This window comes from Piliocolobus tephrosceles, chromosome 20 (assembly GCF_002776525.5).
Source record: "Piliocolobus tephrosceles isolate RC106 chromosome 20, ASM277652v3, whole genome shotgun sequence".
Classification (NCBI taxonomy): domain Eukaryota; kingdom Metazoa; phylum Chordata; class Mammalia; order Primates; family Cercopithecidae; genus Piliocolobus; species Piliocolobus tephrosceles.
In genome coordinates this window covers 32,039,702-32,110,878 of record NC_045453.1, presented here as the reverse complement: position 1 = coordinate 32,110,878, position 71,177 = coordinate 32,039,702, and the positions used below count along the sequence as shown (strand labels likewise).

Below are 71,177 nucleotides of genomic sequence, written 5' to 3'. Positions count from 1 at the left end.
AAGATGGACATACCGTGTGCGTATATGTGGGAAACTTCTGGAAAATGCAATGTTGGGGTGAAGGAGGTAGGAGGCTTTTTCTTCCTACTGTTATGTCCTTCAGTCATGGTCATTTGGTTTTGCACTATCATGAGCACATATTATTTAATACTTAAAAAAAAAGTTTGAATTTCAGAACTTCCATGAGCAGCTCCAAAGTCAGTGGGTCAGAGGGAGTTCCCTGCTCATTCTTGGAACAGACCCCCTCCCCAACCTCCCTGAGCTCTGAGGGAACCACACCAGCACCAAATTCAGAAGCTGACAGATGCCAGTCAGTGAGCTCCAAGTCCATGCTCTGAGCCTAGGTGGCACTCAAGCTTAGGAGAGCCTAACTATTTATTTAACTGATGGCTGCTGTCTTCATTCAAATGATGCTCACCGTGTTAGAAATGAACGCCCACTGACTCTGTCACTGTGACAAAGTGCACCTGTGTTTATCCCTCTGCTGCCAAAGCTGAATGTTCAATATTTTGTCCATTAATTTTTAACTTTAAAAACTGGGACTTTGGTGAGGGAGTGGAGAGGCCATCACTTTCCCAGACACACAGTCTTTCTGCCTCCACTCTCTCCCGGGATTCTGCCGGAAGCCTGGTAGAGTCACACTCCCGTGGGCCTTGCCACTCAGAGGCCATGCTCTCCCCAAGCTCTGGCTTTCTAACAGCCAGGGGACACTCCTGCTTGTGTCAAGATTTGTGCAGCTCTAGTAGGAATGTCCCTCTGTGCTTAGAAAACACCCAAAGCTTGCCATGGCATCCAGGCTGCCTACCACACCCCTCACTCAGCCTTCTGGGCCACCAGGTACCCATTCCACACCAAGCTTTGTCTCCTCAACAAAGGTGCTCTGGTTGAGCCAGTGAATTCTGTCTCCAGAAGGTTCTGTCATGGCTTTGTCTTCTACAAGCTCATGCCCCTGGAGGGAAGGACAGAGTGACTATGACATGTCAGCCCATTCATTCATTCATCAACTCTAATACATTTCCTGCTGAGTGTCAGGTACTGGATTGGATTTGGGGAATCTGGTGATGAACACATCAGATGGTGCCGGGCACAGAGGCTCACACCTGTAATCCCAGCACTTTGGGAGGCCGAGGCAGAAGGATCGCTTGAGGCCAGGAGTTCAGGACCAGCCTGGCCAACACCCCATCTCCACTAAAAATTTAAAAATTAGCCAAGTGTGGTGGCGCATGCCTGTAATCCCAGCTACTCGGGAGGCTGAGGCAGGAGGACCGCTTGAACCCGGGAGGCAGAGGTTGCCGTGAGCCGAGATCACACCACTGCACTCCAGGCTGGGTGACAGTGCGAGACTCTGTCTCAAAAAAAAAAAAAAAAAAAAAAGCACACACACTTCAGGTGGGACCCTCCCCACAGGGCTCAACTCAGTGAAGGAGCAGTGGGAAGGAGAAGGTTTCCCCAGAGCAGCCAGAGCTTCTGGTGAACACCCTTGCCCTGCCTCCCGCCCCACCTCCACTGCGGTGCAGGAAGCAAAATGGTGCCCAGCACAGGCAGACAGCCAGGGCCGGGGGCAAGGGAGGCCTGCCAAGGAGCTACAGACATTGAGCAGCTTCCTGGGCTGCAGTGTAGGGTCCTGGGCTGCACTGACACCAGTGCAGCTGGTGTTTCCTGTCCCATTTCCGGCACGGCCACACTGCCAGTGCGTAGTGGCACTCCCCTGGGAACATGTTCCCTGACTCCAGTCCTCCAGGATCTTGTTTGCCCTTAACCTCTCAGGGCCTCCACTTCCTGATTTGAACAATGGGATGGCAACAGCCGCCATTTTGAGGGCCACTGCATGCCTGGCTGTCTGCTAAGCCCTCTCTGTGCCTTGTGCCTGTGGGTCACCCCAGCAGCCTGCATGACGGGCTATGCCTTTGTCCCCACAGCACAATGAGGAAATGATGTCCTGATCCTTCCACCACGATGGGATGAGGACTGACTGAGACGGTGTGTGAGAAAGCCTGGGCTTGCCCTGGGAAGGCCCAGTGACAGCTTCCTTCCTTCCTAAAGATCCGCTGGAGGGTACATACCCACCCACATCTGGTTAGCAAGAAATACACTACCGATGACCTGACCCTGCAGCTCCCACTACATCTGGGATGTGGCCTTGGAGGAGTGCTCAGACGGCTCCCCTCTAGAATTCTAGCACTGTGCCATATGTAACCGCCACGTGCAGGTCCCCTGGATCTTCACAGAGCAGCTCCAAGCCCACCCCCAGGACACCATGTGGCAGCCACAGGGGCCACCTGCTCCCTCTGGAGGAAACTCCCTGGTATTCTTCATGGCCTTTAGTGCCTTAGAGTGTGAGCCCTGGCTCCTGTGAGCAGGAGGAGACAGGGAGAGAGAAGAGAGAGGACAGAGGGCAGTGAAGGGAGAGAGAAGGGAAAGAGGAGAGAGAGGGGGGAGAGAGAGGAGAGAGATGGGAGAGAGAGGGGAGGGAGTGGAAGAAGAACAGAGTGGAAGAGGGAGAGATGGGAGTTGGGGGGGGGAGGAAGAGAGGGAGGGAGGGAGAGAGGGAGACGGGGAGACGGTGAGAGAGACAGAGAGGGTTGCATTCATCACAAGGACAATGGTAAGCAGCGGAAAAGAAGCCTGGCCCAGCTCAAATTCCCAGCTTCGACAGTAGCTGAGTGTGGCAGGAGACAGGCAGGCAGGGGTCGCTGGAAAGGCCCAGCAGCATCTCCCTCTTGCTTTCCTGGGTCCCAGCCGTGACTTGGCGAATGTTCCTGTGGCCCTTGAAGCCATCCCCAAGGTCCAGCGATAACACCCGTGACAAGGAGGGTCCCTTGAGACCTCCCGCTGCCCCCACTCCTGTGCACCATTAATACTACTTCTACTAAGGATATTAGAGATAGCCACAGTCCCTGTGGCTCTTGTCCTGCCTGAGGCACAGTGATCATTCCACTGAGTGCTCACCTCAGCCCCACGGGAAGAGGCTGCATGGTCGCGTCCATTTTTGAGCTAAGCAAGCTGGGGCTCCGTCAGTGAGTTCTGTGGCCGCCGCCCGAGGCTGTAGAGCGAGGAGAGGCTAACGTGGTGCAGCACGGGAGCTCATGGCCTTAACGCCCCTTGAGCCGTGTTCACCCGTCTCATTTACTTTATTCACTCGGCCCCTTAGAGGTGCCAGGCCTGGGAGTGCTGGGGTCTGTGCTCTCCGGGGTGACTGTCCTCTTGGAGGAGACCCACCAGCCGCAGCAACTACGTGACTGGAAACACAGCAGGTGGGACCCATCTTCCTAGAAGGGGTCATGAGAAAGGCCTGCCTCCTTCACTAGAGTGGCCGCACCTGAAACCGGAACCCTCGGGCTCCTGACGGCCCCCAGGCTTGGTGCTGGGAGTTACAGAAGCCAAAACCCAGCCTGTTCATATTGAGCTCAGCTTTACCAGGTGATGCAATCAATACTTCTGTATAATTACGCTTAATTGAGGAGGAAATGGGCTTTTATCACAAAAGGCAAAGATCTGATTTTGCATTTTAATTTTAAAAGGTTTCTTCATCTAAAACAGCAAAACAAAAAGCCTAAAGGGTGTATTTAGGATGAGGCAGTAAGTGGTGAGCAGAGAGTGGGGGATGTGTACCCCAGGCAGAGGGAAAAGCAGGGAGGACCTTGCGGGGCCCTGCTGGGTGCGTGCATGCAGGCAAGACTGGTCAGCCCTGTGCACACAAGGCAAATGAGGCACCATGGCACTGCAGAAAATGCCCAGCAACGAGGTCACCCTGTTCTAAAGAGGGCACGATTCAGGCCTGGCCTAGTTTCTGAATCCTGCCCTGTGACCTGGGAAGGTCTCTGAGACCTGGTGTCCTCATCCATCAAGTGGGACCACCTCAAGTGTTCCATGAGGCACCGTGGACCCAGAGGAAGAGTGGAGGAAAGCCGCACGAGGGTTGGGAACCGTCTCCTCCCCAGGCTTCCATCCTTTCTGGCCCCATCCACCACCCCAGGCCTCACACGTCACTGACAGCAAGCAAAAGACACACACACGCCAGGGGCGTGCACTGGGTTAGATTCTGTGAGGAGAAAATTGCTGCCACCTTGATCAATAAATGAAGCCATGGCTGCCAGGCACAGAGCCTGGGCGACCCAGAGCAGGGGAAAAGGGCCTGTTTCCCGGGCTCTCGAGATCCTCATAGCCAAGGAGAATCACAGGCCACATCTCAAGAGGGGCAAGAACTGGCCAGGCTCCTATTTCTCCCCATGAACGAAATTCACCTCCACGTGCCCATCTACCAGCTGGAGGGCACTGTGGGGCTCCCCCAGGGCTCTGCTGAGGTCCAAGCCGGCCCCAAAGCATAGGACAGATTCTTATGGCTGGGTCCCCCTGTCCACACGGCTCACCGGAGAGGTGCCCATTGCCCACTGTTGAGACCAGGCTGATACAGCTCGTACAAGCATCTGATCTCTCTCACATGGCCCGTCATGGTCCCTGAGTGAGGAATGAATGGCCTTCCACATTCCCCATCTTTTTCCCATCTCTGCCAAATGGCCCCTTGCCCTTCCCTTCCCCTTTCCCCTCCCTCTGTCCTCGAGGACACCCCACTTTAGTTCTGTAAATGCCCACAGCTGGGTGGGGAGAGTGGCAAGCGGGCAGAAATATGCCTCCTGAAGGCGGCAGCCGGTCCCCAGCTCCAGCCCATTGTTGCCAGGTGGAGACACAGGACCAGACTACCCAGTTCCTTGGGAGAAGTCAGGAATCCTGGGTTTTATGTGAAAACTGTGAAATGCACATGGTCAATTCATTACAGGCTCGTTTTTCGGAAAGGGAAGAAACTCCGGCAGGTGGTTTCCAGCTGGGCGCCTGTAACACACCTGCCTGAAGGTGCAGGGACACAGAGGGGCCCAGTGAGCGGCCAGAAGTGGGGGAAGCAAAAATATGAGGAAAACCAGCTTGAATGACTAAAGAAATAACTGTCACACTGTCAGGGGAGGCCAGCCCCAAGGGGAGCAGAGGAGGGCACGTCATGATCAGGGTGGGAAATCCTGAAAGTCTGTGAACCACCACTGGAAAGAAATAGAGCCGTCCAGGGGTGCAGGGTCAACTGTGCTCTGGGACAGGGCAAGAGGGAAAAATTCCACCACCAAGCAAGATGCTGTCAGCTCTGCCATCTCCTGGGAACTAATTACTCAGATTAATTCCAGTGATATCAGCTCCAGGTTCCTCTGAGATTCCACACCGATGTCAAGACCCAGGTGGATAAACAGCTCTGCCTTGAAAGGAAGGAGGCAGTGTCTGCATTGCTTCAGATGAAAGACTTCCAGAGTAGTGCCCACGTTGTTGTAGCCACGCTCCGTTAGACAAAGCAAGTTTAAACTCTCCCAAGCCCTCAGGATCATGAAGAGCTGCTGCAGTTTGAGAGGAAGGTAAAATCACTTTTTTATCTTTTACTTTTTGGGAAACAGAGTCTTGTTCTATTGCCCAGGCTGGAGTGCAGTGGTTTGATCAGAGTTCACTGCAGCCTCAAACATCCTGAGCTCAAACAATCCTTCCACCTCAGCCTTCCAAGTAGCTAGGACTACAGGCATGCACCACCCTTGCTTGGTTGATTTTTTTTTTTTTTTTTTTTAAACCAGATCTTGCTAGGATGTCCAGGCTGGTCCTGAACTCCTGGGCTCAAGCAATTCTCCTGCCTTGGCCTCCCAAAGTGCTGGAATTACAGGCGTGAGCTACCACACCCGGCTCATTTTTCTTTTTTTCTTTTTTTTTGTTTTTTTGTTTCTTTTTCACTCTTAAAACTTAGTTTCACTTTCTATGGCCTGCACTAGAGTTTCGTTAGGCTAATAAGTTGGGTCCAACTCCACGATCTGGCACACGAGACTCACCCAATTTGCTTCTCCTGCCTGCTTCCCTCTAGCCAGCTACCACCTCCCTTCAGGACGATAGGCCCCTCCCTCTTGTGGGCTCCAAAATCCTCTGTTAGCACTCTTAATCCGACTGGGTTGAAATACAGGTATTTATTTGATTCTCTTTTCCCACTATGATTAGCTAAAGATCTCCTGAAAGGTTCACTATTGTGTTCCCAAGAGCCTCATACGCAGCCTTCCATCATAAAATACTTAGTGATTGTTGGATGGATGGATGGTTTGATGGCTGGATGGAAGGAAGGGAGCGAGAGAGAAAAGATAAATGATGGATAGATGGATGATTTATGGATAACTTGATGACTTGGCAATAATTCAGATGGGTGGTTATCACATTTTAGATGGCAAATTCCTCATCTCTAAAATAAAAATAGTAAGAACGCCTCTGAGATGGGGACAATTATTAGCCCCACTTCACAGATGAGAAGATGTGGAGTAACACAACCCAAGGTCCCCCAAGGACTGTCTCCTGGAAACCTCCCCAGAGCCCTCATCTCTCTATGCACTGAATGAATCCCTATCCCCAGAAGTTCAAGTCTCATGGGGAAGGAGATGGGCACTAAATACAAAAGCACATGAGCCATTTGTTTATGATCTGCCACTGGGTAAGGTTATGAAGGCGCAGTGCAAGATGCAACAGATGAGTTTAAGATGAGAATCGACATGGTGGGACAGGGACAGGGTGGGTGTGGGGATGACCCAGATGGTTCTTGGACTCCACTGCCATGATGCTTATGTACTTTGCTTTGATTGGCTCAGGGTCACCCCGATAGCTGTAAAACAGTGACCTGGTCCAGTGGATTTGTTCACACTATCATGCCCTGAAAGGGCAGCCTGCGGGGAGGAATTCCTATAAAAGAACCAAAGGCCAACTCTGAAGTTGCCCTTCTCTGAGTCCCTGTGTCTTTGCTGACATCTTCAAGGGCTGGGTTGCCTCCTGGGTGGCCCACAGACCCGTATCTTTTCTGGCATGTTAAATGGTTTCTCCGTTAAAGGGGCCTGCTTGGCCAAAGATCCTTGGGGGAGGAGAGGAGAGACACACTCATGAACTCATTGTGAAGCTGTGCAGTCTGCGAGGACAGTGATAAATCATCCAGGGCCTCGAGCACACTACATTAAACTCTCATCTCACCATTTCTGTTTTTTGCTTCTTACATATTTGTTTAGATTACAACATTATCCCTGGAAAAGGTAAAAGGCCCTTCCGGAGTTTGTTTTTAAGATCCACTAGGAAAAACCTTCAGTGTTCAAATGGAAAAATAGAACCTGGGGTTAATCAACTGCTTGACTCATGTTTGTTTTAACTCAGTGTCCTAGAAAGTCAGTGCTAGAAGCAGCTTTGATGATCTCTTAATCTAAGCCCTGAGCTTTACAGATGGGGGAGCCGAGGCTCCCTGGACCAGAGCAGAGTCCTATGGTAAACTTGGTGTAACCATGTAGTGAGGTGCAAGAAAATGTCACTCAAGAATACCAAAGTGTGTGAAGATTTACTTTTTCAAATGAATTTAGAGTAGGCTCAGGGCTACCTGTCTAAACAAAATCACTTCCTGGAATTGCAATAGATTCTCTTGTGAGAGGGAGGACCTGGGGCTCCAGGCGGTTCCCCAGTGTCACACACGTGACAGCTGTCAGTCAGTCAGATGCACATGCTGGACATTCAGCTTTCAAGGAGTCCCACCCACTGTGCTTGGCATGGAGTCAGTGCCTGAAAACATTTGAGTGAGTGACTATACGAAGTGTCTTGCTCAAGATCACATGCTGTTTCTGGAAGAGTAGATGTGAACTCCGTGGTGCACAGACACATTAGTGCGGCACCCACATGCCTCTGATCCCCCTAATGTGTGTCCCCTCCCCACCCCCCACCACCCGGCTTCTGTGTGTTTGCTCCTAACAGCTCACAGTGTCAGTCTTCTTTAGAGGATGATGCCTGTGCTACTGGAATGGCTCACTTGGACTGAGGGTCAGGAGTGCCTGGGAGTCTGGTTTCTCAAACCCTCATCCCCCAGGGTAGGTCAGAGCCAAGGGCAGAATGATGCAGAAATGCAGAAGCCCAGCTCCTTTGTCTTGAGCAAGACGAACCACAAGATAAAATTCATGATCCAGAGCTCCCCATAGGCTCAGGCTGAAGCTGGGACTCAGGTGAAGCCTCACCTTTCCTTGGTCTCTTCCCCTTCCCTCTCCAGTTTCTCTCTGTACCTTCTGTCTCTACCTGACCAGTTTTTTGTAGGAGTGCCCCTTTAATGAATCATTTGTGCTCAAACCCTCATCTCAGGGGCCGCTTCTGGGGACCTTGACCAAAAACAAACTTCAAGTTCTCAATTTCCAGTTCTACACATGCTTCCTGGCCCACTCAGCAATAGCACATGAGCCAAATAAATACTCCCAAGGTGAAAGTCATAAATTTCTTCCAAGTGTAACCCCAATATCGCAGGCCCCAATAGCCTGAGATGATGATGGTCATCATCACCATCATCATTAATTATCATTATCATCACCATCATCATCATCATTTTCATTATCAACATCAATCATCATCATTATTACCACCATCATCAATCATCACCATAATCATCCATCATATCCTCATTATCATCCCCACCATCATCCTCACCATCATTGTCATCATCATCACTGTCATCAGTCACCATCATCATCATCTTCATTATCAACATCAGTCATCACCAATCATCACCATAATCATCATCCATCATTATCATTATCACCATCAATATCATCATCCTCATCATCATCACCAATCATCACCATAATCATCATCCATCACTATTATCATTATCATCATCAATATCATTATTTTTGACATTCCACAGGGCCCTTACTGTGCGCCAGTCACTGTTCTAATGAAATGAATTAATTTATTGATCCTCACCACAACACTTTAAGGCAAGTACTATGATTATTATTTCTCCATACTTTAAAGATGAGCAAATTAACGCTTGCAGGAGTTACATGCTTGGCTCAAGGCCACAGGGCTAGCAGGCAACAGAGCAGGAATAAGAACAGTTCTGCTCCAAACACTCTCCACTCTCCTGTGCCTCATCAACCTATAGTAGACACCCATAGGGGCAGATGAACATTTGTGCTGAGATGCAGTGCTGGTCATGAAACTCAGTACATACCCAGGATCCAATCTAGCCCCTTACAGAGGCCCCACGTATGTCTGCATGACCCTGGAGCCTGCCAGCTTCAGTCTGGGTTAGAGTTGGAGACATCAGTTTGAACTTTTGTTGAGCTTTACATAGATACAGGTGGTTCCAAATAAAAATATTTATAGATCTGTGCATATACATGGGTTAATATGCACACTCGGATTCCCTTACTCTGTCAGTTGAGATGGTCTACAAGCAACAGCATCCCTATAGCAATGAGCCCACCTGCACCCAGATCTTGGTTTCTAATATCGTTGCCCAGTAAAAGGAACAAAAGATCCTTGGGAAAGTAGCTTCTTGTAGGACTGATACAAGATGATCTTGAGGTCTTACAGTGCCAGAAAGTAAGGAAATGGTAAAGCAAATAATAAAAGTCCCACTAACAACAATGAGACTATGTCAAAGGGACACAGGAGCCAGCTGAAAGAGCTCCCCGTGGCCAAAGTTGGGACAATTTGTGCAATAAAATACATAAAATGTTATTGAATCGTAACCCAAAGTAAAAATAAATATCCGTGAGATCATAGACCATACTGATTAAATAAATGATTGGATAAGTAAATAAATTGGAGAGAAGAGATAATCTCCCATGCAGAAGAATTACAAATAGTTTATGTAGATACTGTGCCCTCAGGGAGATGGAGGATGATCGGCTACTTCTTAAGTGTGGCTGCACAGTGACCTTCTTCCAAAGTGTGTAATGAAGGACCTGACCTAATGTTGGAGGATAAGAGGCCCTCTTGATACTTCAGACAAGATCTGAGGATGAGAAGGAATTCGCAGACTGGGTGCATGGTGGTGGAGACGTAGGGATGCATATCCCAGGCACAGGTAACAGCATGGGCTAAGACTCTGAGGCAGGGAGGAAGCATTTTTGAAGGAGCAGTGAGAAAATCAGGGATGGGATTCCAACTACAATGCACACGTACACAGTGGACACCATCAGTGAGAACAACACATGTGTAGGCTCTCACAGGATTCCAGAGCTCTCCAGACAGACCAGCTTTATCCATAGATTGGGAGAGGTCCTGAAGGCTCCTGAGGAGGGTTAGAAGCAGGCTTTTGGGAGCTCAGGGTGGTGGTTATTTAATAACCAGCAGGGAAGGCTGCACAATTCTAAACGGGGGTGGGGGGAACAGGAAATCTTTCTGTAAAAGGCCATGTAGTATGTATCTTAGACTTTGTGAGTCACATGGTTATTAAAACTACTCAACTCTACCCTGGTGTCAAGAAAGCAGCCACAGACAATCGGCAGATGAACAGGCATGAGTGTGTTCCAATAAAACTTCATTTGTGGACATCAGAATTTGAATTTCACATCATTATTTGTATCAAAAAATATTCTTCTTTTGACTTTTTAAAAATCAATATCACAAGCCTTATCAGAGAATTGGTCTTTTATCCCAAAGGCAAGAGAGCCTTGAGTGCAATTTTGGAAGCAAGCCCTGGACCCAGGCCTCAGGCACCTACTATTCCGGCCCTCTTGGTGCCGGGCCATGGGTGAGTCTTTGCCTCAGATCATCCCTTTGGACTTTCCAGAATCCCACAGAATGGCATTCAGGAGGAGGGGGCTGTGCTTGTGGGTCCCACTGCCCAGGGAGACTGGGAGAGCAGCAAGGGACTGTTTGCTGCTGGCCTGGGATTTTGACATTTGACTCTATTCTATTAGGTTGGTGCAAAAGCAATTGCCGTTTTTGCCATTACTTTAATGGCATTACTTTAACGGCAAAAACCGCAACTGCTTTTGCACAAACCTAATATTAGGAAAAGCTCAGGGTGAATTACAACTTGGTTGGCTCTGGAATGGAGCTGGGGTCTAAATTCACATCTTTAACCAGTCACCCTTCACCACCCCCACCACACACACACACATTTGATCTTGATCAATCTTGAAAGAACGAGAGAGAGGAGGCAATTTCCCCCCAGAAGGGAATCACTAGCCACAAAATAAGCTGCTTATAAAGCACATTTGTGGAAATGGTGCCATGGTGTGGAAATGGCCTGCCTTTAGAATTTGAGGTGTGTGATAATGGCCCCTCAAACCTGCTCCTTCTCTGCACACCTTTGCAGAGAAGGAGCACAGGTGGTCTTGGCTGTCACCCAGCAGCACAAGCCAGAATCCAGCAGCCAGGCTATGGTGCCAGTTGTTTGGCCAAACACTCATTGAAATGTTGCAGTGAAGATACTTTGTAGAAATGACTCACCTTTGCAATCAGTTGACTTTAAGGGGGTTACCCTCAATAATGGGGATGATCCTCAGCCAATCAGTTGAAGGAGCTAAGAGCAAAAACTGAGGTTTCCTGAAAAAGAAGGAATTCTGCCTTGAGACTGTGACATACAAATACTACCTCAGTTTTCAGCTTACTGGCCTGCCCTACAAAGGTCAGACCTGCCAACTCTCACAGTCATGGGAGCCAGTTCATTACGTGTATATGTATATCCTACTTGGTCTGTGATATGGTTTGGCTGTGTCTCCATCCAAATCTCATCTTGAATTGTAATAATCCCCATGTGTCAAAGGCAGGACCAGGTAGAGATAATTAAATCATGGGGGTAGTTTCCCCCGTACAGTAAAAGTAAGTGAGATCTGATGGTTTCATAAGAGGCCTCCCCCTTCACTTCGCTCTCACTTCTCTTCCTGCCACCATGTGAAGAAGGACGTATTTGCTTCCCCTTCCACCATGATCGTAAGTTTCCTGAGGCCTCCCCAGTCATGCTGAACTCTGAGTCAATTAAACCTCTTTCCTTTATAACCTACTTAGCCTCAGGTATGTCTTTATTAGCAGCATGAGAACGAATGAATACAGTCTGTTTCTTTGGAAAGCTCTGATGATGTGGTATTTAAAGTACTTGTCATGTAGTAGGTATTCAGTGAATGGTGACTATTTTTTTTCAGTGAATTCAGCCACGATTTATCCAGAGCCTATAACATGACAGGTCCTGGGCTAAAGCACTAGGGTAGGGAAATCTGGGGAAGAGGCTTACCATGGGCTCTGTCCATGATCACTGTCCTTGTATTCTCATGGTCAAATTCTCCCTCCCTTTTCCAACGACAAAAACAAGGTTCCAAAAGTTAAGCAACTTATCCAGGTTGACACAGCTCTTAAGAGGCAAGAACCATACCTGAAATAAAGTCCACAGACTTGAGCCCTGTGCTACACTTTTCTGTACAGCCTATTTATCTTTCAGGAACACTGTTCTCTTGCTTCTTTGCCTAGTGGGGAAGAATAATTATTACCCCTACGTTACCAAGGGAAAGCTGAGATAGAGAAGTTCTATAGGACGGCACTGAGTCCAAGCTGCCACTCAGCCGCCCACTTTCCCCCAAGGCCTCCGTTTGCGATGCACAGCCTTGGCTCTCTAGGATCAAGCCCCCAAATTGGGAAAGAGCATCCACATCTCTCCCACTGAGCCTTCCCTTTGCAGAATTGCGAGGTCCTCCCAGCCATGTGTTCCATGAAGGGAGCTTTGCTGTTACTTGTCTTAGAGCTGCTTTTGGAATCCTTGCCTCTATTGGATTCCTCTTGCCTCAGTGCAGCCCAAGATGTTCATTTCCATGAGCCAGGAGCCCCCACAAAGTGCTAAGAAATAGAGTCTGAGCTATAAACATGCCTGGATGTTCTCTTGCTGCTCAGCCTGGGAGCTGAGGGCCACTGCAGAGATTCTGAGCCACGTGCGGTCATGACGTGAAGCTTATTTCTACTGGAAGTTTTTAAAGGTTGTTCCATTAAACCCCTTATTGACTCTGGTTATGTGATGATGGTAACTGACTCCACTAGGGCCAGGGTCTACACTCTGGATCCAAGACCAACTAGTAATGTGACTTCGAGCAAACCAGCTCTTCTCTCTGAGCCTTGATCTATTCACTGTTTATCAGTTGACTTTTGCTGCATAACAAACAAGCCCCAAACTTGATGTTATGAAACAAGACACATTGATTATTGTTTGTGAGTCTGGGGGTCAGCAGCGTGGCTCTGCTAAACTCTCTGAGCTTCCTCATCTGTGGTCAGGTGTAGTTCAGATGTACAACTCTGCTGTACTTGGTTGGGCTATTTCCCATGTTTGGGGTTTGGCTGGCTGTCAGAAGACGAGGGTGGCCTTGACTGGGACAGTTGGGCTCTCCTCCTCCTGGTTTCTCACCCTTTGCAGCCCAGTCCAGACTTGTTCTCATGGCAGCCAGACAGGGTTTTGAGAGCTCCGAATCAAGTAAGCCTCCTGATGTGTGGAACTCTAGGCTGGCTATCATTCATTTTAGGCTGGCTGTCATTCATTCTAGGCTGACTGTCATTCATTCTGCCCCTTGACCAGAGCAAGCCCCAGACCAGCCTGTATTCAAGGGCTGCACTTCTTGATGGGAGATGCCACAAAGTCACATTGCTAACTGTATGGGAGAGAGTAAAACCATAGAGACTGGTAACCAGTCTATCCTCACCTGTGCAGCAGCCACTGGCTTTTCTTCTTTCTATCTTTGCTGTTCAGCATTCATTTCCTCTACCTCACACTGTCACACAGTGACGGGGATGAAGAGCCTTCAGCAGACACGCCTACACTTCTGTGGGATTCTTTCCAGAGGTGAACAGCTGGACCAAAGAATACACGAGCTTCAAGTCCGGGACCCAGCTCCGATGACGGGAGGCTTTGTTCTGGCTTCTGCCAGCAGAGTGTTGGGGTGCCCACGTCCCCATGCTCTCACCAGCGCTCTGCAGACAACTTTCAAGATCCCTGGGATCTTGTCACCCTCTCAACCCCTCAGACAACTTAGCCTGAGTGTGACCCAAGGCTTGCTAGAGTGGCACAAGGAGGTGCTGAAGGCTCGTTCCAATCCCCCAAAGCTCACAGGCACTCTGCTCAAGGCAGCACCAGTGACCAGAAAGGCAGGTAGAAGTGTCCACTTCCAGGACTGTCTCTCCAGGCTGATGGAGGCTCACACTCACGCAGGCGACAGAATCTGAGAGAGGCTCACACTCACGCAGGCGACAGAATCTGAGAGCTCACTCAGCAGGTTAGGACAGCAGAGGGGGTTGGCACTAGGGCTGGGGTTGGAGGAAAAGGGGAAACTGGTGACATTTCTAGGTCATCTTGGCCTTTCCCTAAAACAGCGGGTCTCGGCCAGAAGTGACTGTGCCCTTGAGGTGACATCTTTGGTTGTCGCACCTGGAGGGACCTACTGGCATCCAGTGGGTGGAGGCCAGGGATGCCGCTGAACACCCCACAATGCACAGGATGGCCCCACCACAGAGGACGAGCTGCACAAAATGTCAGGAGTGCCGAGGCTGAGAAACCTTCGCCCATTGAATACAGGCTGGTCTGGGGCTTGCTCTGCTCAAGGGGCAGAATGAATGACAGTCAGCCTAGAATGAATGACAGCCAGCCTAAAATGAATGATAGCCAGCCTAGAGTTCCACACATCAGGAGGCTTGCTTGATTCTGAGCTCTCAAAATGGTGACAAGGCCAGGCTTGTGGGCTCTCAAGACAAAGGTCCAAAGTCCAAGTCAGGCTTCGCCCACTTCCTCCTGAATTTTACTCCTTTCCCCAGTTCCCACATCTGCAAAAGGGAGCCAGCGATCGTCCGGTCCCCAGGGGGCTGTGGTGAGGTTCAGTGGCACAAGATGAGCTGAGTGCACAGCCCAGGGCCAGTGCGCAGAGCTCAGTAAAGGACGGCGAGTGTCGAGAGCCATGTCTCCAAGCACATGCCGAAGTGTCTGCTCCCCACAGGGCTGAGCCAGCTCACATACCTGGCAAAGAGGCGACGTGGGCCCAGCGCAAAGCAGATGCTATGCCACCCTCACGGCATCCCCAAGAGGGCACTCCTTGTTCTCATTTCTGTCCCCAACAACACACCCAGCTGCCGGGGCCAGACCAGGTGCAGATGGGAGGAGGACACACGCTAGGGCCCCGGACCATCTGCAGGGACGTCCAGTGACCTCCTCCGAATCCAAGCCACCCCTGTCAGACGGCAGGCCCCTTGTCACCTTGGCTGCCTGGTGGCACCTTGTTTCACAGAGCAACTTGGGGCTGCCCCAAAGCTCTGCCCAGCTGACGGGCTCTGGACTTTCTGAGAGAGAACTGGGCTGTGCCTAAGCCCGAGCCAGGAGCAGCCAAGCTCCCCTGCAAAGGACTGGAGAGCTGTCGCAGCCCCCAGCCATAAATCTCTCAGGAGGAGGATTTTCCTGTGAGCACACAGGCGCTGTGGGAGGGCCGGGCTAGGAAAGCAGCCTCCTTCTAGGCGGCCCAGGCCCTGCACGCAGCCTCTGTCCCCTCTTGCCTGCTTGGCTGTTGTTCCTGTGCCCACCCACATCCCCAGGGTGAAACCAAATGAGGACCTGTCACCACCACCTCAGCCTCAGTGCTTCCAAACCAAGTTTGTTCCCTAAGGCCTGCAGAGGAAGCCCCAGAGCCTGTCTTGTGACTGCATGAACACCAAACTTGCTTACCCTTTTGTCTCCTGCTGCTCACTAATGCTAACTCCTCTCCCCTAGCAACAGACACACACATGTGCACACACACTCATACACATGCACACTCACATGCACACACACGCACACAAGCACACACATTCATACACTCACTCACATATTCCTATACACACCCTCATGCACACTCACACAAGCACGCACTCACTCATATACACTCACACCAGCACACAAAGCACATACGCATACACTACACATGCCTGCAGTCACACCCTCATACACACATGCACACACAAGCACATGCACTCATACACTCACACATGCATACCCACCCACACACTCATACGCTCACACACACATATACATGCACACTCACACAAGCACACATATACACTCACATAAGCACACACACATACACACATGCACACACACACACAAGCACACAGACTCAAACACATACACAGACTCATACACACTCATACAAGCACACACATGCATGCACACTCACACACATGCACACACAGGCACACATACTCATACTCACATTCACATGCACAAACTCACACACACACACTCACACACGCCCCACCCCCAAATCCTAGCCGTGGGACTGCATACGTGCTTCCCCTCTGCCTAGATGCCCCTTCATCTCAGGGTGCACCTCCTCATCCTTTGAGGCCCTATTCAAGGGCTGCTTCCTCCAAGCAGCCTTCTCAATGCCCGCTGGGATACCAAGGCAGAAGAATGATCACAGGGAGCTTGCACCTGCTTTTAAAACACTTATCATCTCATCGAACCCTAACTGCAGAGAAGGAAACCAGGACACAGACAGGTTGAATTACTTGCCTCAAGTCAAAAAGCCTTTCGGTTAGAAGCCCGGGTTTGCACCCAACGTCCCTCCGGAGGTCTGCAGGCTTAATCGCCACATGTACTGTGGTTTCTCAAATGGATTAGCCCCCTAGGGCTCTTGCAATAACTTCTCATCTCTTAAAGCTTTGACCACACTCTAGAAGGCTTCCTGGATGCCACTACCCATAGGATCAGCTTCTGGAAAGCGAGGACCATCCCCGAAGTGCCACGGCTCACTCCATCGGCTCTGCATAATTGTTACCACAAGGCCCTCTTTACTCTGGTGTCCTTCTGAGCTGTTTGAAGAACTGGCTGGAAGGCTTCCTTTTCATCAGGATCCATCTCCCCAACTGCTCCCTAGCAAAACCCTCAGTCTCCCCATGCTGGGTGCAGATGTTGTTTTGCTACAAAGTGAGTTTGTCCCCACATAGCTGAACCCTGACATCCTTCCCACTCAACAGCGTCCCATCTCTTCTCTTGCAACATACCATTCTTTGCAAAGATGACATCTCTGGGCCACACAATCTGACACAGGGCACGTCTCAGCAACCCAGAGGGTCCTTCTCCAGCCAGCTTGCATCCCCGTCGAGATTTAGAAAGGCCCCGAAGTGACTTATGCTCCACACAATGGGGCCGCCCATGGTGATGGATGTGACATTGTTTCATAGCAGACACATGAAAAGATTGCAAAGCAGACCCCCTTCTTCTTGTCTCTGCCTCCTCATTATTTTTATTGATAACACATGCCTATCACACATTATTCTAAGCACAGATGATGCATTATCTCATTTAGCTCTCACAACCATCCCATGAGAAAGTGTTATCACTATCCCCACAGTGCAGATGGGGAAACTGAAGCAGTGATCAAAGAACTTGCCATGGTCATTCAGAGGAGTGGGGCCACGTTTCCAGCCCAGAGCACTCAGGCTTCTGCAGGCAGAGCTTGCAAAGACGGTGCCCATGTATGTCTGGGGCAAGGGCTGGCTCCTGCTAGTTGTGGATTAACACTGCCTTGGAAGAAAACGAAAATGCTGCTTTTAAATATTAAAGTCTCTTCTGAATGATCCCAGCCTGCATGTGCAATTAAAGGAGAGTTAACATTTATCAGACCTGACATGCTGCTCCTACCCCCAACCAAAAGGGTAGAATCTCTGGGGCTCCCCATGGTCATCTCGAGGAGTGCAGATAGCAGGTCCACCGGCCATCCTCTGGCCCCACCAGCCTTTTCAGGACAAGCCTCCTCCACCTTCTTGCAGAACTTCCACAATAAAACAAATGTGCAGAGTACAGCAGTTGCTGAGAAGGTAACGCGCTCGGGCCCCAGGCACTTCTGCCTTCCTGGTCCCTCTCCTCCATAAAAAGGACTCCCAAGTCTACGTCCAGCAGCACTGGTGTAAAGAGCATATAACCCAGCCACTTCCAAATTTGGCATGAATGTGGTTCCTGCAGAGCCCAGGAAGGTGGCAGGGGGTGGATGGGTCTGTTCCAGGAGTGAGCAGGGAACCCCCTCTGACCCACTGACTTCAGAGCTGCTCATGGAAGTTTTGAAATTCAAACTCTTTTTCTTATAAGTATTAAATAATATATGCTCATGATAGTGCAAAACCAAATGAACCATGACTGAAGGACATAACAGTAGGAAGAAAAAGCCTCCTACCTCCTTCACCCCAACATTGCATTTTCCAGAAGTTTCCCACATATACGCACACGGTATGTCCATCTTACATTCCAGCAACTACAGTGGATCCCCCTGTGTGTGCTGGTTTGCACTGGATCCCACTCTAGTTGAAAGATAAGATGGACATTCCTTTTCTCTGGTGGATCCACTGGGACCTCTCTCCGTGTTAGCTTCCGCGGTGTGGAGGAGGTCCTGCCTGTCTTGGTCCCTGGCGCAGTTCCATTTTGGTCCAGGAAATATTTGCATTGAGTGGAGGGGCACAGCTCAGCCCGTGCCAACCTGCTGCGGAGTTTTGCCTCCTCACTTGAGCCTGGGGCTGTGGGCGGTTGGAAACTCATTGCCAGAAGCAGTTCTGCTACGGCAGAGCCTTGTATCTTAGACACGTGCACTGGTGCGTTGGGAGGGCAAATTCCTAGAAGGCCATTGTGAAGTCAAGGGTGCACGTGCTTTTAATTTTGATGGATGTTGTCAGGTTGCTGCACGTCGGAGGAGGCAGCGGATCCTTGACTCTTGGCGCAGTTTCAGTTCTTTTTTCTCGGAGCTTCCCGTACTCTTCCCGACCAATCTTCTCAAGCCCAGAGGCACAGAGCTGGTGAAGATCGAGGCCTCTGGAGCTGGCCTGGGGGGCTGTGAACCCGGCTTCTGTCCTTGCTGACTCTTCCCAGGCCTCTGTGTCCTCGTCTGTAGAACGGGTGAATGACAGTACTGACTTCAGGGGCAGATCTGAGGCCTCATGAACTCACCTCCCAGCCACCAGCATCCCCAGGTGCACATAGATCAAGGGAGCGAGCTGTGTTCATGGGACATGAGTTTGTTGGACTCTGGAAGGCCTGGCTGTGAGGTCGCGGGTGGCATTGTGCTTGGAGTTAATGAGGGGTGCTGGGGACAAAGTATGGCCCTTCTGAGCAGGCCACCCCTGCTGACCGTCCTCTCCTCTTTTGAAGTCCCAGAGATGAGGTGGTCTGTTTAACTACAGACAAGCAAACAGGGGCCCAGAGAGGCAAAGTAAATTGCCCAAGGTCACACAGCCCATCTCATTATGGAGGAGATCCATATCCATTATTATTACAATGTTCACTTTTTCATCTGATTTTAAAAGAAATTAAAACATTTTTGGCCAGGTGCAGTGGCTCACGCCTGTAATCCCAGCACTTTGGGAGGCCGAGGTGGGCGCGTCTCCTGAGGTCAAGAGTTCAATACCTGGCCAACATGGAGAAACCCTGTCTCTACTAAAAATACAAAAATTAGCCAGGCACGGTGGCGGGCGCCTGTAATACCAGCTACTCAGGAGCCTGAGTCAGGAGAATCGCTTGAACCCAGGAGGCAGAGGTTGCAGTGAGCCGAGATCATGCCACCCCACTCCAGCCTGGGTAACAGAGCAAGACTCTGTCTAAAAAAAAAAAAAAAAGAAAGAAAGAAGAAATTAAAACATTTTCATAGGACCCTAAAAGTTTCATGGGCCCTAGGCCCTGTGCTCACTGTGCCAAGTGGGGAAGTTGGCCCTGAGGCTGCACGGGAGTTTGCAGCAGAAGGAACCACAGAGCCCTCTCCTAAGCCTGACACCTGCCTGCCTGCTGTAGGTCCCATGTCTGCCTAGCTGGAGGGTGGAGCTCACAGTCCACCTCAATCAACCTCAGTGGCTGAAATCACACCACAGGGGTGGACAGGGAAGGGATGAACTCCACGCTGTCCTCCTCCATCTTCTCTGTCCTCTTAGGTACCCTCGCCCTAAACTCTTTGAGCCCTCAATCAAAGACCAAGGGGTGTCAGCTCATGCAAGTCAATGTCACAAGGAATCAATAACCCATCAGTTCCCAGAATCAGGCTGTGAATTCCAGCAGGGGCTTGGCCAGGCTCCCATTCACCCATCCAGCATTCCAGGATTCAGTAACAGTTGGCCACTTTCACGGAGAAAGAAGGCGCTACAGAGAACCTGACACCATGCTGATATTGAAACCACACCGGAGTCCTCCCAGCGCAGCCTCCACTCTGTCCCCAGCATTTCCTGAGCGCTTGTGTGCTCCCAGAATCTGTGAGGAGCACCCCACTTTAGGCAAACATGCTCTTCTTAACAAGTTATGTGTAAAAGGAAATTGATATGAATTCTGTGTATTCCTGAGACTTCAGTCTCACATTCTGACTTCAAGTTCCTCTGACCCGCAGACTCTCTGTCAAGGAGTCAGCGCTGATGCTCTGTAAATCAGCTTTGAACTGCCAAGAGGCCCACACATACGGCCTAAGAGTCCTTCCTGCACATGAGGAGTCACTTCCAAAATATCCATTCCAGGCCAGACTATAGCCAAACAAGAAGACTACACTTTTATTGCTTATTTTTTTCACTCCAACAAAATCTTCATTGACAGTCTTCAGAGGATGTCTTGCTTTTTGCTGGAAAACTTAGAGGAAAATATCAGATTATTACTATCATTTAAGCAGTGGGTTTTTTCCAGGTGTTTTGTGATTTTAAGTAACATTATGGTAAATATGTTTGTAATCAAAACTTGGAGTACGAACATTTTCAAGTTCTTCAGTCATTTTGACAGACTGTTTATATAAAAAGCATTCCAACTTACACTTCTACTGGCATTCTGTGAGAATGTAAATTCCTCTGTATTATTACCAGGTTTAAAAAAATGCCAAAATTCATTTTAGTATTAAAAAATTTATACTTTTTCAATTAGGGAATAAAGGGATGAACTACATCAGAGACAGATGCCCACTGGATCGTGAGGAACTGAATCGCCTTGATCTAGATTACTAGATAAAATATAGAACACAGTTACATTTGAACTTCGGGTAAGTCATGCTAATTTTTCAGTGAATGTCCCATTATTACATAGAGTATACTTCTACTAACATTTTATGTATTGTTCACCTGAAATGTAAATTTAACTGGGTTTCCTGGATTTCTATTTGTTAAATTTGGCAACCCTACCTCAATTCCCATTTGTGAGCATGTACATTTTATCTACATTTTCCTTCCACACATTAGCATAAAACTTCTTATTTTACCATGTATGCGCACTTACTGTATGCTAACACCATACTCAGCACGTGCTCTGCATTGATGAATTTCTTCCTTGGTAATCCTATATGTCAGTATCATTATAAGTAGTATTAATTTACTTAGAACACAAAGGCATTTATTATCTTAAAAGTTTCTGCAGGCCAAGAAATCTAGAGAGGCTTAGCTGGGTGGCTCTAGCTTGGATCTTTCATGAGGCTGCAGTCCTCCGGGGTCCACCTGGCACAATGGGGCTGACTGTTGGCAGGAGGCCTAGGGTATATGATCATTCCTATTTTACAGGCAGAAAAAGCAAGGCTCAGAGAAATTAAGGAACCAAGCAGGCCAGCTGGGGTAGAAAACGAAGCTGCCTGACTCTAGACATGCGCCCTTAACACCTGTTCAGTTTCATCACAGGTGAAGAAGTCTTGGGTATATGATCATTCCCGCTTTACAGGTGGAAAAAGTGAGGCTCAGAGAAATTAAGGAACCAAGCAGGCCAGCTGGGGTAGAAAACAAAGCTGCCTGACTCTAGACATGCGCCCTTAACACCTGTTCAGTTTCATTGCGGGTGAAGAAATTTTTCCACGTGCATCATAATGGAAATAGTTGTAATTAGCTACTTTAGAGTGCTAATGTGTGTGACCTTATGTATTACTTCAAGTACAATAAAAACTAAGAGAATATGGTCCATCAGAAATCTGGTAGACCTGGAAAAGAACCATTTGTAATTATCCTATTAATTTATTACATGATAACAGGTACTTTGAAAAGGCCAGGAAAGAGTTTGTTCCTGTTAGAAGGCTGGGCACATCCCATGCAGTCAGGATTGTGCTCTTAATTTGCTTTTTTATAGATAATTCAAAAAAAACAGCTCCAATACATGCCCTGTCAGAACAATTATAAACTCTGAATTTATGGAGTCCACATTACCAAGTGTTGACCGCAAACCCTGCAGGTGCAGAAAATGTGACGTCAGAGGATGATTTAATTGAGGCATCAGGGAAAACAGCACAAATTCTGCTGTTCTGGGCTTTTTTGGTAACTAACCCTGAGCCTCTGGGAGGCTTCCAGGCTGAACACCCATCTCCCTAATCCTTTCAACAAATGATCTCCTCCCATTCTTCTTCCACGTTTCCCAAAACTCTGAGGGAGAAATGGCTGGGCCTCCGTGACGAGGGTGGGAAATATGTGGTCACTGGAGCAGGTGGTACCACCTGTGGTTGGCTCTAATTCCAGGCCCACAGCTGCTGCCCAGCTGCAGAGACCCAAATCCCAAGGTTTTTTGAGGATTTTCCCACCATCTGGGCTCCGAAATTCCCATGGCCAGAAGCTTTCTTGTGAGCCAAAGTGTCCCACTGCAAATGTTACGAGTGTCCTCAGGGGATCCCTTCACAGCCCCTTCTTTCCCTGAGACAGTTCAAATCTCTCCCATGGGGCCCCCACAATTATGTCCCATCTGTCTTCCAGCAATGACTGTCGATCAGAAGAGGAGCTTCCGCCCACCCCCATCCAAGCCTGGATCAAAAAGAGCTTGGGACTCCTCCAATCATGTTCTGTCACCCTTTGCTGTCATCATGGCTTTACTATTCTAATGGAGGGAAAGAAGCATTTTAGAGATCTGAGAAAAAGCCCTCGTCCCATCCTTCAATTGTCTTGGTTACTCACCTGTTAGCTATATAACAACCCAGGAACTCAACATAAGACAGGAGATGAGGAAGCAGTTTTCTTCTGAAAGAGACCCCAAAAGGGTGCCTACATTTCTATGCTTCCTTTTCCTCACAGATTCTCTGCCCTTGGAAAAGCTGGGCTTGCATCATTAATTAATTCATTCAACAGACTTTTCCTGAACACAGACTTGGTTCTGGGCTCAATAAGAGCAAACATTGATCAATGCGTCTGGCCCTGTGCCAAGCACTTGATGTGCACTGAATGCTCACAATGACTCCATGAGGAAGGTAACCTTGCTTTCTCCAGGTGGCAAAAGCATTAGAGCTCAGAGAGGCTTAGTTGCTCCAACAACACCTAGAAAACAACCGGTGAAAACCGGAGTTACAGAGCCTGGAGCCCGAGCTCTCACTCGCCAGCCTTCGAGGCTTCCGATAAAACACGAGGGCCAGTGTATGCACATTGATGCCACGCCGCTCCATGTGGTAAAAGAGCATTTTAGCAAATGTGCATTTTGTATCATTGCCATTTGACATAGATCAAGGTAACATTGATTACATTGTATAGAACAGACAGGATTTGAATATAGCAAAGGAATACTTTCTGTGAGGGCTAAACATTTCCTTGTAATATTGAAACAAATAAATGATAGATTTGCTAGTCAGCTGTTACGAAGATATAACTCCAATTCTCCCCCTCTTTCTACATCCACGCCCTTTGTAATGTGATTTTATGGCTCCTGCTATCAAGAGGTAGAGTTTATTCCCATGCCCCTTGAAAATCTGGGCTGCTTTTTGACTTGCTTCAAATAATAGAACATACAGGAGCCAGGCCTCAGAGACCCAAGCCTCTGAACGTGACACTTTTTCTCACCCGCTGGGCCCCTCACTCCCACCATGAGGGCAAGCCAGGCTGCTCTGCAGATGAGTGACTATGTGGAGCAGAGCCAAGTCACCCCAGCCAAGGCCATGCCAGACCAGCTAGTCCTAGGTCAAGCTATCAGCTGACTGCAGATGCACCAGCTAGCCCAGTCGAGATCAGCCCAGCTCAGCCTGGATGAGCAGAAACACTCAGGTAATGCATAGATTTATGGGGGGTGGTGGGAGGGAAGTTATATTTTAAGCCACTAAATTTTGGGGCGATCTGCTGTAGAGCAATAGCTCACTGACACAAAGCTAACAAAACTTCAGGCATTTTGCTTTCTCTCTTGATTGATCATTTGAATTTAGGCAACAGTTGGACCCACATAGAAAAGAACCATATGGCAGCCCAGAGCTGCTTTAGCCTCAGACGCTTCCTAACAGGAACAAAGCTATGGCCTAGGAGCCTTCCAAGGGTTCCTGTGTTTGAGGGCTGAAAAATATAGAATCCATTGGCTCTAAAATACAAAACAAAGTAAGGTGAAAACAAAAACAACCTTGCAAAATAAAACTGATAAATGCCTCATTACACACCTTCAAAACAAAGCATTATGTCAACTAGTCAACTGTGACTCTATTAGCATGTAACCACATGAGTTGCGTACAATTTTGTGCTCACAAGCAAAATAATTTCTTCTGAATGAAATCAAAACATTTTAAAATCATAAGAAAATTCAAATTATTATGATCTTTGTCGGCTGGGCACGGTGGCTCACGCCTGTAATCCCAGCACTTTAGGAGGCCAAGATGGGTGGATCACTTGAGGTCAGGAGTTTGAGACCAGCCTGGCCAACATGGTGAAACTCCGTCTCTACTAAAATTACAAAAATTGGCCGGGCATGATGGCACACACCTGTAATTCCAGCTACTCGTGGGGGCTGAGGCAGGAGAATTGCTTGAACCCGGGAGGTGGAGGGTGCAGTGAGCTGAAATCACGCCACTGCACTCCAACCTTGGCAATAGAGTGAGATTCAGTCTAAATGTCTAAATATATATAGATAAAATCTATCTATCTATCTATATATATATAATCTATATAGACTAGTCTATATATATGTGTCTACATATATATATATATATATAAAATCTTTGTCACTTTTACTGAGCCCAATTCCACATAATTTTCCAAGGAAATATGGTAAACATTTTGGAAAATCTTAGTCCTCCGATAATTACCTAGCATGGGATGCATCTGCATTTTCATGGCATTGACGTGCCGTGGCCAGCAACTTCTGAAAATGACTGCGCCCAGGGCCTGCAAAAGTCTTAAAACAGCTCTGGAAAAGCATCTTCTACAGGCTCATCGCACCCGATTGCTGAGAAAATGAGAACTGCGAGTTCCCCTGAGGAGACAATTAGCACTGGTCTGAATTGAGAAACACCAGCATGCCTTTTGATGAACACATGTGGTGGCTCCTAGAGGCTACATCTCCAGACAGAAGAGCCTTGTCAGGTAGCAGGTGTCTACACTGCGCCGATCCAGCAGAGATCTGCTTCCCCTTCAAGGCACGGACCGTGTGGTGCTTATCTTCGGGTCTTCCTTCACTCAACAAATGTTTATGGAGTGCAATCAAGTGCTAAGTACTTGTCTAAGTACTAAGATTACAGCAGCAAACACAACAGATATCAACTCTACCCTCCCAAGGGAGGGGTAGACAGAGGGGACAAGTTATTTTTTAAAGTGACAAAGTAAGTATGCAGAAGATAAACTATTTACAAATTAACCACGAGGTCTCCAGCCTTGGGCCTTCCTCTCCCTTTGGCTTTGTTTTCTACTGCCTCACCCTCCTCACCACCCCAGAGGATCTCTACACACTGGGCCAGTTCTCCAGACCCTCCAGGAGGTAGAATTGGGGAAAGGAGCTGAGGACAAGAGGCTCTCCAGTAGGACTGTGCAAGACATGGTTATGAAGGTATTGAGAGAGAGGTGGCAGCAGCTGCAGGGGTGAAGGAAGCAAGCAAGAGAGAAAATGGGAAAATTTTACAAAGCATGGATCATGCTCCCTTCACAGCATGTGGGGGATTAAGTAGAGCCCTCAAGTCGCCTTTTGGTGCCTGGACTGTGCTTCTGTGTGGCTCTGCTCTGAGACTGGACAGTGGGCAATGGCCTGCCATGCCATCCTGTGATAAATGCTATCAAACACAGAGCCATGGAGGGGCTGGACCCAGACCAGGAGGGGATGGAATCTATGCTAGCCAGGGGATGTGGAGGTAGGAGGGGGGGAAAGAAGAACATTCTAGGCAGAAAAACAGTCTAATTGAAGGTTACAAGGTGGATAGGAATTCCAGCAGCTGCAAGGAGCCTTGTGTGGCTGGAGTTTCAGGAGCAGTCGGGTGCCATGAGCCTGTAGAGATGAACAAGGGCCAGATCATGGAAGGCCTCATAGCCCTGTGAAGGAGTTACCCTCACTTCGACTTAAGTGCTTGGGAAATAGGAGATTCTTAAGAACTGGCTTTTTTTTTTTTTTTTTTAATTTTAATGCTGACTTAATATTTACCAAGAGAAAAGGCTCACCCACCACAGTTCTAAACTCGAATCATATCTAAAGCTGCCCAAACGACTAGGAAGTACCTCTGTTATTAAATCACTTTGGAGAATGTCCAATAGCAATTCCAATGCAGGCTGATGTTTCCTTATCTGAAACTTATACCTATAAGTAGGGTTCCCTGATTCCAGGTCCCAAGGTTAATCAATTAATTACCAGGAAGAAGGTTCCCCTGGTTTTTGATCCTAGCAACCAAGTGAATGCATACTTAAGATATTTAAGGTTGAACTTTTGAACTCCAGATACTCTGACCTCAGGTATGACTGGGATATGGTTGTAATAATAATTTCTTGGGCATCCCTGTCATGATGTCACTCGCTCACTGGCCACTGGCTTGTTGTTGCATTGTGATTTGGGAGGAAGTCTCCTCTGATACTTTCAAAAACAGAATGCAATTTTCCCATTAAATCATCTCTTTCAGCCGGGTGCGGTGGCTCATGCCTGTAATCCCAGCACTCTGGGAGGCCAAGGCAGACGGATCACTAGGTCAGGAGATTGAGACCATCCTGGCTGACACGGTGAAACCCTGTCTCTACTAAAAATACAAAAAATTAGCCAGGCATAGTGGCAGGCTACTCGGGAGGCTAAGGCAGGAAAATGGCGTGAACCTGAGGAGGTGGAGCTTGCAGTGAGCCGAGATCTTGCCGCTGCACTCCAGCCTGGGCAACAGAGCGAGACTCCGTCTCAAAAAAAAAAAAAATCATCTCTTTCCCCTACTTACATTAGGCTGTTTGCTGGACCACAGGTTATAGAAAGAAATAAAAGAAGATGTCACCAGGTCTTCGCTAGTGAGAAACATGGACAATGTGTATGGTTGGAAAGAAGTATCTGAATAAGCCTATTGAGATGCATTTCATATTGGAGGCTGGAAATTGATGGAAACCATCCATGGCTTCTCTTGGAAGAAGCATTTAATCCACGTAATTCTAGACAGGCACAGTGTCCTAATCAAGGCTCTTGGGTTACCAGGTACCTGCCATGGGCCCTTGATGGGTTTTGGTGCTCATTATCCATTTTCCCTTCCTCTGGGAAAAGCATCCAAACTTCCTTTGGGTCCAAAAGCTGAGTATGAGAGCCTAGGCCACTCCTTATATGGTAACCTTCAAGCCCAATGATTAGCTCAGGATGGACACAGTACCCACGCTGGCCCAATCACAATGGAGCCAGCACTTGCACAGGAGTAACTGGGGACAAAGCTCTCTCCCTGCCCTTGGACTTTCTGTTCCATCCCCTGACCTCTGGGCTTGAGTTCAATCACCAATTGCCAATGATTTAATCAATCAGGCCTAGGTAACAAAACTGCCATAAAGAAGCCTTAAGTAAGTTCAGGGAGCTTCAATGTTGGCCAACACGTGGACGTACTGGAGGCTGGAAACCTCCTCTCCCAGGACCTTGTTCTCTGCCTGTTTTCCATGGGGCTGTTTCTGGGTCACACTCTTTATAGTAAAGCTGAAGTTGTACGCACAGTAGTTCCCTGAGTTCTGGGGATTGTTCTGATGGGTTCTCAAACATGGGGGTGTAGTTAGCTTATGGAATCCCCAAATTTATAGTAGGCTGGGAAGAAATGTGGATCAGCTGGGAACCCCACTTGTGTGGCTGGTGTCTGAAGTAGGGAGAGTCTTGCAGGATTGAGACCTTAGCTTGCTGGCTCTGATGCTAACTCCACGTAGATAAAGTCAGAATTGGGTTCAATTGTTGGACACTCGGTTGGTGTTGTAGAATTGGATAGCTGGAGTGGGAAACAACATGTATTTGGTGTCAGGAAAAAAACCCACACCCTCGGTGGCAGACGTGGTGTCAGAGGAAAACAGTGTTACAGGCCAACTTGTGTGAGACAGTAGTGAGAAGCAAGACTACATGTTCCTGTTTGCTCCTACTCACACAATGCAAGATGAAAAGGGACTCCAGGCAGTAGTGATACTGGTTATGTGGGGGTGGAGGTGAGGCAGGGTGGACAGGACAGGGAGGGGTCAAGAAGTCCTTACATAGAATGTTTTCATAGTTTCAATTTTTCAATCAAAGAGTTTTACTTGTTCAATGTTTTAATTAAAAATACCTTCTCCATAAAATTATTCTGAGCCTTCATTCCTCACCATCACCTGCCATTAACGAATTATACAGTAGTACAGGTAGACACAATGTGTTCAGGTGAGGACCAATTTCTAGCTATGTGGCCATAGGCTGGTAACCCCTGTGTGCCCCAGTTTTCCTCATAATCCGTAAAATGAGGACACGAGGAATACAGACATCATAGAATTATGTTGAGGGCTTAAAACGATGGCATACGCTTTGAACAAATTGGAGACTTATTCGTGTGTGTCCTGGGCTCCTCACACACATCTTGTGCAAGGAGAGATCCTAGGACCCACCGTGGATTGACTGACAGTCAGGAACAAGCTTCCCGGAGAAATATACCCCCTTGATAATCCACAACAGTCTCTAATGACAGCCCTGGGTTTTCAATACTAAACTCAGACTCAAAAATAGGGGAAAAAAGAAAATATCAACATATGCAGGCAAAGGAGAAATGGCGAAAATAGGCACTTCAAGTAAAGTTAAAATAGGCACTTCAAGTAAAGTTTAAACAGGCACTCCAGAGATGCCAGAGAACAGTGGAGTGGCAATGTTGGAGGAGAACACTAAGTCTTCCAGAAACAAGTAGGGGAGAGAAGTCCTTCAATTGAAAAGTCAAACCAATTCTAACTGGTATAAATCGAATGGAAAGACCTGCCTGGACACCTTATACTGAAACTGCAGAATGTCTAGGATAAAGAGAAAAACATTAAAGCCACCAGAAATTAACCCATGAAGGAAGAGTGATTGGTCTTAGAGAAAAATTTCTAACCAGCACTAACTGACCTCAAAAGATAATGAAATAACATCCTCCAACTAAGGGGCTACTACCGGCAACTTAAAATTCTATCCCCAGAAAAACTATCACTTACAATTTTCAAAATAAAGATATTTGCAGATAGACAAAGACATAGAAAAAAGAAGAAAAGGTAAAAGAAAGAAATCGAAGCTGGGAGAGTTTAAACCTGGTTTCCCTGAAGGACGTGGTGTCAAATCCAGGTCTCCCGACTCAACAGCCTTTTTTTGCTGGGCTTCAGCTGCAGGCAACCTTCGCAGGTGAACGGGATCCTGGGCTCAGAAGGGCTTGATGCTCATGGTGGTTTAATGAACCATCTGAAGTTCTTAATCCTTCTAAGCCAGGGGCCCTATAATTTCCATAGCCAATCCTGCTCACAAATCCATAGACTGCCCCTTCATTCCTCCACCCAGATGCCAGAAAAGCCTGCCATGTCTGGGCCTCGGACTGCCATGGCTCCTGGAAGTCCTTGGCTGTCCTCCTCTGCTTGGGGCCTCCGTGGCACCTGAGCGGGCTCCTGGACTCCAGGTCCTGTTAGTGCCTCCAGTGAATACTGTAGCTCCTGCTGTGTGCTGCCCCACATCCTGCAGAAAAAACCCAAGTCTCTCAATCCATCAAAGTCAAAACTCTCTAAAAATGACTTTAATTAAAAGAAGAGGCTCCCGAGTTTTCTCAGATCAGGTAGCCCTCAAACCTACTCCTCTTCTTGAATTTCTCTTTGCTCTCTGGCTGGGCCTGTCTTTGTCCAATTCCCTGTCTCCGATGGTCTCTGATTCTTTATTCAAAAGGCAGGTGGAGAAGGTAGGAAAGGAAGAAAGAAAATGAAGGAAACCCCACTCCTTTGGAACATCCCCAATCCCCAGCGATGTCTTACAAGCTTTAAAAACTTGCAGGTGTGATCACTGCTGCCTCTGGTTATCAAGAACTCAGCAGCCACACCCTCTCCCTAGAATCCTGAGCCCCCCAGCAGTGCCCTCTCCTGGAATCCAGCTCCCTTGCAGTACCCTCTCCCCAGAACCCTGAGCTCCCCTGCGGTTCTTCCCCTAGAATCCTGAGCCCCCCCCAGCAGTGCCCTCTCTCTAGAATCCTGGGCTGCACAGCCATCTCTGGCAGGGCCACCAGGAAGCCCCCCCATTGCTAGGAAGGCACAATGGTCTGGAGGAAGAACCAGCACTCGCCCCAGGTTTCTCTCTTCCTGACTGCTGTGAATGTTTTGTCTTCTTGGAACGGTCCCCAAACCCCACTTCTTCCTTAATATTCAGGCAGCCCCTCATCTAGCTCCATAACTGACTTTAGATGGATTTCACTTCCCAAACCACAACTTCTTCCAGTCCTCTCCAGAGGTCCATGGAAAGTCCACGCGTAACCACGCACATAAAGACAGTGAGGAAAAAACCCACAAATCAGAGCAAACTTTAGATTTTTTATTAGGCTCTTGGCAGTACTTTCTGAGTGTTTGAGCAATGAATGGGTTTCTCTCTGATACCATCTTGCCATGGTGCCAAACAGCACATATGCATTTTGAAAATGTAATTCAAGCTCTAAGGAATATGAGTTTAGATTCAGAATGCAATTTAAAATACCTACCTATCTATTCGTATATACAGTGACTACTTTGAACAGATCCACATAAAAGAGTTGGAGTAGAGAACAGTTTCACAATAAATAATCGCTTCTCTAAACTGTACAAAATTCTACCAGCAAATCAGCCACTTTCATTTCCTCAAGACAGGTCATCACTTTTACACCTGTAACAACTTATGAAATACGCACAGAGAATTTAACATTTGGTCAAGGCCAATGCTGTGTCATACACCATCTTAAATGTCTCCACGCAGGGCCCTGGACACCCAACTCAAATGCCATTTCTTATCTCTCTGCGGCTGGGTGGGGAGATGGGTGGCCTCTCCCCTGCACAGGCGACTTTACATGGCAGGGCCACATTTCCACACTCATGGTAAGCTCAGCTCAGCGGGAAGAGAGCAGCTGAAAGAGATTTTGAACTGTCAGGCGGTACAATTCCCAGTTGTTGCCAATTTATATAGATAAACAGGAATTTACATAATTTACAAAGAATTTGTGTTCATGACTTATTTTGAAGCCATTCCCCAAAGATCCACATTTATTCATGAAAGCAAATATTCAACCTAATAGCCTTGAGCTGGGGCTGTCTTTATAGTCGGCTTCCTGCAAACAAGGCCTGGGAACGCCATTGTGCAGCGTCCTGGTGTCTATACAGAACACAGAGGGTCAGTCACTGAACAGGAACAAGCTCCGTATTGCAGATACTTTCTCCTTTTCTTGTCACAAACATCAAGGATCCTTTTTTCTTCTTCCTTCATTCTTTTGAGATACATTCTTTTGGTGGGTATCAAGCACAGCTGAAAATTTCTCTGACAAAATCCCATAAGCTTCAAATTCATAAACTCCCGTAGAGCTATGATCTGTGTCTAAAGCCGATGCCTTGTGGCCCTCACTGACATACACTATGCAGCCTATTCTAGGCAAGGATATGAAAGTCGCATGCTTCTGCTGCACGGGCATTTTGCATTTATTACAAGACGGACACGTGTTTACATTTGCAAAGAGTTAGCTTGGAGTCCACTTATTCTCCAAGAGAAGTCATGTCAAAAGCCAGTAAGTGGCTTTCCAACTTGCCAAACCTCTCCAAAAACAATTTCCTGCATGAAACCGGAGCTGCGGGCGTCCTGCTCTGGGGCACATCTGGGATCGTTTTACCCATTAGGAAAACTGGGGTCATTTGGATTTGGGCATTCTTGCAGTGGGGGGTATTGTTAAGTGGGGACTCTTTGGGTGGCTGTTCTGCCCCAGGCAAATTCACTCCTTGTGCATAAAGAGGTGGAAATCTGAACTGTGTGTGAGAAATGACAGAAGCCTCCCAAGACCAGGATGCTTCAGGCCTGTCCTCCTAAGGGGCTCCTTCCTGAAAGAGGCAGCGGGGGCAGGTAGATGGACCGAGGGCGAGTCCACTGCCGGGCACGAGCTTTGGATGCTGGAGGTCTAAAGCCTGCTTGCTTTGTCGGTCCTTGACTTCAACCTGTCTTGGGGAAAGGGGGCAAAAGAAAAAAAAGAAAGGTATGTGAGGAAAGCGTAGCTCTGTCGCTCTGTGAAGCTGAAAAAGGGAACGTCTTCCTACTGCCTCTCCAGCCTGTTCCCTGATTGGAACTGTACGTACCCTCTTCCCAGTGCTTCTCAGCAATTTCCGAGCCTATTGCCAGACTGGAAAAGTGTGAAAAGAACAACACCAGCAGACAAGGCTGCTAGGAGCCCTCCTGCAGCCTGGTTCCATCTTTGATTATCACAAGCTAAGGATGGTGGCAGCTTCCACTCTGAGAATGCAAATCTGGGAATTACTAACTTGAATCTTGCAAGAAAGCAAGAACATTGGCTTAATAAGAAACTTTTTCTTCCCAAGTAAAGCTTTTTACTAGAGCTTTACGTGAGTCATAGAGACCTGAAAGAACCACTTTTCCAGGCCCTGCTGGGACACCTGCACCACCAATCGCATCTTTTGAACATGTGACACAGAACAGTAATAATCACCACAACAGCAAAAGGATCTGTGTGCTTCTCCTGTATAGGGCTCCCTTCTGGCTGTTCCCTGAGCACGCTCTGGGGCCTTTGCACGCACTGGTTCCCCTGCCTGAAATTCCTTTCCCTCACTCATCCCTATGGCTTCTCCCAGCCTTCCTTCAGGTCACCTGGTCAGAAAGACGAGGCTGTGTCAACCCAATCTCAAACTGCAACCACCCCACGCTTCCTACCCCTGCCATGTCTTTCTGTTACTCTTTGCAATCTCACTTTATATTGTACATGTTTGCTGTCTGCATCCCCCACTAGTTAAGCTCCATAAAAGAGATCCTATGCCTTGTTCCTGCTGTGTCCCCAACATCGAGAACCGTGCCCAGCCCACAGCAGGTGCCCAACAAATCTTTGCTGAACGAATGCATAAGTGAATGAATAAATGATGCAATGGATGGATGGGTTTAATTACATCCCGCCCTCACTGAGAGGAGCTTTGGTTTGGGGTGAGGAAGAGAAAAAGAGGACAAAGAATGAAGAGGCAAAGTGGGACCATCTGGGTCTGACTCATGCTCTCCCGGGCTCTGTCTCTTCCGCCTCAGCCCTCTTCCACCCGCTCCATTTTTATTACGGATGCTGACAGATCCCTCTCTGGACTAGACTAGAAGCGATCTGCCACCAATTTGGAAAGCCTCCTGTATACTGAGCATGGTTTCATCTTCCCTTGATCAGTCTCTGTAGAAACCCAAGCCACCTCCAGGCTATTATTATGAACATAAATTACCATCCCGTTGCAGATGTGCTGCTGAGTCATTAATAACGACTTCTGATTGATAGAATGACAAATAAGCCCAGTTTGACTACAGGAAACTGTCAGGATCTCTCATACAAAAAAGACAAGTGGGTTAAAAAAATAATAAAATGAACTGGAGAACCAAGGGACCCTGCTGTCAAGCTGCTGTAATTCACCTCAGCCGGGAATCACCTGCTGAAAAGAAGAAATGATTTTTTTTGAGGAGAAAGACCACATGTTGCTAAGGAAGCAGAGGCGAAGCGTGGGCCTAGGCAGGGCCGCCTGCGGGGCCTCTGAGAGTGGTGGTTGGCTAGCTTTGTCCAGGCCAGTGAAACCCAGGGAGGACATCACTGCCCAGAGCTATGAGGGATGCAAGGGCTGGTTCCCAGGACACAGAGCAGGGTGGCCAGGGCCAGGCAAGTGACAGCAGCTGTCCACAGCTTCAGCCTGCTCTGTCCCCAGAAACGGTCCACCAAAGGCAGCACTGCCTGTGGGTGTAGCATCCCATGAGATCTGGGGTTCCCACTGGACCAGACCAGATGCCACCCCCTCAAAACACCCTCCACCCACCCCCAAAGGAATGACACATCACATCTTCACCTCCTTTGACACAGGCCTCTGTTGGCACCTCTCACCTTCCCTTCCTCTTCTTTGCCTGTTTTTTCTGCCATCCTTGAATGACTGTGGGGAGAGAGCTGGTTTTAATGAATCAACTTGCCTTTCCCTGTGGCTGGGTTTTTGGTGTCAAATTATGACTTCCTCTTCCCCACCAATGAGCACATTAGTGCGTTCCCCAAGGACTGCGTCTCAGGCACAGTTTCTGAAGGCTAAGCGCTCCGTGGGTGGATTTCTACCGAAGTACAGAATATGCTCACCACTCAGTTATTCTTCGGATGTTTAAAAGCCCAGAAGGAGGGACAACCATGCAGTTCACACTGGGTTTCGCAGATGGCAGATCGTGGGGTCCTGAGCGCTACCGCCTGCCTTGTTGGGGTGTTGGGAGCTCACCCCTGCCTACGTCTCTTTTGTGTGTATCAGGGCAGCTCACCTACACCTGCTCCAGGAAGGGTTTTGAAAGGGCTGATCTGCCTGACTGGGTTCATGAATCTTGGCCCAAAGTTAAGAAAAAGAGGAGTAAGGAGCATTAACAGGAATACCTGTTAAGTGAATAACAGCTCAAAGCCCCTGGGTCAAACATGGAGTCTGCCTGTTGGTCCCATTCAACATGATCTACAAGATTCCCTAAAGCAGCCAGGACAGACCACAGGGTCTCAAACTTGGGGGCCTCCAGGGGCTACAAAGTAAGATAAATTAGTAACACAGGTAAATGGATATTGCACGTCCTACTCAAACGTGAGATGCCCCCACGCAGTTCCAGCTGAGAGTGGCCAAAGAGGAGGGAGTCTCTGAGACCAGATGGTCCTACATGCTGGGTTTTTGGTTTTGGTTTTGTTTTTGTTTTCCCCAACAAGCCTTTTGCACTCTTATGGGCTATTTTCGAGAAGGCTAAAAACATGCATTTGGCAGGGGTTAATTCTTCAATCTTTTAAGTGTTGGCAACTTATTCAGATTTTCACAAAGTGCTGTACAGGCCAGAAAAACATGTCTGGAAACCAGATGCAGCCATGGCCACTGTGAAGCCTCTTTCCAAAAGGCAGCAAGCGGGTGGGCACGCTGCATCTCCTGCCCTCCTGATGCTGAGGACCTGGGTCTTTTCTGGGCTCGGCACCTCCTTTCTCTGGCCCACAAGATGACAGTGAGTCAGGATATGACTGAACCATCCTACACCCTCCTTTGAGAAGCCCCTGGCCTGGCCCTGCCAAGGGTTGATGCCTATCTGCAAATGAGTGAAACTGGAGGAGGGTCATACCTGCTGACGTCCAAAGTTTGGGTGCAAAAGTGCAGGCAGGCCTTGTCATATCTCCCCACACAAGCGCAGCGCGAGTGTGGTCGACGTGAGAGCTGCAGGTTCCCTGGAAGCAGCCCCGCAGACCTCTTGCCCCGGAAGCTTCCTCTGTAGTTGGACAGTCCATAGGGCACGGTCTGTCTGCAAAGCACAGGGTAATGTTAGGTAAGCACACGCAGGCCTCTCTGCTCAGGGGCCCCCAAGGGTGTGGAGCGATAACTGCTGCCTGGCTGAAAAGGTCTCAGAAACTGGTGTTCACACCCTCCCTGCTACAGCTCTGGGTCTTAGGAAGGTTCTGGAGTGAACTGTGCACTCCCTGCCCTCCGCAACCCCCAGGAAGAGAGTTGGGGCTGAGGGCATGGAAGGACATGGAGGGTCTGGGTAGCTGGGCAGCAGCCAGCCCTCTGAGAGCCCAGCAGGCGTCTGGGCATGTGTGCTTGCACTCGTGAGGCCCTTAGCCTCACCCAAGGCACCGGCTGCAGGTGTGGCCTGAACGCCCCAGGGCTCGGTGCTCCGTGAACATGGGTGGGCTTTCATTCTCTTCAAGACCAAACTATGGCTGGCCTAGCTCCTCCAGGCCGGGTTCTGCTCCTCGGCTCTGGAAGTACCATCTGGGCCTCCACCTCACTTTATGGAAAGCCGAGAAATAATTAAAAACAGCCAGGCGCGGTGGCTCAAGCCTGCAATCCCAGCACTTTGGGAGGCCGAGACGGGCGGATCACAAGGTCAGGAGATCGAGACCATCCTGGCTAACATGGTGAAACCCCGTCTCTATTAAAAAAATACAAAAAACTAGCCGGGCGAGGTGGCGGGTGCCTGTAGTCCCAGCTACTCGGGAGGCTGAGGCAGGAGAATGGCCTAGACCCGGGAGGCGGAGCTTGCAGTGAGCTGAGATCCGGCCCCTGCACTCCAGCCTGGGCGACAGAGGGAGACTCCGTCTCAAAAACAAACAAACAAACAAACAAAAAACAAAAACAAAAAAACAACCATAGCACCCTTTCCAGAGGCTTTTCTTCCTATGCCAAGGGCATGTGGGGCAACCTATGTGCTGGTCCGGGTCTTTGCCCTGATCAGACCACCTGCCTACCCCGCAGCCTGAGGCCAGAACTGGGCCTTGAACTGAGTTTCTTCCGTGTGCACAGCAGGCCTTGCAGTTTGTGCTAATGAGAAGACGACAAATGCAATTACAGTCATTAGAGGTGCATCCTGGCCTCTGAAAGTTGCTTCCTCATCAGAAGGAACACTCCATGCCCTCAGAGAGGTGAGCGAGGGCCCAGCCGTGCAGCTGAGGGTGGAGCCAGCCTCAGAAGAGCCACATTATGAAGAGGGCTTGAAACTGTTTACCAATTTCATTTATGGTTGGTGTTGGCAGGCGGAGTGTAATGGCGTGGTTCAGAGCAAAACCCATGAAACCTGGTTCTAATGAGTGTGCACATCCAAATCATCACTCCCCAGAGAAGAAGTGGGCGCCTGCCAGGCAGTTCAGTGGGAAGAAGTTAAAAGCAGATTCTTAACTTACTAGCATGATTTGAGGGACAAATTACTAATAGCTAGAAGAAACATTGGCCAAATCCACTTTTCCAATAAATCTTGGTTTTCTCAGTAGTCCCCAAAAATTAACCACCTTGGTTTCCATGAACCCCACTTCGTAGTACCAACTATCCACTTCAAAGCGAGTCCTGACATCCCCTCTGCATTTTCTTTTTTCTTTTCTTTTTTTTTTTTTTTTTTTTTTTGAGACGGAGTCTTGCTCTTGTCGCCCAGACTGGAGTGCAGTGGCACAGATCTTGGCTCACTGCAACCTCCGCCTCCCTGATTCAAGCAATTCTCCTGCCTTAGCCTCCTGAGTAGCTGGGACTACAGACACGTGCCACCATGCCCAGCTAATTATTATTGTTATTATTTGTATTTTTAATAGAGATGGGGTCCCACCGTGTTAGCCAGGATGGTCTGCATCTCCTGGCCTTGTGATCTGCCCACCTCAGCCTCCCAAAGTGCTGGATTACAGGTGTTAGCCACCGCACCCAGCCCCACTCTGCATTTTCAAAATAAAATCAAATTGAATTTCTTTTCATTTGAATCACACACCATAAAGCCTTTTTGAGGCGGTGAGGGCAAACTGGGCAAGGGCACCTTACAGTGACCTAATGCTTAGAGGGAATTCCCTGCCCCCGTCTCCTTGCTGGGTTGAACACAAGAGCCTAAAACTGACCCGCCCTGGTTTTCAACTCTTGTTCTCCCCCTAACTCCTTCCCACCCAAGTTCCTCGAGAAACAGAGGTGCTGGGTTCCCTCCAGGCAGAGACAGGCTCCACTGATGAGCCGTCTGTGCTCAGGAAACGGAGACAGAGGGCAGAATCCAGCCCTCTACTGAGCCCGTTTTTTCTCAGGAATGGGAAATGGGGGTAAAGGGTGCAGCAAGACAATGTAGATATTGTTTTGAGGCAGGGTTTGGCTAAAGGTGTATTTTTCCAGTAATAGGGCCACATTGAATCTCTAAGTGTTGACATTAAATCCAGCCCCCCATTTCTTAATGAAAATTCCACACAAGGAATAACAAGGCTCCCATTTCTCCATCAACAGTGAGACCTGCAATTTTGAAATCGCTGTCAGCTGATTATGCATTTACACATGTAGAGCCACTCAACTTGAGCAAAAACACTCTAAAGTGTTTTAAGTAAGGAAACAAGGCAACGTGGTATTTGTTAATAAAGACAGGCTTAGCACTTCCCCAGCCGCCAAGCGCAGCCAAGTGCTGGTATGCAAATGAAACCTGGCAGTTTCAGAGAATGTTTAGAGAGGCAGGGCTCCCTCCCCTCCCCACAGCCTTGAGGCACACAAACCCCTCCACCAAGGCCTGGGCCTTCCAGGTGTGCCCTGCTGGCTGACCTGTGCCGAGGTGAGGGACGCTGATGGCCCAGCAGGGCCTGCCCCTGACATTGTAGAGTCTGGAACAAGAGTTCACAATGGAGGCCCACCTCTCACAGGGCTAATCATTTAAAGGTTTCAATCGATCTGATAAGCCCTTAAACGAAAAAGTGTTATCTCCTGTATCTGGACAAATGTGGCTTCCAAACACCTTACAGGTCCAGCCTTTAATTTAGAATCCTGGGCTCCTGGCCAATCCGTATTGGAATGTGGTGGAGACCTAGCACCTTCTCTGCCATCCTGCTCCATCCCACACCAGCGCTGGCTTCAAGCACTCCCCGTGGATGCCCCAGGCTGCTTCCCTGGAAGCAGCTGTCACCCTGCAGGCCTGCGGATATGTCCCCGGAGCCCTGCTCATCCCCAAGTGTCTGCAGGCCCTGGAAGTGGTCTTGGGGGATGCGTGAGTAGGGAATTCCAGCCCCTGAATACCTGGAACATGGTCTTGAAGAGGGTGCATTTGGCTTTCAGTCCCAGACTCTCGCAGTGGGGTGGGGGGCATGACCAGAGCGGTGTCAGAGGCAGTCCTCCAACCCACAGGGCCCAGAGTTGCGGTGTTTCTTACCCAAGTCTAAAGGCAGATTACTGGATCCTCAAAAGAGAGGGCAGGTCTTTTACTTCTTTTTTACCCACCATGGGCCTCACACAAGGCCAGGCGGACAGATTATTGATTAAGAACTGATAGTTCATGATGAGATCATTCTAGTCTGGCAAGACTGGATTCTTTTCACCCTAAAGAGTTCAATAACCACAAAAATCACTGAAAGAATCTCCAACATTTTTAAGCATCCACTATATGCGTAGTATCAATGTAAGTGTCATAGGGACACAGAAAGGCGTACCCCTGTGTGTCCATGCCTTCACGAGTTATATGCTGTTGGACTATGAAAACAGGTAAAGGAAAAAAGGCCAGTAGGTACAGGTATGTGCAAGGTACACACAGAGACACACGACCTGGTAACACTGTTCTTATGTTACATGATGATCACTTCACCCTCTCAACAACTTCCTGGTCGACAAAAGGGTGGTTGGACAAAGCAAAGGAGACACTGCATGGAAAATACTTAGCAAAGTGCTGTAAGCGAACAGTAGCTACTATTGTTATTTATCTGGTCTGGGAGGTCAAGTGAGTTGTATCAGAAAAGTTCCATCTACTAAGCCTGGCATTTGAGATGTTTGACTTAGCAATAAAAAAGGGTAATAAGGAACCCAAGGCCAGCTCATTCGACACCACCTTCTTACCGAGGTCTGACGCCCGATTACCAGCTCATGAGCGCTTCTATTTCAGTTGTGATAACGTACTCGTATCTCATGAGCCTTTATATTTCATTTTTGTACGGCTTCGTCACTGGCTGTTTACTGAATAGTGAACAGGAAAGACCTAACAGTGGACCATGAACGTGAAATGAAATTGGCCGAGAACCTTGGACCAGCATGCCCTGCCCAGTGGTTGGGGCCTACTGCTCTGTAATACAATGGAGTTTTCACAATACAATCCTTTGTACAAGTAGGCAGCTCTTCCATCTGTTCATGTCTCAGTTATAACACAGAGCTCCATGCAAAAGAAAAGCAGGTGAGAAGATTAATCCAAATACCCTTAGAAAAAACAAAATACCCTCCAGCACACCTACATATGCAATCTCTGGTGTTGTGTGTGTTCATCTAATAAATTATCACTCAACTTAAGTATTCAGAACATTCGTTATTTGATTGGTGACATTGGAGTCTTATTTATCAAATGTTTCTTATTTGTCACATTTTTCCGAACATCATGTCTAAATGTTATTAAATATTAAATTCCCAAATCTCCCATATCCATTCTTCATCTGCAACACCACACTGAAAATGCTTGATTTCTCTCTACAAGAAGTTTCTAAATAAGGAAAGCTGACTTTTGTTTTAAAGATTCTGTTTTTAAGTTCCACGTTGCCTTTTCATAAATGAATTAACACTCTCCATCTTTCTGATCAGGAACCTGGCCTGCATATCTGAAACTTTGAAAGAAGAGACACAGGTATTCCCACTGACCAGATTCTAAATTCTTAGGAAAGCTTATCAAACTGTCATTCCCTATTGAAAACTCAGTTTTTATTTCACCCACCACAACTGAATAGCATTCAACAAATATTTGCCAACTGCTTTTCAACATGCAGGTGCTGGACTAGACTCCGGGTGAAACTTATGAAAAGACAGACAAGGGGCGGGGCCCTGCACGCATACACTTTTAATCCAGTACTGAGGTTAGCAAATTGGCATTTTTGTCAGCTCTTTACAGTCAACAGTGTTTTGTTTTTGGTTTTGTTTTGAGACAGAGTTTCACTCTGTCGCCAGGCTGGAGTGCACTGGCGCAATCTTGGCTCACTGCAACCTCCGCCTCCTGGGTTTAAGCAATTCTCATGCCTCAGCCTCCCAAGCAGTTGGGACTACAGGCACATACCATCACACCCAGCTAATTTTTTTGTATTTTTAGTAGAGACAGGGTTTCACCATGTTGGCCAGGATGGTCTCAGTCTCTTGATCTCGTGATCCGTCCCCCTCAGCCTCCCAAAGTACTGGGATTACAGGCGTGAACCATAGTGTTTTTTGTTAAATCTGGAAATTTCACACAAACATCCCAATTTCCAGCTTTTCTTGAAGAATTGGAAGTTGTGCTAATGCCAACCTCATATTCCAGCATGGCAGCCAGGTAATGATGTCAGAGACTGGGCGTAAGCCCTTCATTCTGCCCCAGTCCCCACCATTTTCAGTAGATTTATACCTAGCCCCATTCACTCATCTTTTTTACGTGTCTGGCCCTCAGGAGCATCTGAGTTTACAACTCCTAGTCTAGTGGTTTATTCCATAAAGCGAAGGCAGACAGGTCAGATGACACATGAACAAAATTAGTACCTGGTACTATTTTCCTCTTTACAAATAGAGGTGTTGTTTCATTTAAATAGAGGTGTTGTTTTCATTTAAAAAGCTCGGCTGGTGACTTGAGTGTCTCCCCAACAAACAGAACATGTTCATGTCACACTTAGGATACATGTCAAGTTGATGATTTACTTCCTTGGTTCACATTTTTACTTCTGAACTGGGAAAGCAGAGGCAATATTGCCTTTTGGCCCAGGGGACATATTGTACAGAAAGTGTGGCTCTGTGACTTGTCCTGTGGCCAGGAGGAGGAGAAACAACTGTTTCCCACTGGCAGACAGTCAGGAGGCAGCCCCCAGCTGCCAGACACCAGCAGTCATTGGATACCACCTCCTGCCATTCCCTGGAGAAACAACTTCTAGACCCTTGCATGCTTTCTAACTACAGCTCGATTTCAGATTTTATTACATTCCCTAGAAGGCATCCCTCATCAACTCTCCCAAGCTTAGAAATGTCTGCCTGGGCAGGGAGAAAAGTGTCAATCACCTTTATTTACCATCCGTAATCTGAACCAGTTAGAACGTGGCTCTGATGAGTAAGACAGGGTGAAATAGGAAGATTAATCCAAATACCCTCAGAAAAAAACAAAATGCCCTCCAGCACACCTACATATGCAATTTCTGGTGTGGAAGTGGCTGACCATTCAAAGGCCCATGGAAGGGACCCTCTGCTTCAGCGAACATCCAGCAGACACTGCTATGCACAAACACATGGAGACAAAGGGGAGGGATAGGACCAGGAACAGGGGCATCTGCACTCCAAGGACTGAGAAGCAGGGAATTCTCTGCAGCAGGAGGCCAGCATTGGTTATTTTTGTCTCCTAGGATCCAGTCTGCCATCTTTTCTTTGGAGAATTATCCCCCTCCCATTGTGTGAGGTCCCTGGGGGGCAATCAGTCGATGGGCCTTACCTACCTCTGCCTGAGGACTGGTCAGGAGACCTAAACTGGACCAATCTGACTCCCTCTCTCTCGAGACTCCTGAGAGGGGAAACTCGAGATCAGAAAATACTCTGGAGCTATGATTTGCCAAGCGGCCCCGCCCCCCACTTGTCCACTTGGTACACCCCTAGACCCCCAATCCTGTCCTAGCACCCCTCCTTTCAGAGCCTAGGGTTTCTTCTCGCCTCCAGTCTGTGAGCTTTTCGGCGTCCTTCCAATAAACTCCTCTTGTGCTTTGCCAGCTAGACTACGTTTCTGTTGCTTGTGACCAGTGAACTCTGGCTGACCCTGGACCTCACTTTCATGAGATGGCAACCACGGCCTCTTGGGTGTAAGAGGAAGGCTTGTAGTCTCCCCAGCTGTTGAGGACAAGCAAAAATTTTCTTCACTGCAACAACACACAAAAAATCATGTTCAGAATCAGGACAAACCCAGCACAGTAAGCTGACGGGAGTCCTTTCCCGCAGGTGTGCGCACTGTGGAATGTCTGCCCTCCACAGGTGGAAGCAGGCTAGGCCCCTCCTTTCCCCTAGGTGTGCCCACTGCCCACTGTCTGCCCTTCAGCAGGTGGAGGCAGGCATGCGATCCCTTCCTTCCCAGGAGGCTCGGAGCCCACCCCCGGACACTCATTTGAACACTTCAGAAGTTTTGTCCTCTACTGAACTTATTCCTTGCCCACTCATCAAATGCTTATGAAAGTCCGCTGTGGGCCAGGTCTTATGCCAGGCAGCCCATGGGGTGCTCTTCCAACCTCCAGGAAAGAAAATAGGCCAGGAAACATAGCTCCTCAGTGACCTCATTATACAAGCAGAGAACACACACAGGCGCTTTCTGGTTCTAAAGAATATTATACAAAGCTTATGCTTCCTAAACATCAGAACAGTGAACCGGCAATTCATAGCTTTACTTCTGCTGCAGAAAATTCTCACGGTTTAAAGTTGGGAGGACCCAAGGCAGACCGTTCATCCTACCACCCCACAAGATGGGAAGTCTATCTCCTGCAGCCCTCAGAAAGAGCCCATGATTCTAGAATATTTGGAAATATCAAAAGCAGTGAGCAATGTGCTGTGGGTTAATTGTCGCCTTTTAAAAAAATACACTCTCTCTCCCTCTTTTCCCCCTCAAAAAATCTTTGGAATTATCCAGGACTTGGCTGTTTGAGAATTTTAACAGTATCACATACATTTTCAAAAAGAATACTGAGCACTGACCCCTACCAATCAGACCTAAGAATGAGGGTCAGTTCCTTTGTTTCATTTAAGAGATGGCGTCTGGCCCAGGCACAACCCACTGGCTCAGCAACAGCAAGACCTTGTCCAGCCGGAGCCACTGGTTGTGTCTGCCCCATTCACCTCTCCATCCAGGGCAGCTGACACCACGTCTGGCTCAAAATCAGGTCCCAATATCTCAAAAATGAATATCTGTTAAATGAATGAATGACTAAGATCCAAATCAGCCATCACTTCACGGCCCTACCCAATGTCCCAAACATACGACGTTCTTGGCTGACTCAATGGATCTCTACTTATTTTGTCCTTAATCAGCCAGTCTTTGAGGGGTTTTCCTAGAAAACCTTCTAGATTACTTGTGGCCTCTAGATTACTTGAAGTGGAAGAATTATGTCTTGGCAATAACTCCTGCAGGCCACATCAGCACCTTGGTGAACAAACTAAGCTGCACAGATGGGTAAGGTGGCAGAGGCAAAACAGAGGCTTTCCTAGGCTGGCAGACCCAGGCTTCTAGTCCCAAGGATGACTCATTCACAGGAAAGGTGGGCACCTTTCCTCTGGACCTGAGAAACAAAAGGGTTGGCTGGGTCTCTCCAGGGTCCCTCTGGCTCCAAACTCCACTCAGATATTTCCAAAGGCCCTCACCATCCCTTGAATACCCTTAAACAGCACAATCACTGGAGAAGGCCTTAGACGTTTGTCCTAGCACTAACACCAAACTCAAAGTGTGGTGCTCCACCCCACCCCAGATAAGTGGTTCCCAGGATCTCATCAACTGTATTTAGAAAGCTTTAGCCCAAACTGTTGACACTCTTCCATGGCCTATTACCATAAGGCTGAGATTAAAAAGAATCTCAGAGTCATAGAATTTATCATCCCGTCAGCTCATTGGACCATAGACCTATTCCTCCCCTAACACAGGCACCCGCACACTTACGGATATTTGGAGGAAGCACCAGGGGGTCAAAGGAAAAGAGAACAACAGAAAAATAACTCTTGTGGTGTGGGATTTTCAAGACTTATGGTTAAAAAAAAAATTAGAGAAACAAACTCCTCCAAAACGTGGGGAATTAAGCTGCCTATGGAATCCTACAGGTTTCCCTCCATCTGGTACAACCCAAATGCATCAAATGAGTTAGGCTAGAGTTTCTCTCCCCAGCCCCCAGTGACCCTGCTGAATTCCAGGCCGAATGTAGGCATGAGAAATCCATGGCTGCCTAGCCCAGCCTCATTATAACTTTATGCAAAGCTGCAGACAGACAGGGCTCAAAATAGTTCCCAGCAGTGGAAAGAGAAGAGGGAAAACAGGGAGCAAGTATTTTCGTAAGGATGGGGGTATGTGCAGAGGGATTAAAAAAATGCCAACACCATCATACATGCCTTTGAATAAAGAAAGCAAGAGAAGACACCCTTGCTAATTTTCAGGAGATACCAGGTTAAGGATGGAAAAAATCTTCATGAGCAAGACTTACGCTCACCATCACGATGACTGTAAAGATACACTCATCTTCCACCCAACCTAATGGTCTGTGTCCTTGAGTAATGTCCTTTTGGTAGCTCTGTCAGAGGTGTTCAAACCACAGCAACTCCATCTTGAATAGGGGCTGGGTAAAATGAGGCTGAGACCTACTGGGCTGCATTGCCAGAAGGTGAGGCATTCTTAGTCACTGGATGAGACAGGAGGTCCCCACAAGACATTGGTCACAAAGACTCCCACTAATAACACAGGAGGTGGAAAAAAAAAAAAAAAGATGGCCAAAATCCACCAAAACCAAGATGGCAACCGAAGTGACCTCCTGTTGTCCTCACTGCCCATTATACGCTAATTATAATGCATTAGCTGCTAAAAGTCACTCCCACCAGTGCCATGACAGTTTACAAATGCCATGGCAACATCAGGAAGTTACCCTATAAGGCCTAAAAGGGGGAATCCTCAGTTCCAGAAATTCATGAATAACCCACCCCTTGTTTAACATATGATCGAAAAATAACTGTAAGTATACTCAATCAACGAGCCCACACCACTGCTCTATGCAGCAGCCATTCTTTTGTTTCTTTACTTCTCTAATAAATTTGCTTTCGCTTTACTCTATGGACTTGCCTTGAATTCTTTCTTGCTTGAGGTGCAAGAACCCTCTCTTGGGGTCTAGATCGGGACCCCTTTCCAGTAATAGCTCCAAGAGATTTATCACTTACCTCAAACTACTGAGTCTGTATTAGAGACACAGGCTTTATCCTCAAACAAGATGTGAGGACTGAGATTAAGGTGAGGCAGGTGAGTAAGTGCAGCAAGCTCAGGGCTGGATCCTGCCTTTATTAAAAATAATATTCGGCCAATTATGAATTTTTTGCACTCATTTTGGTTTTCTGAAAACAGTACATGACATTTTACTTGTTTTTTCCTACCGAGTTTTTGGTGCCTCCTGAAAGTTTGTACGTGAGGGAGTGCCTCACTCGCCCCAGTCTATTCCCAGCCCTGCAAGAGACCCATGGAAATCAGATTTCCAAAAATCCAGAAAAGTTACATGGACCTCTGCTGTCTCATGCAGCTGCTTCTGACTCTCGGCAGGGCTATTTTTTTTTTTTTTTTTTTGAGACACAGTCTCGCTCTGTCGCCCAGGCTGGAGTGCAGTGGCGCGATCTGGGCTCACTGCAAGCTCCGCCTCCCAGGTTCATGCCATTCTCCTGCCTCAGCCTCCCGAGTAGCTGGGACTATAGGCGCCCACCACCATGCCCGGCTAATTTTTTGTATTTTTTTTTTTTTAGTAGAGACGGAGTTTCACTGTGTTAGCCAGGATGGTCTCGGCAGAGCTATTTTACACTCCGCAAGCCATGGGGCGAAACCGTCCACCAGCGGCCAGTCATGTCATTGGCCATGTGTGTCAGCACCTTTCTCATCAATGCATATGAAATTAAGCTGTTTCTGGTTTTTAAATTACTGAGCTGGGGAACAGGCCTCCCTGACGGTTCTGTTCCTGAGTTACTGCTTATTAAGAGCTCTCCCCACATCTGCCCTGAGAAGGCCATAAAAGAAGAGGAGGCCAGTGCTTCCAAGCCTGTGAATGTCCCCAAGTTCCCCCGAAGCTCTTGGCCCTCCTAAGACTCTGAGGTGGGGCAGATGAGAAACAGAGCCAATGCCTCATCCTTCTGTCTATTCTTGGGAGGACTGGTGGGTGAACCAGGATTCAGAAGCACCCAAAACTACGCAGACAAACAATTCATTCACGTGTGGCCATCTGTAGTCAGCCATGCTCTGCCATTTATTTTGCCAGTGCAATTAATTTCTATTCCAAAGTGCACAAAAGTCTGTGTGTATATGTGTGTGCATTTACAATTTTGAGGAACTCTGTTTCAACTGAAACACCAGAACGAAGGAGACCAGGTCACTTTCTCATGCAAAACCAAGACCATCCACTTCCTATACACTGGAACGTGGGGCGGTGCCGTAGACAAGGTCACCCTTTACAGCTCCCCCTCTGAGGTTTGGAACTGGAATTATAAAGCAGCAGCATTGTTTGCCTCCCAGCTTCCTTTGTTTTAAATTCTTGCGGGAACAAACATAACCAGACACATCAGAGCCTTTCATCTGCCTTCAGATTTAAGGCCAAGTTCCTCACTGTAATGGCCCTTTCATCTTGCAGAAATCCAAATTCTCCCTTGGGGTCACACAGGGTCACAACCTCTTTGTACCAAGTTTTCTTGCTACAAATCAAACTGCCTTCCAGCCTCAAGTCCCTGTCTCCCAAGTGGAGATTAGTTGCATTCCACCAAGTCTGTTTTTGTTCCTGGACCACTCACCCCTCCTGCTGACTGGGGCAGAAAACGGGCTTTCTGCCTGTGTATCCCCAACAGAAAAGTCCTCGTAGGACTGACCTTTCCAACAAACTGCAAAATGTAGCCCTAAGTCCCTCCAATTTTAAAGAAGTATCTTGCCGTCCAGTGTTCTAAGAAATATGCCACTCCAACTCAAAACTGGCACCCAAAGTGTGCTAATTTCTAAGGAAGAGATAGAAATGGTTATGTGAGGGGAAAAAACTCCTGAAACCATGATCAGTCAGAACCTCAAGCTCAGGGTCCCTTTTAGTCTGGCCAACACCCTCTTCTTTCACATGCCCGTCTCAAAAGCACATCATGAAATGATGTTTTCTAAACCAATGTCTGTGGGATTTCCTCCATTGCTTCCTGGTGACTCCTGGTTGGTGACACTCACTTCAGTCCTGGGCAATGTTGGGTGAGGTCGGAAGTGAGGCTACTGGAGCCCCATGGGGTCCTCAGCTGCAAATTACAAGGCATTATATCTACTCTACTGGACGTACCAAGGACATGAGAGCCGCAGATGCCTCACAGAGCTCTCAGCATAGGTGTTTAACAAAGAGGTACTAAACAGATCATTCCTATTCTCCTGAACTGACACCCTGATCACCCCAATCACCACCCCTACCTCCTATTTCACAGACACAGCCCCCGACTGGTGGCCGCAAAGAGCACCATGCCCCATTCCTGAAAACTTCCAGTGATTTACCAAGGGGAGAGGGAAGCAATAGAAAGCAGAAAGGAGGGGCTGGAAGGGCGGGACTGAATCTCAGCCCAGCCCAGCAACCTTTGACCACAGACTCTTTATCAGGCTCCTTATCAGCAACAGCAGACAGCCAGGCACACCTTTTCCCAGGGTCTGTAAGCCTTCTGCTAATTGAGGCTAACAGACCGTCCTGCAGGTGACAGGGTGGACAGGCTTGCTCCGGGGCACTCCAGGAGCTAAGATCACAGTCAGACGGTCCAAGGAGGTGGACCCCAGCAGCACTTGAGAAAGGACTTTCTACTCACCAGCCAGCATCCTCCAGTCACAGGATGGGATATGGCAGAAGGACTGGTTCTGGCCCAGGAAGGGCTTCTGCAGGGCTGTAGGTTGTGTTGTTATCATTGTGGCCACCGTCTTCAAGACGTTGAGTGTTTACTAGATTATAGGCACTGTGCTAACCAAGCTCTGTGTACTTTCTTGTGTCATCCTGAAAACATCTTTCCTCATAGAGTGCTATCTAGTCCCCCACTCTCTAGATGGGGACACTGAGGATCTCAGAGGTGACATCTCCTAAGTGGCAGGTCCAGATTCCAGCCCAGGCATTTGAGCCCACAGTTGGAGCTCTTAACCCATGCAAAGGGATCTGTTCCTCCTCCACAGGACAATTCGGATGAGTGGGCCCCACCCCCATTTCTTTCTAAACCCCAGGAGTCCCTAAACCATAGTGTGAAACTGGATCTGCAAAGAAGAGATGGATTTGAGCAGCCCCACCTCCTATGTCTGCCCTGCTCCCGTAACCACACCAAGAAACAAGAAGACAGAACGAGGCACAGAGCAGCAGCCAAGAAAAGAAAAATCCTGCACCAGGAACGGAGCTCATGGCCTGGGGGTCCCTTGATCTCTCCCCCAGACTCAGCCCCCTCTGTCCCAGCTTCTCTGACATCAGGACAAACCTTCTGGTTTGCTTGGAGTGCACACTCAACCAGCCCCTCTTACCTGCAGAGAACCCACTAAGGGCTCTGGTAAGCTAAAGAGTCACGTGCTTCTATGCAAGCCAAAGCTACATTTCCAGAATAAAATTTAGGACTTGTGATGGAACAAGAATTTGGGCTTTGCCCATGTCTTGACATATGTCAATAAAAATAATCTTGCAAAAGGGCAAATATATGATTACATAGAATTATACATATGAATCATCACTATCAAAAAGAACAACACTCTAGCCCTAACAATGTAACAAGACCAGATCTGTACAAAAAAAAAAAAAAAAAAGAAAAATTACAAAATTAGCCAGGCATGGTGACATGCACCTGTGGTTCCAGCTACTCAGGAGGCTAAGGTGGGAGATTCGATTGAGCCCAGGAGTTCAAGGATGCAGTGAGCTATGATTGCATCACTGCACTCCAGCCTGGGCGACAGAATGAGACACTGTCTCAAAAAGAACAAAACCACCCTGAATCAGTCACGGATGGGGAACCATGTCTTTTATTCATTCTTGGGTCCCAGAGCCCCATTCCCAGGTGAGGCACTCAGGGAAAACATATTGAATGAAGGAAAGCAGGAGTCACCTAAGAAGGCACATTAGTCACCTAAGAAGCCCATGTTGGGAACGTGCACACACGGGGAGGCTTACAGTGCAGGCTTCAGGGCCAAACTTCTGCGCTGGCAGCCCAGGTCCCTACTCACAAGCTCTGCAACCTTGGGCAACTGACTCTGCCTCCTGGGCTCAGCTTCTTCCTGTAAACTACAGGGACAAAAGCATCCAAATAATGGGGCTATCATGCCGATCCCGTTAGATGACATGAGGTCACAGTCATGGTTGGCCATCCTCACCATCCATGCATGGCATCAGAATTAGCAGCAGACTATTCATGACTCCTTTCCAAAACCATGATGGCAGAAAGACTGGCCCTCTGCCTCAAATGGCCACATGTCCAACAATGATACTGCCAGGTGTGGCTCACAGGTCAGGGTGACTTTTTACTTGTTTGAGGTGGAGTCTTGCTCTGTCACCCAGGCTGGAGTGCAGTGGTGTGATCTCTGCTCACTGCAACCTCCACCTGCCGGGTTCAAGCGATTCTCCTGCTTCAGCCTCCCCAGTAGCTGGGATTACAGGCACACACCACCCATGCCCAGCTATTTTTCACATTTTTAGTACAGACGTGGTTTCACCATGTTGGCCAGGCTCGTCTCAAACTCCTGGCTTCAAGTGATCTGCCCACCTCAGTTTCCCAAAGTGTTGGGTTTACAGTTGTGAGCCACCACACTTGGCCCACACTTGGCCCAGTCACTTGGTGACTTTTATCAGGATCCCAAAATCACCTTCTGGTGCTCAGCTGGCTCCTCTTGTTCGGGAAGTTGGGCTTCCAGATCCAACCGTTCTATTGGGATGTTCTAAAATTTGGAATATCTCTTCTTGAGACCATGCCAAGATGCCTTTCTTGAAGAATATAGAAGGCAAAGTCAGAATCTGTGATGCTGCCACTTTGTGGTAGAATACATTAAAATACAAGTTTAAATGTTTTGTTTTTGTTTTGTTAATTATTATTATTATTATTTTAACTCTTTATGCCTTTAGGGGAGAAAAGAACTCAAAACAAATGGCATTCCTGCTGGATTAAGTTAAGTGTGGCTTGCTCCAGGGCAGCCTGGGAAGCCGGCCTGGGCATTTTGATAGGAGCTGATCAGACTGTTGGGATTAGGAGAGACCCGGCAGCTCACTGTCCTGGAGTGGCTGATGTCTGCACCTTCCAGAGGGTCACAGAGAGGCAACGGCACCTCCTGGTTCGAGGCCACACAGATAGTCATGGCTAGGACTCAGGGGCAGCACTCCAGGGTTCTGGAGTCTTCTCCACAAGTGGAGATTGTAAATCCCAAATTTTCCACCATGGTCATGATTCCCAACATCCTGCCCTGTTCTTTTCGTAACTACATTCCTATTTGCTAGCCCATGTGTGTCAGATTTTGATGTAGAAATTCCGGTCACCATCCAGCATCGCAATGCTGGATGTCCTTAGAGGGATGAACGGGTGTAGGATCCCTCAGCCCATGGGTCGGGAAGGAACACAGTGGGGCTCTTTGCTGGATGCTTCACAGCTCAGTCAGCCATTGGATAAACAGGTTTTCAGTCTTCAGCCAGGCTCTGAGGGGCTGGTCCACCGTGAAATGTAGTTCGAGCTGATATCCCCATTATGGGTCACTTTAGGTGTCAACTTTGCTAGGCTACTGTGCCCAGTTGTTTAGCCAAACAGCAGCCTAGATGTTGCCCTGAAGGTATTTCTGACATGTGATTAACATTTAAATCAGTAGACTTTGGGCAAAGCAGCTGACCCTCCAAAATGTATGGGCCTCATCCAATCTGCTGAGGGCCTTCACAGAAAACACAGGTTCCCAAACAGAAAAGAATTCTGCTTCCAGACCTCCTTGACATCAATTTCCTTGGGAATTTTCAGCCTGCTGGCCAGCAGATTTCTGGCCTGCATAGCCCCTACAATCGTATAAGCCAAATTCACAAAATCTCTCTTTCTCTCTCTCCATATATATATTTCTGGAGGGACATTGCCGATAACTTCTGTCTTATCCTCCATAAAAATCCATGGCCCCCAAGAGCAACCAAATATTTCCTTTGGCAACTACACTTCTGATATATGCATAATCTGCACACACACCCCCTGTTGGTTCTGTCTCTCTGGAGAACTCTGTCTCCTACGGGCCCCAGCTACCTGTTTCTTCAGTCTGCTCATAGAGAACAGCCGCAGTGTACAAGGACATCAGCACATGGACCTCTTGTTCACCACCTGTCCCCTTACTATCTTATTCTTGGCAAATTTTCCATGACAATAGGATGGGATATGTTTTTCTCTGATTTGGGACCTTGTTTTCGTTGGCAGTGCTGGGATGGCTTGGGGACTGTTGGGGACAGCCAAGGAAAGGCTAATGGAAATCATGCTAGCCCACTGATGAGCTGTGATCCCAGCAGCCCTGACGGGACAAGTATACATCTGGTTCCTCTCTGGGGCCATGGACTTTTGGGAAGACGTCACAGAAGTTACGGGCAACATCCCCAAGGAAAATTCTCTTGCCCATGCCTGTCTACAGGGATGTGCAGGCCCCTGAAGAGCAGCCAGGCACCTGGAGAAAGAGGCCTCCTGTGTGGGAGAAGGCACTGGAGATTTAGGGGCTCAGCAACAGCAAAGATGAGCCAGAGTTCCCAGGTTGCAGGACTTAGCCATAAATCAACCAGCATTTCCTGAGCATCTGTGTCATGCTGGGTGCTGACAGAAAGGGCCAACCAATCTCGGGTCTGCAAGGACTAAGGAGGGGAAGAAAGCAGGAGGGCCAAAGGGACAGCTGAGGAATCTCAGACCTTCTTTCCAAAAGAGACTTAAGAGACCAACTAGTCTCTTGAACCTGAACTAGACAGTTAACTTTCCTCGAGGAGGTGCAAAGCAGGTCTCGGTAGTAACTCCCAACATGACTCCTGCAGCATCTCAAATCCTCAAAGGGAGCAAAAATGACCGTACTCAAGAAATTTCTGTCCAAGATCAACTAGGAGTGTTGATCCTGTCTTCACACAGCTGGATGGGCAGTGGGAGAACTCTGAAGGGTGAAAAGCACCCAAAGTTCAAGACCCCCGACTGAGGCACAAGAATCAAGGCTCCTTCTAGTGCCCAGAGCAGCCGCTGCTGGGACAGGCAGAAATCACACCTAGTGGAGAAGTTCAGAGAGCGAGGCCAGTCCATGAATGAAGAGGACATGACAGCAGGAGAGGGGAACACGCGAGAGGTGGGGTTGCGATCTAATGGGGAGACAGAACCACTAGAAAAGACTGTGTCACCCACTACCATGGCCTCTTTTGCTCAATTCAGTGATTTTTTTAGATTCCTCCCTGTCACTCATGTTCCCTGTCACTATAGCCCATTATCTCAAATTGCAGTCTTGTCTGAGATATTTCAAAGATGACAAACAGACCTATCTACACATCTACAGAGTTTCAGGAAGGAAGGGAAGGAGAGAAGGAAAGGAAAGAAAAGAGGGAAAGAAGGGAGGGGGAGAGGGAGGGAGGGCAGGAGGAAGTTTGGAGGGTAAGAAAGAAAGGAGGGAGGCGGGAAGGGAGGGAAGGAGGCCATTCGGGAAATTCTGCTTCACAAAAATTATTTCACCTGTCTCATTTCAAAACGCTCAAGTCTGGCTATTGTCATTTTTGTTTCCCAAGTAGCTCAGGGGACGCTCAAACACCAGATTTAATCCTTCTTTCTTCGTGTTTAAATTGAACCAGGGTCGGGAAGGAGGGGAAGAGGTAAATCACACTTGAGGGGGAAAGTTATCAAGTTGGCTGTCCTGGAAAAAGTCAGAGATCCACAGCTTCATTTCAGGACAAACTCAAAATCATGAGACAGGACTTCAAACAGATGGCAGGGTGCATGAGACAGAATTTTAAACAGATCACAGGGTGCTGGTTGAGACTCTCGGACATGTTTCAAGTCATCGCTTCCTCCCCAGCCAGTGCTCCGGGGCTTGGTAAACAGCAACGAATGAGATGGTCTCTAAATCCTCTCCCGCCTGCCCACCACCCCAGGTTCCTACCTGTCATTCCATTAGCTTTCTTCTTCCTCCTTCTAGATTCACAGCTGGGGATTCTGGCCAAGACAAGAGCTCAGTTCCTGGTGACTGCCCAGTGCCCTCCATTCTATGAAGTGAATTTGATCACAGCACAATGACACGGGATAAGAATCAGAAAGGGCTGTGCCAAGGTGCAGGGGCCATAAGGAAAGGTGACTCCCATTGCTGTCTGAGGATAAGAGGCAATCAATGATGGCCCAGCACTCACGGTTTCTATCTTCTCCACAAAGGGAAAGAAACAGGGAGGCACCTCCCATCCTCTAGGTGGACACAGCCCAGCCAGCAAATCAGGGTATCATGACCAGCTACGGAATCTGTGGGACCCAGGAGAAAATGCAAATGTGCAGCTTTTGGTTCAGAAAGTATTAAGGATTTCAAGACAGTGACAGCAGGACTTTAAGCCAAGCCAGAATCTGTCTGAGTGCGGGACCCTGTGCAAGTGTCCTGCTGGCTCAACGTGAAGCCACCCTGCCTGCCCTTCGAGCATGATGGCGTGATGTTCCAGACCTATCCGGGATGCGCTGAGAGGTCTTGTCCCCTGGTCTGAAAGACATTTCACCCCTCAGGTTTACTACCCTCCTCTGCACTTCATTTTTGAGGTGCCGATGACACAAGTAGGTAAGTGAGCCCCATCAAAGCTGCTACCGAGGGCTCAGAGATTATGGGGCTTAGGGGTAAAGGTAAAAGTGAGGAACTCAAATCAAGATGGCCCCGGGACACGGTGGCAAAGTTGCCTTTCCAGACTTCCAGGGGTTTGCATTCACAACCGTCTCTGAGTTCCCGCTAAAAATCCCTAATAGGGTACAAGCAGGAGTCCCAAGAGATCCCATGAACACCCAGGGAACAGAACTTAGAGGCATCTGATCCAAGTCCCAGATCTTAGAGATGGGGAAGCCAATGCCAGAGGGTTGGTGACCTAAGCAAGGTCAAGCCCTCTGTAGAGCTTGCAAGATGATGTGTCAGAGGGAGGGGTTCCCTGAACACTGGGAGTCATCAAAGCCTCCCCCTGTCAGAGCCACACTCTCTCCACATGGCCCCAGGAGAAGGCTGACTTCCCCACAGGACAAATCCCAAGACAAATTCAGGATGGTGCTGTCTAGGCCCTAGGGTAAGAGAGTTCTAAGGACTGCGGGAGAGAAGGGAAGGCCCTCTGTGGCCGTGGCAGTGGGTGACTGGAGCCAGACTGTGGAAGGCCCATGGATGAGTTGATGTGAATTGGCCCTGCCTTGGCATCCAGCAGGGCCCGTAGGGAGGAAGGGAGCTCGTCCCGGGGGAATTCCACCCGGAGTGGACTGCACAGGTTCTGTCAGGCTCAGCTAAACCCACGCTTAGACTCCCTGGAGACCAGGATGCTTTCAAGGAATTTTAAACCCCTTGGATCCTGGTGGAGTCCACAGTGTGTTTGAGCCCCCTTAGCACCTGGGGAATGAGATAAACTTTCGAGGCTTTCTCTCTATCTGAAAAAAGAGACTCAGGGAGACTTCTCAGGTATCTAATTCCCAGGTCAGTTCACTTCACTCAGAGGCAGCCCCCCCCCAGCCCCCCGCACAGGATCAAACTCAGGATTGAGTTTCTCTTGGGCCAGGCCCTCGGGGGGATGTGGCTCACACCCCTGACCTGCAGAAGAGACCTGGGCTGGCAGGAGGCCACAGCAAGAGCTAAAGGCTGTGCCAGGGCAGGCTCTGGGCTGACTGAGCGGGGCTGGGGTGGAGTGAGGTCCTCCTGGAAATGCGCAGACGTGGGCCTGGTCCGGGAGCCATGTTCCTTACCACGAAAGGCTGACTTACTCGGGAGTGTTGATCCAAATGATGTCCAGGTGGCAATAGTAGACACACTCCTTGTCCTTGTAGGTGAAGCACGTGCAGCGCCTGGATCGGTGGTGCTCAGGGGCCCCCTCGGCCACCTGCTCCTGCCCAGCACTTCCAGGGCTTGGACCCTGCAGTGCTGTCGGGGCCACAGTCCCCTCACCAGGGCCAGCCACAGTCTCTTCACAGTCACCCTCAGATCTGGCTGCAGTGGGGACCTGGGACACTCCGCGCCTGCCAGCATCCCCAGACTGGGAGCAAGGCACCAATCCTGCAGGAGGCAGATTAAGGGGCTCCTGAGCTGAGTGTGCAGACCCCTCAACACCAGCCACCCCCAAACACCTGATGAGGGGGGTGGAGCAAGCAAAATGTCTGCAAAGTTTCCAAAGCTCTGCGCAGTTTCTGAAAAGTTTCTAAGCTATCTGCACACTCTGTGAAAAGCTTGCAAACTATTTGTACCCGTTGAAAACTTGCATGCATTTTGCAAACTTTCTGAAAACTTTGCAAGCGTTTGACACAGCCTCTGAATAGTTTGCAAACTTTCTGAAAAGTCCCCAATTACATGAAAAATTGACCAAGTCGGCCCAGGCAGCAGGTCTCCAGCCAGTGCGTGGGTTGCAGCGCCCAGAGCCCGTGGGGGTAGTCGTTGCGCGCCTCTTCTGCTCCCCAGCCCGCCCCCCAGGCGTCTCCAGGAGTGCAGAGCCCAGGCAAGAGTTTGCTCCCCGCAACGCACATCTTCTGCGCGCCTCGGGTCCCCCGCCCGGGGTCCTTTTGTGTGCGCTCGCGCCAGGAAAGGCGCGCCGCCCCGTGCGCTTACCTGCGGCGGAGGTCACTGTGAGCCCGAAAAGGAGCCACAGCCCCGGCTCCATGAACCCAGATCAGGCGCCGGAGCACAGGACCAGGAGGACGGCCGCTTGTGGCCGCGAAAGGGCACTGGGGCCGGGTACAGCTGGCCTCGCCCTCCAGCTGTGGGGGTTCGAGGCCGGCCGATCGCTCTCAGCGTCTCCAGCTCCAGCCAGGAGTTGGCTGCGGCGGTCATAAACTTTCAGAGTGCGCTGCCCATCCCTTTGCGGAGCTGGCCGGCTGTGGCTCGGGCTTTTCTGGTTTCTGCACCACCCCCGTCGCCTCCCCGCCCCCCAGAGGGGCTGGAGCTGCCTCGCGGGGCCTTTGAACCCAGGCGCACTGGGGGTCGCCTCCCAGGCGCTGGGGGGAGCTGGCCAGGAGCGCAGCGGCCCGAGGCGCACCCAGGACAGCGAGGGGCGGGGGCGGCGTGGCGTGGCGCGGCTGGGTGGGGTGGGGTAGGGTGGGGTGGGGGCCGGGACAGCTGCCAGCTGCTGGAAGGCCACGAGAGCGCGCGCACACACGCACACGCGCACTCACAGGCACACCCCCGCCTGCCAGTTCGCTGCTCCGGAGTAGCAACTCCCCCTCCGCATCCAAGAGCACGAACAGATGAGAAAAGGCTGTGCTCAAGGGGTGTTATCTTTTCTATCAGGGCCTGAGGGAAAGACACATTTCTCAGTGTTCCCCGAGTGACACCTTCTCCTTGAAAAGCCTGCTTGCCAAGGAGCTCAGTGTACTTTACACTCTTGACTCACGCCTCAGGCTGGCTCCCTACCTCTCCCAGGAGTTCAGAGCCTGCGGGTGGGGCAGTGGCCTGGGGGCAAAGTCAACAAAGATCCTGGGTTAGCGGTCCTGTGGTGTCCAGGGATCCGCACAGATGGCGTGGCTTCAGGGGAGAGTCGGGCTCCTCTCCCTAAAGGCCAAGTTCATGCACACAACCGTCCCCACTATGGGAAATGGCCTCCAGGAGCCCTCTATTTCCTTCATAGCCTTCCAAGTCCTGTGTGTGGGAGACTGTCCCCATCCCCAGCTCAGATAACAATGTCTGGACTGGGAAGCCTTCCTCACTTCTCAGGGCACTCCTGGTCAAAGGACCCTCCTTTCATAACAGATGGAGTTGGGGTTGGGGGAGCCAGAGTGGTTCACATCTGTAATTCCAGCTCTTTGAGAGGCCAAGGTGGATGAATTGCTTGAGCCTGGGAGTTCAAGACCAGCTTGGGCAACATAGCGAGACCTCATCTCTGAAAAGTGGGGTTGAATTTGGTCCTGCCCTCTACTAGCCTTAATGACCAGCTTCTGAAAACTAGAAAGCAGCTGAAGTGACCAGAGCGGCTTCTGAGGGGAGTCCAAATAACTGCTACAATATCCACCTGGCTTGATGGCTCAGGACACCTGTCCTGTGAACACAGCTGCTCTGCCAGGAGGAAGCCCTAACAAGCCCACTTGGAGAGATTGCCTGGAGAAACCTACATGGAGAGAAACCAAGGCCTCCCAGCCGACCGCCAGTGTCAGCCACTGACCTGTGAGTGAATGTGCCTTCATGAGTGAAATAAAATGCACTCATTCACATAAAGGCATGAGCTCCCAGCCCTCAAGACTTCCAACTGAGGAATAGCTGTCCCGCTGTACTGTACCCTGTCCGAATTTCCCACCCACACAATCCATGAGCATCATAAATGGTTGTTTTACAGCACTAAACTCTGGGTAAATTGGTACACAGCTGCAGTAACTACAGTAGCACTCAAGCTTCCAGAATTGAAGCTGATACTGAAGTTCTCCATCCCCCCACTCCCATCCCATCCTGCCTAGCCCTTGAATCCAAGCTTTTGTGTGTGTGTGTGTTTGTTTTTGCACTTGGTGCTCTGAAAATAAGAAAAACCCAATACTCACAATATCTTCTGTTCCTGCTGGGCTAGAATTTGGATCACTTTAGTATTATCTTTGTTTGTTCGGGCTACTATAACAAAACGCCAGAAGCTGGGTGGCTGATAAACCACAGAGTTTTATTTTTCAGATTTTTGGGGCCTGGAAAACCAAGATCAAGGTGCCGGCAGATTCGGTGTTTAATGAGGGCTCGATTTCTGATCGTGGATGGTGACTTCTCACTGCGTCCTCAGAGGTGGAAGGGTGAAGGCAGCCCTCTGGGGTCTCTCTTCCAAGGACACCAATCCCATTCATGAGGGCTGCACCCCTCGTGACTTAATCACCCCCCAAGGGCCCCACCTCCTGACATCACCTTCATGGATAGGATTTCAACAGATAAATTTGGAGAGGACAAATATTCAGACCATAATACTTACTATTTCTTTGGAATTAAAATTTCCATCTCCCACAAAATAAGAAGTAATTGGATTGGGGGATGGCTGGAGGAATCGAAAATATACTAATCAGCTAAAAGGAGGAAAGGAGGAGGAGGAGGTTTTTGGGTACCATGTTCAGACACAGGAGGTATCATGGCTGTTTAGACCACTCTCTGGGTCTATGGCCTTCAGTAGCGCGAAGCCGACCGTCACTTGTCTTCACTGGGGTTAAAAATCTACCAACCCTGGATAAGCCTCCCAGGCACCAGGAGGTGCTAGCCAAATACCAGGATGGACCTGGCCCTGCCCTCTGGGTCTTCTACCTAGTTGAGATAAGGAAGTTCAGGGATAGATCGCCAAGGATCCAGGATGCTGAGAACATAAAATGCTGCACAGAGCTCAGAGAAGAGGACAGTGCGTTCAGCTGGATGATCAGAGGAGGCGGCATTGTCCTTGGTCCCTAAAGCAAGCTGGGCACCATGATTTGAGGCAGCAGCCTGTAGTGACACTCGCCAACACCTGCTCTCCAGCGAAAGAGCTCCCTTTCCTACTGTTCTTCTGGCTTCTGACAATGGCCAGGGCAATGACTCAATGTGTCTTTAACAGCTCTCTAACAAAGAGAGAGCTGTACAAAGGGATTTTTGTACAAAAGGATACAAAAGGGATATAGCAGGCCATAAGCTTATACAAAGGGATAGCAGGCCACAGGCTTGGAGCCTTTGTCAGGCTGTGGAATTGAGCTTACTATGCATGGTAGTGATTGACATAAAATTCTTTTCTAAATTAATATACTTAAGTAAAGGTAACCTCAATTAAAATATGAAGTAATTCATTGTAAAGCCAGCTTGGAGACTTGGCAAGATCACAAAGCCTCCTGGGTTCCAGGCTAAGCAATGTGCAAAGGAAACATACAATTTATGTAACTCGGTGGCAAGCTGGTGGTTTCCATCATTGTTTTGCCCTTGTGACAATTCAACAAAATTTATACTAACATTAGCCCCATCTCACAGATTAAGAAAACTAAGGCTCAGAAAGGTCACCGTAACCAGCCTACAACCATGCATCTATTAAGTGGCAGTCAATCAGGATTCAAATTTGACTCCACATGATTCCAGGGAGAGTTCATAACGCTTAAGCAGCGCTGCCTCTGGAACTCATACCTAGGATTTTAATGGTTCCCATTTTCTTCTCTGTGTCATTGACAACTCACTGCCTCTCCATCTGTCTAGTTTCCATTCCAAAATCTCTGATGGAAGGTCATGTAAAGGAATGATGACCTCTACAGAGGACACGAATGAATAGGCGTTCTTCTCTGCAGACGTCTGCCAATATTCCTTGATCCGCCTTCACTGCCTCAGCATCCAATGTGCCCCTAGGAGAAGTCATGTATCAGGACACTGCTGGGGCTCGACCAAGTGCACGGCTTGGTCATTGTGTTTATTTTCCCTCAAACTTTTCCAAGTCAGCAGATGTGTGACTATTACTTTGAGACCTTACCACTTACATTTTGATTCGAAACCCAACCGTTAAGAATATTGCAATTTATCTCAGATAAGCATCCCCTCCAGTTGTCTCTCTATGTGCTTTATGATTCTTTGAAGATTGTTTTTCCTTTAATTTAAGGGATTTAAGGGAGAGTAACATAATACATTATGTAGTTTTCCATCATGCTGGAATTTCTTCTCCCCACCCACCCGCAGCAGCAGGAACTCTGGACTTACTCAGAAACCAAGTAATTAAGCGCTTTTCCGTGTTGTCCAACTCTTAACTGTATCTCCCCTCATTGGCATGTGGTTCATTCTACAATGCACTGGAGGAAGTGCCAGGTTCCAAATCCCTTGCTTTACAAATGATATACACTGTGTATAATATTCCCAGTGAAATAAAATGATCACAATGCATTCTGAACTTTAGTGCTGTCAATAAAATGTGCTCAAAGCCTAAAAGAAATCAGGTGATCCCAAAAGGAACAAAAATTGTTCAAGAGAGTCCTGAAGTTTTTTCATGTGTTTTCTGCCGTGGACATTTGCTGTTGTTGCCCTGCCAGCATCCCATCCCTCCAGGTCTGATAATGGACCACATCTTCCCCTGGGGAACCACCCTTCCCCATGTCTGTCCACATGGTTTCAGGGGATGCTCCAGTTCCAGGCTTGTGACTATGGACTAACTAATCAGACCACCACATCATCTTTGAGGTAGGAAGAATATTGGTACCCTCAAAGATGTCCATGTCCTAATCCTCAGAACCTGTGAATGTGTCAACTAACACGGCAAAAGGGATTTTGAGCGTGTGATTAAAGACACTGAGATGGGAAATGATCCTGGATTATTGGGGGTGGTGGGCGGTGGGCAATGTAATTTTTAAAAATGTTCTTATAAAAGGGTGGGGGAGGGTCAGAGTCAGAGAAGCTGTGACTATGGAAACAGAAGTTGGAGTGGTACAAGGCTTTGAGCTGAGGAACGCAAGTAGTGTCTAGAAAATGGAAAAGGAAAGGGAATGAATTCTTTCCTTCAGTCTCCAGAAGGCACATAGCCCTTCCAACCTGTTTTTAGACTTCTGACCTCCAGAACTATAAGATAATCAGTTGGTATTGTTTTAAACCACTAAGTTCATGATGATTTGTTGCAGCAGCAATAAGAAATTAATACAACTTTCAATATAGTGATTTGTCCAGAGATAGGCCCGTGAGCCAAGCCTGGCTGCTCCGGACCCCGGAAATTCAGTTCTGGGACTTTGAAAAGAGGCTCTTCTGTTTTTCTGGGGAGCTGCTGAGAAAATCAGATGGAAGCTTGTGGGTGCCAGCAGTACTTGTTATCATGAGGTGAAAAGTCTCTCTGGGAATGGTGCCAACACAGAGAAATCAGTAGAAAGTAGAAGCAGGGAATTGAGGCTGAGTCGTAAGTCCTGGACCCAACATGGTTCCTTGGACCTTCAAGACATCTCCATCTTTGCTGACGCCAGTTCAAGTTAGGTTTCTTCCGCTTGCAGTCAAAAGCATCCTGATGTGTTTTGTCTCAACTTACTGTGATAGTGGAGTAGGCTGTCAAGAACATGGATGCTGCTAATGGTAATTGTCTCCAGAACCAGCAGCAGAATGGCTATGTTGGTTCATTGGTCAGGGAATGAGAAGAGCTACTGAAATAAATACTTTGTTTTTTTCTAGAAAGTCTGAAATTCCACAGTTCTAGCAGGCAAGATATGAGTGCTCGTTCAAAACCATCTCTGGTGGGAGTAGAAACTATGCAGGGAAGAGAGGAAGAGTGGCTATTTGGACCCCGAAGCAGCACGTTATACAACCATCCAATACAACACTAACCTGGAGCCTCACATCCGTAGACAGACCACTTCCTGAAGGAAGGGCACAGAGGTACATCTCTCCACAGTACCCAGCCCTTAGGGGAAAAGGGTAAAGGAAGTCGATTTGTTTTTGGAATCTCTTGAATTTGGTATTTGTTTTATTTCAGCAATGCCTCTAACTCATACCTTTCCCATCCCTCCTAGGAGCCCTGACCCAGACCGCGTGAACACGCGCACACACACACACAATCTCAACTTATCTCAAACAACATGTGTGTACTTTAACTGGAGCCTTCAATGCCTCAGCCAAAGGTGGGAATTTCAAGCATCTTAGCAGGTAAATGGGAGAGATGCTTTTGAATGAGTTAAGTCAACATGCCACAAACACACCTGTGTGTTTTAATTACCTTGAAGTAGCCTTGACTTTTATCAGAGGAATTTTTCACAAGCTGTATCCCTTTAAAGTTCATATAGTGATGAGTTCCTGTGTCCACCAAATGCAGCCAATCACTGGATGTGGAGAACTTTCCAGCAGGTGCCAAATACCTTGATCTGTTTGCAGAATAAAAATATTCACATAAGCACTCCTTCATGCCCACCTCATTGCGTGGAATCCTGACCAAAGCCACTTTAAGTCCCAGATCAAATGCTGCCCCTTCTAGCAACCTGATTTGCCTGTTTAAAAAAATAATACATTGAGATCCTCCTGTAGCTACTAAAACATTTAGACTTGCAGGAAAGCATAATGGCCTCACTCATGGGCTTTGAAGTCAAACAGACCTGGATCAAAATAACAACTTCCCCCTTGCTTAGCTGTGTGACCTTGGGCAAGTCACTGCATCTCTTTGAGACTCAGTTTCCTCATCTGTGAACTGAGGATAAGCATTATTGCACAGATTAAATGACAGTGAAGCATTGAATATAGGACCTGGAGCAAAATAAATAAGCATTGAATAAATGTTACCCACCAGTGGTAGTTGTTGTAGTAATTATGGTTATGTGTAAACTTTTGTCTCTCACCAGATTGGAAGTCCTTTGAGGATAGGTTATCCATTGCCACATAATGTGCATTACAAGCATTCCTCAAACCACAATGATGGTCAGCAAAGCGTCCAGTGGCTAGGCAGCTCTGTGGACTGCCTAGAACCCTGCTGGACTCAATAATTTGTCTGGGGATAGCTACTGGAGGATCCGGGTTGACCTTGACTGAGACAATGAGAATTACTCACCTCTACTCCCCAAGTCTCTTTTCCTCTAGCAGGCCAGCCAGGTATGTCCTTCTCATGGCAGAAGAAGGGGCTCCAGAGATGAAAGCTTAACACACAAGCCCCTTGCAAGCCTCTGTTGGCTCCATGAACATCCCAATAGCCAAAGCAAGTCCCGTGGCCAAGCTGTTGTGACTCAGGAGGGCACACCATGGTAAAGGGTGTAGTCAGAGAGGTGTGAAGAATTGGGGCTATTTGCAATCTGCCACAAGCAGGAAATGAAGTCCTACAACAGCCTAAAGTGCTGTCGTGGTCCTGAGAAATCCATTTGTGAATGTTGGCTGAGTTGAACATGAATTTGGGCTCCAAACCTAAGTTGTCACTATTAAACATCAAAAGCAGTGGGTAAAAATAGAGGAATTTATACAGTGCAGGTGATTCATTGTTGTTGAGGCTTGTGGGTTCCCCCCCACCCCCCAAAAAAAACAGCTAGCTTTTTTTCCTTACATGAAACTATTTAAACTTTTGTCCTCAGTGTTAGAGAAAAAAAAGATATTTTGAAGGTCCTGCATTCCTAGTATGCCACCTACTTTTCCTCCTCCCTCACACCTGGGAACAGTTCAAACTTGAAAGAGAAGTAAGGAAATGAACGGTGAGAGGGCAGCGAAAACCAATGGGTCGGAGGAGAAGCCACTGCGGGTAGGGGAAGGCAGTACAGAAATCTAAGCCAGCCTGATTCTGGAACTTTCAAAACCTAGAATAAGGAACGGACTTCACAGAACTTCTCAAGCTAGGGCACAGACGCATTTTATTCTGAAAGAAATTTCACAATTGTGTTTTTAATGAGCTCAAACCACCTTAGTAGGACACAGTTAAACAAAAGAGTAATGCGATCAAGCCCGGAAGTCATAACTCAAGTTCAGAAATGCAGGGGGGCAGGACTTGACCTGATACCTTCTCAGAGATGTAGGGCTCAGAGAGACCAAAATCTCCTGCTGGAATGTGCTGATGGATTGGGGAGGAAATGGGAATCATTTGACTTTAAAAAAAAAACAAAAAACAAAAAACAAAAAACCTTAGGATTAAACTCTTAGTTACTGAGATGTCAACTCATATCACTGTGAAAATACATGCAAAAGGGTCCTGTGTTTTTCCCTTTATTCATTCAACTACTTATTAAGCACCTACTGGGAGTCAGACACTTTTTCTAAGCACTAAGCTTACACCTGGGAACAAGACAGTGCCTCCATGAGATGCCTCCAAGAACTAAGACAAAACGAATAATTCAATAATATGACATTGGGCTTGATGAAAAAGACTGTAATGGAAAGGGCAGAGAAAGACACGCAGTGAGAAGAAAATGGCACCATTTTGAGTGGAGTGAAGAGGAAAGCCATTTGAGTAGAAACTCAAAGAGGTGAACCCACGCAGTCATGCAGAGTGTTGCATACAGGTGGAAGTGCACGGTATGAATGGACTTCGTGGGTTCTGGGAGGAGCAATACGATGAGTCTACGAGGGACGCTCTGCTGCACCATCAACTCTCTTTTCAGATTACAGGTCAAGGACAGCTTCTTGGGGAAAACTCTGACCTCTCAGGCTGGGTTGAGTCACCCATTGCTGATGCTCCAGGGAAGACCCAGGACTTCTCCTTAGAGCCTCCTTCAGCATTTCTGAAGATGCCTCTTTCTCTGATCCTGTTTCTGGGCTGATCTGGAGAGGGTCTGTCACCCCTGCGACATTACTGGAAGCCGCAGGTCACATCTCCCTGTCCACCACTGTGGCCCCGGTACCTAGACCGGGGCCTGACACCTGGTAGATACTCCGCAGAGGGTCTCACTGCCTGTCCTGCATTCTCTCATTTCATCCTCACAGCTCTACTGTGGGGTGCTGCCGTTATCCCCATTTTCTGAATGCAGAAACCAAGACTCAGAAGGGGAGGTGGCTTGCCAGAGCCACGCAGGTAGGCAAGGGGTGGGGAGAGTGGTGGGAATCAAAGCCCAAACAGCATGCTTCACCCTCTGGACAGGTGTTTAAACAGGCATGAGCATGCCACCCAGTCAGGGCCAGTGACACATCAGCAACGTTGCTTGGAGCTTCCAGGAGAGAAACGCCATCTGCCCTACTGGAGAGTCTCAGGTTGAAGGCGAAGCCATGGAAGACGGACCAGAGCCTGGAGGGTATCAGGCCTGCAGTGACATTGTCGGAGGCACTGCATCATGCCTCACCTGAACTAGACATGCATCCGGGCACCCCAATCCCTATGTTCTAAGTCCATTTCCATCTCTCTTTCACTTGGAACAACAATACTTTCTACTTGATACAACACATTAGTGTTGGTCACTGTCATCACCACTGGGGTGGTCTTTTTTTATGGAAGTTAATCATAAAGTAGGTTAAAATATAGATGTACTGTATATATGTTACCTGAGCTGGTTAGACATCCAGTGTTCTAGACAGGTTACCTTTGGTTTCCTCTTCTGCCCTAGTTCTCCAGTCTTCTCCATATGTAGCTTCGCTACCCTGCTAGACCAACTGTCTCCACTCCCTGCTGTGGCCATCAGCACCCAAGTCAGCCCAGAAGGAATGAGATGCCTAGTGAGGCTTATAATAGGAAAATTCTAAGCCCACATCTGCCTTTTCCTTAATACCATGAATAAGTGATTAATCCATACCAGACGCTAAAGTCAGGCATTTGATAGCAGTTAAGCCCACAAGAGATGAGCCCATGAATCAGGAGCAACTCAGAACAGAGTGCTTGGTGCCTGGGGACATGCAGAAGTATGACATACTCTTTGCACATTAAAAGCCTGTGGTTTGCCAGAGAGATAAAGGAAAAGGCAGGGAATTGTCAGAGAACAATGCAAGACAGATACAATCAGAGGCTAGATGGTGTCTCCCAGCCATGTCAGGACAGTGGCCACATGGTGGGTCCTCAGAAGAGGCAGGCGGGGCCTCTTTTCCACAGCCTCCCCCAGGCTGGGTCCTGCCGCTACCATCACCCTTTCCACCACCATGATGCCTGGCACACCTGGGTATTCCCCCCACCATTATTCACTTCATATTTTTCTTTTACTCGATAATATTTTTTTCATCAAGAGTTTTGCTTTAGAAAGAGACAACATCAGTTACTCAAACAGAAACCATGTGCTCTAAGTAGAAAGTATAATAATTATATAATTAAGTAAAGCCAGGCATGGTGGCTCATGCTTATAATCTTAGCCCTTTGGGAGGCTGAGGTGGGAGGATAGCTTGAGGTCAGGAGTTGGAGACCAACCTCAGCAACATGGCAAAACCCCATTTTTATAAAAACATTTAAAAAATTAGCCAGGTGTGGTGGGGCGCACCCACAGTCCCAGCTACATGGGAGGTTGAGGTGGGAGGATCACTTAAGCCCAGGAAATTGAGGCTGCAGTAAGCCGTGATTGTGCCACTCCAGCCTGAGCAACAGAGTGAGTCTCACAAAAATAAAAATACTTATAATGAAAGCACAGAACACCATCATTAACATTCTAACAAGATATGACTGTGGGCTGTGGAGTTCCTGGCTGGCCTTCTCTTTCTGTGTTGGGGAGGTGTTACAAATATGCTGTCATCAAAGGGAGGCTGTCCTGGGGCAATCAGGATTGGAACAGAAGGAGGCAACAGTCTTACCATTATGCGATTTAGTATCAGTGTCATGTCCATGCACATTATAACATTATCTCAGGCTTCACTCTTGAGCTTGCCTACAGGGTAGCTGGCGGCAAGGGCCTGTGCATCACAGCTTGGGTTCAGATGCCACTCTAAGTACTCGCTGTGAGCATATTGCTTAGTTTCCTCCTTGGAAAAATAATCACCATAATGATACTAGCTAGCTCGCTAAGATCCTGATTGGGAGGACCTTAAGTGAGATACATGTGTATGATGATATGCACATCCTAATAACTCCACAAATGTAAGCTGTTATTATTTTTGTTACAATGACAACGATGATAGAAATATTTGGAGACCTGCCTGACTGTTTGAGTGGCTGGTTCTGTTCCATGTTTATGCATCCAGCAAACACTTGAGTGCCTCCTTGGTATCAGGCTCAATGCTGACAGACCTTGCCCCTACCCTCTAGGAGTTTGTATTTTAGCAAGGAGGCAACATTTGTTTGGCCAAAGTAAAAAGATAAATGTGACAGTGGCTGGAAGGACAAGTCCAAGGTGTTAGAACAGGGCAATGCAACCTTGGTCCCTGAGGAAGTGCACCAACGTTGAGATGTGAAGAAGAGAACAGGTAAGAGGGAACATCCCGTTACACATGAGGGCAGGTCTGGGCAGCCAGTGGGAGAGCAGCTCCCAGCACCTGGCTGGCTGCTGGGGCTGCTTCTGAGGCAGGACCCAGCTTCAGGCCTGAGGATTTCCAGCCATTGTCCGTCCACTCTGGCAAAAGCCAGGCAGGTCTCACCAGGCCCTGGCTGATCACAGCTGAGGGTGTGACCCACGTTCCAAAGGGCTGCCTGAGTGCTGCCTGGCTGCTGCCCCAGTGAAGTGGTGACCTGCTGCCACCACCCCTCTGTTCCCTTCGCCCAACAAAGCTTCCTTCTCCCGGCAAGAGCTCCTTGCTCTCTACAGAGCAACAGAAGCTGTCAGGCACTACTAGAGGTTGACTCTAAAGCAACCCTGGTTTGCAAAAAATCACTCCTTTTGCAAAATAGAGGAATTATTTATAAAGTGAAAAACTTTGTATCATGTCTGCTGCAAGGAGACTGAGAGACAGTCTGGAGGCAGCTCTGGCAACAGTCCGTCTCTCAGCCGAGAATTCTACTTTGGCTCTTGAAGGACATCTTAGGAGCAGCTTTCCACTGCAGTGATTCCTGAGTGTGACGCAAACACAGGCAGGATGCAGTTTACCTTCCACATGGCCAGATAGAAAACACAGGAGGTGGGTTTCTGCAAATTTGTAGATGAACCATAACCCATTATTGTGTTTAAAAGCCACAATTTCTTGAGTCTCCACCATGTTCCAAGCACCACACTAAGCTCTTCCATATCTGATCTCATTTTATCTTCATGTCGACCATTGGCTAGGTACTCTTACAATCCCTCTTCACCGTCTGGGGAACTGAGGTCTGGACAAATTAAGTACCTGGACTTGGGTCATGAAGCTACTTAGATGGGGGTGTGAGGGCCAGAATTGAGGTCTATCTGATGCCAGTTCCAGGCATTTCATCGCTGTCTTGCACTCCCTCCCCTATGGTAGCATGTCCTTGCCCTGGCACATCCCCCTGATGACAGGGGAGCCCCTCGATTTCAAGGTACATGCCATCAACACGCTCATGTCCTCAGCATCTTGCAGTACCTGGCAGGTGTTGGTCCCCCACTGAAGCTCAGCGAATGAGTTTGCTGAACTGAGCAAATATCTGCAAACACGTGAACAAGGAGCGGTTGGTGTCAAGATGTGCTCTAATAGATGGGGTTTCTTTCCAACAGAAGTGAACCCAGCCCCTTCTCTAGAGGAGAAAGCAGGAATCCCCTGCCTTGGGGATCTGTGTGCCTGTCTCCACCTGAAGCCAACTTAACATGGCACCACTTTGGGAGCAGAGGCTGGGAGCAGGTGGGATCCAAGGACCCTATGATGATGCTTCCTCATGTTATGAGGCTTTCTCCAGCCACCCCTCCCCTCCATAGTCTCTGGGTCTTTGTTCAGAAGCAAGGCACACCACGTGTAGGGCAGCTACAAGCCTGTGGAGCTACTGGGGGCAGCTGAAATGCCTCTGGTTTCTGTAGAGCCCCGAGGGCTCCCCAACCTCCTGGCTAGACTGGGGATTCCCCAGGAGATTGAAGGTCAATCAGTCATAACTTCACATAACTTACAAGCATGCACACATGCTTTGTAAATAGCTGTGCTATTTGCAGGTTTGGGCCTGTTGACTCATTCACTCATTTACGTGTGGGTTCCACACCGGGGCCTGGCAATGGCCCACCCAACATGGAGTTACACAGACCTGGAGAGAATAGCCCTTGATACCATGACTTTGTGAAGCTGACAAAGATGATCTGGACCCTGAGGGAGCTTGCCCCTGGAGAGGAGGAAAGAAGGAAGAACAGGACTGAGGCCAGGATTGGGGGAGGGGCAAATAGCACCTGCAGGACCTCAGGAACCTACAGTCAAGAGTCCAGGGCAGTGGTGGGTGACAGGGGCACAGGAAAGCCAGGGACCAAGCAAGATGGGACCCTGGGTTCCTAGAAAAAAAAGTCCACAGCCAGAAAAGGAAAGAATAGAGCCCAGTGATGGAGCAGAGGCCCAACCAGCACCCAGGGGCCCCCAGGGTGGTGGCGGAGGGGACAGTGTGAGCTCTGTCCCAGTCTTGCTGATGGTTTTCAGCCCATTTCTTCCTCTGTACACAAAGTTAAAGGAAGATGCACTCTGCAAAGAAGGTCTTCCCTGCTTTCATTCCATCAGCAAATTTACTAAAGACCATCTGTGAGCCAGGTACTGTTTTTGGCACCAGGGAACAAGATCCCAGCCCTTGAGATGCTTATAGTTCAGTTGGGGAAGAGAAGCAATAACAGGTAAATAACATGGTAGAACAAAACTACAGACTCTGTAAGTTTCCATAAAGGGATTGGACAGGGTGAGGCCACATCGAGTAACTAAGGGAGGCCGTTTACAATGGGTGGTCTGCGAAGGCCTCAAAGGTGGTTGAGGTTTGAGCAGGTCCCAAGGATGGGAGGGAGCCAGGCATTTACATCCTTGAGGAAAAGGTATTCCAGGCAAAGGAGACGGCAAGTGCAAAGCCCCAGGCAGGGCTGGAATCAAGCTTGACATTTGACAACCCTTTCTAGGCTGACGGGGAGTGTGTTAGCATGGCTGCTATAACATACTGTCACAAAATTGCTGCATTCAAACAGAAATGTATTATCTCACAGTTCATATGAAATCAGGGTGTCGGCAGGGCTGCACTTGCTCTAGAGACTCCAGGGGAGAAGCCTTCCTGGCCTCTTTCAGGTTCTAGTGGTTCCAGGTTGAGGGCAGCATAACCCCGATCTCTGCCCCGATCCTCATGTGGCCGGCTCCTCCCCATCCTTTCTCTTTCTCTTTTCTTCTAAGAACATTTGTCATTGGATTTAGGTCCCACTCCTATCCAGAATGATCTCATTGCTTAGTTTAACTACATCCACAAAGATCCTTTCTTTCGAATAAGGTCACACTCACAGATTCCAGGTGGAACCTCTGAATATCTTGTGGGAGACAACACTTCAGTCCACTAGAGTCTGCTCTCTGGCTCCCCAAAATGCACGCTTGTCCCACATGCAAAACAGCCCATGCCCACCAGCTCAACCCATTACAGCATCAACTCTATGTCCAAATCTCATCTAAATATCATCAGGTCAAAAGTGCCAAATCTCTTCATCTAAATCAGCATGAGTGAGACATTGGGTACAATCCATCCTCAGACAAAATTCCTCTTCATCTGTGCCTCTGTGAACCTAGAAAACAAGCTTCCTGCTTCCAAAATATCTGGTAGGACAGGCAAAATACACTGATAGGATAGAGTAGACATTTCCAATCCAAAAGGGAGAAATTGTACCAAGTAAAGGCGTCTCTTACCCCAACCAAATTAGAGATGCAGCAGGACAAATTTCAAGAAGTTGCAAGGACTTGGAACAGCACTCTGTGGTTTTCCGCTCCCTTGTCTAGGTCAGGTTCTGCCTCTTTGGTTCTTAGCTCCATCCTCTAGACCCAGGCTCCACCCGCTGTGACTCTCAGCTCTGCCCTCTGGGCCCTCTAGCTGTATATAGAGAATGGGCTATATTGATCAAGGATAAAAGCCAGGAAACCACATGGGATGCTTGTGTAGGCCAATAGGAGATGGCTTAACCTGGGGTTACAGTGATAGGGAATAAAGCATTGTGGTCAGCTAAGATTCAGAAAATATTTTGGGGGCAGAATCAACTGGATTTTGCAACAAATTGAAGTTTGGAGGCAGGAGAAGAGTGATGAAAAGGAATCAAAATGCCTTCGAGGATTTTGGTGGGCAACTTGGTAAGAGGGAAAGATGTGGAAGTGCTTTGAAATGTAAGAAGTTCTGTGTGAGTGAAGGGAATTCTTCATACCCCGTAGTCCTTGCAGCTAGAGAGGAGACAGACCCTACATGCAAGATAAGGTCATATGTCAAAAGCCTTTCCTTTAGTGCTCAAATAGTTTCTCCCTTTTATTCCAACCTTCATCTCTACTTCAAACTCAAAGCACATTTCCCATAGAAGAGTTATGGGGATAAAAAGAGGAAAAGAGTTATTCTTGGAGGCCTTCCCGCATAACACAGCATGCTGAGAGGGCCTCCCTCCAGCTGCTGGGCCCT

The 71,177-nt window shown here is 48.4% G+C and overlaps 1 protein-coding gene across 5 annotated transcripts; it reads right to left on the bottom strand.

Moving 5' to 3' along the window:
* Nucleotides 1-30,409: 30,409 nt before the first annotated feature.
* Nucleotides 30,410-56,455, bottom strand: EDN3 (endothelin 3). Of its 5 annotated transcripts, none has more exons than XM_023231941.1 (5): nucleotides 56,018-56,455; nucleotides 55,183-55,471; nucleotides 35,213-35,389; nucleotides 33,978-34,023; nucleotides 30,410-32,064 (listed from the first exon to the last, which is right to left on the bottom strand). In XM_023231941.1, the coding sequence occupies exons 1-5, from the start codon at nucleotides 56,067-56,069 to the stop codon at nucleotides 31,936-31,938; spliced, it is 693 nt and encodes a 230-aa protein (XP_023087709.1). In that variant the 5' UTR covers nucleotides 56,070-56,455; the 3' UTR covers nucleotides 30,410-31,935. The 5 variants fall into 5 exon arrangements, with proteins under 5 accessions (XP_023087709.1, XP_023087712.1, XP_023087710.1 ...); XM_023231944.2 differs by having other exon boundaries at nucleotides 30,410-32,068; nucleotides 56,018-56,267; XM_023231943.2 differs by having other exon boundaries at nucleotides 30,417-32,064; nucleotides 33,943-34,023; nucleotides 56,018-56,439.
* Nucleotides 56,456-71,177: the final 14,722 nt, after the last annotated feature.

Coding starts and splice junctions, on each gene's coding strand:
- EDN3 (XM_023231941.1), bottom strand. CDS start 56,069: ATGGAGCCGGGGCTGTGGCTCCTTTTCGGGCTCACAGTGACCTCCGCC. Junction 55,472..56,017: donor CACAGTGACCTCCGCCGCAG/GTAAGCGCACGG, acceptor TGCCTCCTGCAG/GATTGGTGCCTTGCTCCCAG. Junction 32,065..33,977: donor GCAAAGAAGAGGAAGGGAAG/GTGAGAGGTGCC, acceptor TCCCCAAGACAG/GTTGAAGTCAAGGACCGACA.